This window comes from Sturnus vulgaris, chromosome 14 (genome assembly GCF_052056855.1).
Source record: "Sturnus vulgaris isolate bStuVul1 chromosome 14, bStuVul1.hap1, whole genome shotgun sequence".
In the NCBI taxonomy this organism is placed as follows: Eukaryota; Metazoa; Chordata; class Aves; order Passeriformes; family Sturnidae; genus Sturnus; species Sturnus vulgaris.
Window position 1 is genome coordinate 11,339,347 of NC_142256.1, and position 69,382 is coordinate 11,408,728.

Here is a 69,382-nt window from a genome sequence, read left to right on the forward strand (position 1 = left end):
CTTTGTCATTCAGAGCTGAAAGCAGCTGGAAGCAAAGAAGTTTCAGTGCCTAAGCCTCGTCCAAAGGATGAAAATTCAACAACTGAATTTGTCACGTCCAAATGAGGAAAATTCAATTCAATGTGTTTGATGCACCATGCAGCTTCTTGCAAGATTTCTCTGCTCTAGAGAGTTTCATAATTTACCTTTTCTACATTAAACACAAGTTTGATAAGTAACAGAAACAACAAGAGCTATAGAAAACCCCCTGAAGTTTTATTTCACTCAAAAGGTGTGTAAGAAATAAGAGTCTGAACAATCCTCATAAACCATGAATCAGCAACTTTTTCCTTTTTCATATTTGCTTTAATGCACTTGAGACACTGTGTTCCTCTTCATTTGAAATGACTAGCCCTGCTTTTGTGACTCAGAAAACGTGGGATGAACAGGCACAGGCATTTTCCAGGACATTTCACTGACTTGATCATAAGACTTAATAAACCCCATTCAGTGATAAGAGAGTGAATACCCCAGTAATACATTAAATACAGCAGTTCTGTAATTCAGACAGGTGTAACCATTCAAAACCACACTGTACACAATGCCTTTCTGTGCAGGTGAGCCAAGGTTTGGCTCCTGGGGCAGGAAAGAGCTCAGCCCACAGCAACATGAGAGTCACCTATGTGTTCCTCCATCCCACTCACATCATTCACTGCATGCTCCCTCTTGATATATGAGAGCCATTGCAGCTATAATCCAGCTTTTACAAAGTATTTTCATTTACTGAGGGCAGACTTTTAGGCAAAATAATAACATTTATCACTCTCAATGTGGTAAATTTACGAGTCTCAATGGCTTTTGTTTTTTTCCCTGAGAAAAATCCCTTTGTGGGAAAAAAGGTGGAAGGAGGGTGCTGGGCACAGATTTTCTCTGCCAGATACTCAACTACATTCCCTTGAAAGAACATTTTAGCTTTTATTCTCAGAGCTTTCTTGGAGGCAGTGTAATTGGATTCTCATGCTGCAGACAGACAGAAGGAACAAACAGTGGGGGACATGTGTGGGCTACCAGGGTGCTGATGCTTGACTTGGGACCTGAAAATTACTTCTTCAAATATGCTAGACCAGCCTTTCTGTAGTGAAGCCTGACATCTAAATTATTCACAGTGAACTGGAACATTGGGGAGCAGCTGCATGGCCTCGGATCCAACTGCTGTGCTGTAATGGACCATGTTCTTTTCCAGAAAGCAGCCTGGGTGTGTGTGTCCCTCACCTGGCGAGGAAGAATTCCCCAGAGCCAGAGGAAGAGTCAGCTCCAGGCCATCGCCTTTATGAAGCTCAAAGTACCTGACAGGTTCACCGTGACTTCTCTACTGTACCTGCAATTATTTCTAATTCCATGTGCCAGAGACACAGCTGTAGCACACACAGCAACGTGCTCGAGGAGGGTAAAGGCATGTTGTTCTCAGCTGAAAGGACAAAGTTACATTCTGAAACTTCAAGTTGTTCCCTGTGACCATCAAATGGCTGTAAAGTAAAACCAAGGGAGTCTCTATTGCCTCAGGACATGGAATTTGATAGGCAGTAATGCAGAAGATTGGCTCTTGGCAAAGAAGGCTCAGCAGACACAGAGGAGACAGAATGTACAGGGGAGTTGAAATGGCAACTGTCACTCATGGCCCCTCAGGAGATGGACGTGGGCACTGCCAGGTTCAGGCAATGTTGGGGTTTTTCACTTTCTAGAGGATTCAATACCAGGAGAAAAAGCCAGATGGGTTGTTCCAGAGCCAGCTGATGCTGGCAAAGGGAGGGGATTTACTCTGGAAGCCTCTGTCAAGCCTTTTTTCCTTAGTTTGAAGGGAACTCCTCTGGAAGGATGGAGTAGACTAAAAACTACTTTGAAGTTTCAGAAAAAAACAAAGAAACCAAACCCAGTCTGACTTTACTAGCAACTACAATTGTTAAGACAGGAATCAAGAGCCAGGGTCCTTGAATAAGTGATGAAGAAGATAAAATATGATTTGAAAGGAAACACTTCTGAAGACAGGGATGCCATGAGCCCTGAACACACAGTCCCAAAACCCACCCATGAACAGCAGCTTTCTTTTTCAGAGACTGACAGAATAGGTGGTGTTCTGCATTTGTATTCTGAAAATGCTATTTTTCAATGAAAATATGAATGAAAGACAGGACATAAATGTCATCACCAACAATTTGAAGTTTTAGCTATGGACAATCCATTTCATCCCATTAAATTAAAAAAAAAATTAAAATACCTCGCTATACTTCAGAAGCAAATATTTCTCTAAAATAACAAAATTTCCAACTTCAGTCTCTCAACCCAGAGTTCGGTTGCTGAGTTTGGGGTCTTGGTACAGAGCTGGAGGAGGCAAATGCCTCCAGGGGACGTGGCCCTGAGGAGGGGTCCCTCAGGGAGGAGAGTGGTGGTAGATTGACATGAGAAGCAGAAAATGGCTTTGTCTCAGGTGTGAGGAGGTCAGCTCTGGAAGCAGCTCAGCCCAGAGATCACTCCTCACCCCCACCTGCCAGCATTCATCTATTCCACAGTGCCCTTCACATCCTTGCCAGTCTGGGCATCTCCCACTGGGATTCTTTTGCCCTTAAAGCATTCACAGCCTTTTTCAGTGCCTCTTACTCATTCTTGGATTTTGTTTTTACTTTTTCATTTCTTCAGATATTTCAAGGACTAAGTTTTGGAAACACTGATGATGATTCCAGCTTGGGTTAGTTCACATTCCTAGTATGAAAAATATTTCTTGCATTCATTCCCTTCTCTCTTTTCAACTGCCTTTTATCTGAAAGAAAAGATGAATTAGCCACTGCTTTATTATCTCTCCTTATTACCCCAGCTGCACTCACTGCAATTCCTGGCTTGCTAGAGAAAAAAAAAAATTGCATGTACTTTTTCCTTTAAATGCCAGATGCCTCGTTCCCAGATGATCTGTGAAAGCCCACTTCTCTTTTCAACATCCAAAATTTCAGGGACAGAGGCACCACACACCCCGAAGGCAAACCTCTCTCTGGCACATCAACACATCAGTGCCCCTCCTGAGAGCCCTCCTGACTCCATGGGCTCCAAAAGGCTCCTTGGCAAGCTGCAAGAGTGACGGCAGTGCTCAGAAGTGAGTTCCAAACAAGGGCTGTAGCTGGAGGAAAGCTTGGCAGGATGTCTGCAGCAGGGGCACAGCTGTGTTAAAGGGGATTTGACCATTTCTCAGCTAAATCCTACCACTCCGTGCCTCAGCACGTCTTCACAGAGATGGAAACCAAGTGCAGGACTCAAAGTAAAATGCACAGCTTCACTGCTGCCCTGATGGATGGCCCTAACAGCTCATTCCTCTCACTGACCCATTTCTGAGCACAGACCAACTGCAGCTCCATCAAGTGCACAGAACCAGCTGCTATTATGGTACAATCAGCTGAAACCTCCCCAAATTGTGCTGTTATGTAAAATTACACAGCTGCTACCCTCTCTCCATAACATCCCAGCCTTTCTTCTCTTTCCCTGTCTCCTGGTGCTGGGGGAAGCCAGGTGGATGGTATCAGCAGTCAGTTCAGGGAAACAGAGAGCCTTGGGAAGAGCAAACATCAGAGCCCATACTGCTGCTCCTTGGGTTTGGCTTTGGGTATTGCAGCAGGAGATGATCTCAGAGCAGTTCTTCCCAGCTGAGAGCAGAAGCTGGGGACAGGTGCCAGAAACCACCCCCCACACTCTCCCTGTGGCACTAGGTGGTCCCATAGATCCCACCAGGCAGCTCCATCCCATAGTGAGTGAGCTGCCCTGGTACTGCAGGTAGCAGCAGCTTGGTCTTGGGGGACTCCATGTGCCACTTGGATTTGAAAGAAAGCCGGCAAGAAAAGAAGCTGAATGTGTGTCCAGGAAGAGATATTTGTTTGAGCTGGTCCTGAAGATAAAGAGATATTAGAAAAACTACAAAATCCTTTGGAAGTATCCTCCTTCTTTTTCAGTTTCAGGCTTCTGGTGTCAGTGTGTCTCCTGCTGTAGGGGTCTGATGCTGGCACCAGGATACAGGGCTGTGGCACTGTCCCCTGCCCTGATGCAGCCCCCTGCATGGGGGGACTGCACTTTTTTCAAAGTACCACCAGTAATTTGATGAGGTGACTTGGAAAAGGTATGGGGGATTACTGGGTTGTTTATAAAAATTGCTGTGTAGAAGTACTTTCAAGACAGAAGAGTGAACATCCAGGTGAAACCCTGCTCTCTGCTCACCACCTGCCCAAGGAAGCTTGGGGCACCACAGCCTGAACTCCTCATTCACCACCTGGGCACCTGGGAGCCGTGGCCACCAGGATGCTTCCAAGGAATGGGGTGCACTGACCCCTCCTGCAGCTCAGCCTGAGCACATGGCCAGCACCTGTCCTGCCTGCTGCTGTCCCCAGCATTGACCCCAGTACTGCTCTGCTGACCCTCAGGTCAGTGACAGCACCAGGCACCTCTGCAGTCCCAACACCACCACCCCATCAGTCACAAACTCTTCTCCAGTAAATCATTTTCTTCTTTAAAACCTTTCCTGAAACTTTTTAAACTCCAAGTTACTGGTATTTTAAAGTCCATACGGTAAATTGCCAGTGATCAGCAAAGTAGAAATTATTTGGTCTTGTTTTTTCCCCAGCACACAATATTCCACATTCCAGAAACTCAAACACATTCCAGAAGAGTTACTTGGCAGTGAAAGTGTAATGAGACAGCCTTTGTTCTTCTTTATTTCTTTGCAACATGAACGACAAAAGGGAGTTAAAAAAAAAAGAAAAGAATAAAAGAAGAAAAAGTCAATCTCACCCAGCTAAAATAAGCAAGAGACAAGAACGTCTTCATGTGTTCCCTGTTAAGCAGAAGGAACACAGCTCAGTCAGGCCCACTGGCAAGAGAGGAACCATTCACTGTCCTGGAAGTAACAATAAAGGAAAAAAAAAATGTTCTGAACGATAGATAAAGCCATTCCAAAGGACTGAATCACTGAGAATGGAGTTCCTTGGTGCAGGGAAGTATGTGCTAGGAAAAGAAAAAAGTGCCTGAGTCAAATTGCCCTAAAGGCTTTGCTTGATGAAGCAGCCTGACTGAGACCTCACCTGCTTCCAGAACACATTTTTTAAGGTAATGTAATTCATTTCTCTAATACTGGTGAATTTCAAGGAGGAACAATGCCACCAGGGCTGCAGTCATCATCATAAGTATTTTTCTTCAAAGACTATCATTGTATCTAGGCTCTCACCTTGGAAGAAATGCCTGAAAGGAGGTAACTGAAAAAGAGGAAGAAATAAAGTTTGAGACTATTATCTCTTTTCTAACAGTCAGAATTTGAAAAGAAATATAGAAGTCGATGAGAGGTTCCCTGTGTAAGAGGTTTTCAATGCAGACTACAAATGCCTACTTTTTTTTTTTTTCCTGATGCTGTTTACTTAATTTAAGGACCTTCTCCTTAGGCTGGACAGACTCAGACATTAATCAAACACAGGCAGCTTCTCTGAGGGCTCACATCTCCTCTGGTCATCAATAGATCATGGATGCAATTGCATCTGTGCTGAAATCAGTTGTGGGGAAGAGGGGGAAGATGCAATTTGGGAGCCAAACAATCTAATTGAGAAATGTTTCTCTCCAATGACTTCTTAGTGATTTGGTTTGGGTGATTACACATCACTCTGGAATGGGTACACTGTGTAACAAGGGAGAAATACAGGAGAAAAGAAAAAGAAACAAGGGAGAAGAAAGCCCCTGACATCCCAGAAGCTCCAAAGGTGCTAACTGAGGACTGACCTAAAACACAGAGAAATGCACCTAATTTTATAAAAGTAGCTTAGAAGTTTACACAACTCTATTCCTGTCTTTAGCTCTAATCCTGATCCTTTTGAATGAATGGTATTCTTATTGTTTGTGTTTTCCTAAAATTTCGCAGAACTTAGCCCCATGAAAGACCAAAAAAAAAATCTGTTTGGGAACAGTCTGTCTCCTTTCAGCACCTCTAACACTGGCCAAAAAGGTTTTATGTGCCTGTGTACCTGATTTGCACATAAATCTCACCTCCAGAAGGTATTATAAAATTTTAATTATAGTCCAGCTGAAGCAAAGTGGCCCTGAATTACATCCAAACTTCTCCCATGCTGAGCAGAGGATTTCGTGTCTGGCAGTTTTACAAACCTCTTCTGCTGCCAACTTAACAGGATAATACTCAAAAACCTTGAGAGCCCTGAATGGAAGTGGCTATTAGTTACAAAAGTTCAATTATCAACAACAGCACCTGAATTGCTGAACCTCAGACCCAGCACAGCACGTCTCCATAACCAAATATCATCTCTTTCTGAATCACTGGAACATTTGCATGAGTCAACCTGAAGCAAAACAACCAGCCCTGCACACAAAGGATGCCTTTCTGTCCCCTGATCCATAGTGCTGCTTTGACCCACGCTGGGCAGGAACTTCTGGACCAGTGCTGAGCAGCTGGAGCTGCTGGAGGGCGAAGCAGTTCCAAGCAAAAGCAGCCAGTCAAATTTGGGAGAACACTGAAAACATCCCCATGTGTGTGAAACAAAAATAAAAGAAACTTCTGCATAAGCATTTGGTTTAGGATTTTTTGTTTGTTGTAGTGTCTTTTAGCAACAGAAAAAGAGGCCAAGTAAAAGCAAAAGCAGCCCTAAATCTCTGGCCACCACCTTGCTCCATCTGTTACTAATCAGTATCTTGGACAATATGTCTTTTTTCCTGTTTTCTGCACAGCCAAAATCCCAGAGATTACACATAGGACATAGAAGTGTCTATGCTAAATGCTCTGACAGCAATGAAAACATCTCAGGTGTGGGTGAGGAGCATCAGCACAAACACAGATGTTTTGAGAGGGCATTGGCAAGGGCTGGGAGTGATGATCCAGGCCTGGAATCCACAGCCCTGGGCTGGGGCAACCAGCCACCAACCCCAGATAACCAGAGGAGGTTGATGCTGCCAGGGCAGCAGCCACACACACAAACTGCAATTCACATTTCTGAGGCTGAGGACTGAGGCTCCTTCAGGACCCTCCTTCCTTGTAAAGCCCTGCAGACTTCCCCTCAATCAATTCTCACATTCCCTCTCTGCACTCTGCTCCACAGACTCGGCTGATCACGTTTGCCACAGCCAATATCACTGTGACACAAACCAGGAGGCAGCAAGGGGATCACTCAGCAGGAACAGAACAAATTACTTCTGTCTTCACAGAGGTTCAGCACCGAAATGTCAAATGGAACAGGTAGACAACCTGCTGAAAAGATTATTTTTTATCACACAAAACACACCAGAACCTCAGAGAAGCCCAGCCGAGCTCTGTCATGTGTGGGATTGTGCCCGGCAGTCAGGAATTTGTTGTGCTAGGTGTGAATCCAGTTAAGGTTTGTTGCCCTTCCAGTCCACACTGTGACATTTATTTGCCATTACCTAGAGACAAGATATCCAGAGATTCACTGACTCTCCTCCATCTGGTTTAGTAATTTATGTATCTTTACCCTACAGAAAGCTGGGTCATGATGTCAGCTGGCAGGCCAGAGACAGACCCAGAAAGGTGCAGGACATCTTCAGAATGTGCTTTATGACTTATTGCCCTGTTCAATCAAAATCATTGTCTACTCTCTGATTCCAGACTCTCAGTTACAGAATGTACCTGTACAGGTTCAGGTACAGACAGGCACAAGATCCAGATGTGGCATTGCCATGGCAACACACTTGTAAAACGAATTTGCTGTTTTTGTGAGATTCACCACTTGAGAGAGAAGCAGCAGTAAAGCTGGATGTTACAGGTGACTCAAAGAACTGTTCAATGGAGTGTGAGAACAGCACCAGTCAGGACAGTCAGTGGGACAAATCCTGGTGGGTAGGCAGGGATGGAATCCATAAAGCAGCTGCTGTCATGAAGCACTACAGAGGCAGTGAGGTTTTAGAAGAGCAGACAAATAAAGCAGCACAAAGCAGCCTAAGGAAAAGGATTCACAGAAAAGCCCTTACTGAGTGTGACTGTGTAGCTAAAGAGCTGTCAGAGGTTACAGATCAAGAGCAGGAGCTATGTGGCTCAGGACACAAAAATTTGATGACATTGATTGAATATGGGCAAAGTCTGAGGAGTTGTTTGGTTTGATTGGGCAATATTTAGGCAAACTGGAATGAGAAGAATTTTAAATCTTGGTTCCATTTCACTTGACTATTCAAAATCCCCCAAATTAGGATGTAGTTTGTGCTTCAGCAATATTGATATTGCCTTGGGTAAGAATGAAGTTGCTATGAAATACCAACATCACATATTGCTATTTAAATTCTTAGAAAATTAAGGAGCAGCAGCAATTTATTCCCAAAGCCTTGTATAACCTTTTGAGTTGCCAGCTGCTTCCTTACAGACCCCGAGGTCACAGCATGTAGGCATCACCCATTATGCTAAGTGATGTCCCTGGGCACTTCAAGCTTATTGTGGCTCAGCTTGATGATTCCAGACCCTTCTCCACAGCCTCTCCACTTCTAACCAGTCTTCAGGCTCTCAATATGTCTGAAGATGATGACTTACCCTGACAGTGATTTATCTGAGTTTCTCAAAGCATTAAAAGCTGTGGCCTAGTCTCCCATCCTGTATCACTGCAGACAGTAATTTGATGCTCTGCTGGATGATCAGCCTTTTGGGAATTTGCTGGCTAATGAAACTGCTATCAGTTCTATCAAATCTTTGTAGAGCTTCACCCAAGGGAAATCATATAATTCAGACACAGCACTAGCAATCAATTTCCCAGAAGGGTCCTTATAAAACAACTGTGAAACCTGGTATTTTTACATCTAAAATTTGCAGTTCTGCCGTAAGTCTGCAGGTTCCACTTACTGAGGATCAGAACAGGACCCATGAGGATCCATTTCTGAACTGTGTATCTGGAATATTAACAAAGGCACAAAAGCCATGACAACACCCAGGGGTGGTTCCTCACCCACTGGCAATTAACAATCCAAGGGACCCTGGCCAGTTCTTCCAGGCCAACTCATGAAACTCCCTCAAGCTAAAAATCTCTAAAGGCTGTAGAGAGAAAACCATGAGCCACAATCCATTCTGACACAAGACTTGCAGCCAGACCTTCAGTGGGAGCAAGGATGGGCAGGGAGGGAGGAGCTCACAAGGAAAGGGCAGCTTGGACTTGGGTGGCAGCTTCACTGAAGGACAATCTTTGGCCCTTCCCAGGCAGCTGCCTCGGGTCTGTGCCAAAGACTGGAGAAAGAGACAAACTCAAATTTCAATTACTGTAGGCTCTAGTCCCAGCCTAAAAGGTCGATATATTTTTTTCTTAATAGTTTCAGTCATACCTTGTGAAAATCAAATTAATAATTCTGGTCACATCAAAACAGCTTTGTGAACTGAAAGGATAATTTTCATTTTCCATTGTGAAGACTTTTCAAAAGAAAAGGGGTAGTTTTGACATGAATCTTGCTCAGATATTCAGACAATAGAGATGGAATGCCTGTTTCAGCTGTATTGAAGCAAAATCTTTCAGCCAGGAAATGTGCATTGACTTTTTCTGTGGAACAAGGATTACAACTTAAAGGCATGACATACCTTCAGCAGTGGGAAATGGTTTTAACTGCTCAGCTTTGCACAGAGCTACATGTTTAAGAGTGTGGCCAGACCTTGGTGCAGGACAGGAGCCAGGCACTGGCTCCAGGGCCGGCAGTGGGCAACAGGGCCCCTCCTACACAGCTGTACAACCTATGAGAACCCTCCCTTGTGGTTGTACAGCCCTTGGAATAAGGTATTGGACACTGGGCTGGTGCAAAAATGTGCATGTCTCCAGGAACATCTGTGCACAGGTTCATAGCAGCACAGTCTCGAACATCTGGGCCAGTGAGCAGAAAAATCAAACAGCAGCTCTTCCCAAGAAAAAGTATTTCTTTTGCACTGAGGAAATGAAGCAGAAAGTTAGTTTTCTGGGGTCACATGCCAGCTGTAACCTACTGAGTTGTATATTCACAGAGTATTGATGAAAGGAGGCTGAAGATTGTTTCAGCTCAATGCAGCACTAACAAGCTCTTCCGGCCCTGCTGGAGCTCTGCAGGGCTCACCAGCTGACCAGCACACCCATGCTGCTCTCACTCCTTGGGTTTTTTGATGTTTAACAGAGAGTCTGCAAATTGGACTAGTCACAATCCTCATGCTCAGCCTTGTACAAGAGGCTCAGTTTTGACAAGCCCATCCAAATCTGGCTGTACATCCCTCGCCCCACTGACTCCAAAGCACCAACAACCTGGAAGTTTTCAAAAGGACTGGCAGGAAACACCAAACACCTGGAGGGACTGATGCTACAAAAGCACCCACACCACTGGCCTCTCCCACATATCATGTTTTGCTTAAGACCCTCCTGCATTTGGCAGTGACATGGGGAACAGAACAGTCTCAGTGCCAACCCCATACCCTCACAGAGGCACAGGTGTGCCAGCACAGCCTCCAGCAACAGCAGTCCACAGGCAGACAGGGACACACTGTGCTCACTGCCATCCTCAGCTTTGCTTTGTGCTTGTTTGCTTCTCACAAAGCTGGTCAGCCTGAGCCAAAGAAGATGGCTGCTCTTCACTTGCCACTAAAAAGAAAAGCTTTCCTAGGAAGAAAAACACTCTAAATATGAAGAATAAGGATCCAGTAGGAAGGTCCTACAGGCAGGATTTTCTGTCAGCTCCTTACAGTGACAGACTGCAAAGCTTCCCATATTAACATACACAAAGTAAGACGTAATTTCTTTGTTATACTTGATGACACTGAATAAGAGAGTACTTCTCCCTCCTGTGCCTACCAGACATGCACAGCAGGCATTGAACTGTCTCTTACACAGCAAGTTCTTTGCCCACACCTTCTCCCAACAGCCTGAACTCCTCCTTTACTGTTCTGTCGTATCTCTTCAGGGACAGGTGACTGTTTCATCTCGCCCATCCTTCCCACAGTTAAAGAATTCAGAATGAAGCCTGTTTCCCAAGAACACCAAAGGACATTAAGTTTATAAAGCACCTGGTGAGCAACAGATTTACTTTCCCCAAAATAAGAGCAAATTAACAAACAAATTGATTTCCAAGACAGGCTGTCTTTGATTTTTAACACCATAAATGTTAATTTCAGCAACAGCTGTTTGATCAATCACATGCCCAGTCCTGCTCTTCTCACATCCCAGAACAGTCTGTGACTGCATTCATTGATTGTTTCCCAGATGAGTGCTGCAGCAGGTCTGGTACCTCGTGTATGCACAGTGCCTTATTTGTACATCCCAGATCCCAGACTCCACATACGAGTAAGCCAGATGTGGCTTTCTCTTCTGCTCAGATCCATCCTCTGATTTTACCTTGCACATCCCCTTGTTTTGGCAGCTGTTGTGCCCAAATTCCTCTCCCCATGCAGTCTATGAGCACATCACTCCAGACTTGCCATCACTCCCATAATTTGCTATACCAACAAAACTGCAAACAGGCTGCATGGCCAGTCTGGATCACCAAGCAATTTAGTTCAGAATTAGAGGCTGCACAACAGCTGAGAGCCCAGCAAATCCTTTCGCTGACAACTACAAGTGTCAGTTGCTTCATGGAGTGTCACAGGTTAATTCCATATTAACTTCTGTGTTTCCAGAAAAAAGTACAAAGACAGCACGTTATATTTCCATGTGCACAACCAAAAGGCTTTAGACTCACACATCTCCCATGTGCAGTCGAAGTGGGAGTCAGCAGGAGGATGAACCACACTGCCATGGCTGAGGGCATGGCTGTCTGCCCATCACTGAGTGGGGTGACAGTACAGGGATCCCTTCCCAGCCCTGCTGCTGCAATGTAACAAGCAACTCTGCTTTGCAGCCACCTGAGATAGCCTGGAAGGCTTCAAAGAGGTAAGTGATCATCTGGGTCAGCTTTTGAAAATGTCATCACAACTAACGGGGGTCTAGGAAGGACAATGTTAAAACTGCAGACAGAAAGCACTGCCTAAAGTGACAACAACAGGCAGTATTAACTGCTTATATTTATCCCATACAAAAGCTGCAACACCTGTTCTTCCATGGCAATAAACCTGTTCTGAACTCTACTGGCAGTGTGGGTTAAAGTGGGGTGGGTTTATGGTGGAGGTTCACTGGACTAGCTCAGTTGGTTAGAGCATGGTGCCAATAATGCCAGGGTTGAGGGGTCAATCCCTGTATGGGCCATTCACTTCAGAACCAGACTCTATGATCCTCGTAGGTCCCTTCCAACTCTGAATATTCTGTGATTCTGTGATCTCCTCCTCATATGCACACTGGCTGGCAGAGCTGACTTCCCCTTAGAAGTAGTTGTAAACTTGCTGATAAACTGTGCTTTGTCAGTTTGATGCAATAGAAGATTCTAGAAGAATCATCTATTTCTGTTTTGTCTAAGGCTTTCCTGTGAGTTTTCTCATTTCGAGGAGGAGTTGGTGCTCACAGGACACACCCCTCACACCACAGGCTTCTCCAGAGCCTGCCCCCACTGTTCCTCACAACCCCTGCTGGAGAGGAGACCTCTGCCACTGATGCTCCACTTGGAGCATCAAAAAACATTACATTGGAGGAATTTTGGCAGCCTGCTGTTTATGGAATGTGTGAAATCCAGCTCCTAGCCATCTGCTGCCCTGCTTGGGGCCAGCACCCAAAGCTCAGTCTGGGCTGCACAGCTGCAGGAAGGGCAATTTCCCTGTTCTGCTGCCCTGAAGCAAGGGAATACATTTAAACTCACTCCTTTGTCTCAGTGCAGGCCCAAAACATTTTTTATATATTTTATATATATTTTTAACAAGTCAAGGGGGAAAAAAATAAAAGACTTCTTTCTTCATTCTTATAACTTCTAAAATTCTCTACAACTGATGGGTTTGGAAACTTCTGGTTTGCATTAGCAACTGAGCCAAGCTTGAATCTTAGCTAAGATTATCCAAATTCAGAGTATTCAACAGTCCTGTAGCCCCTCACTAGGCTTAATGAAGTGTAATGAAAGAAAAATAATGAGCTTTGTCCTCATTGCCAAAGGAAAAGGCAGCTGGAAATATGCAGGGGCTTGATATGAATTGAACATGATTAAGTATGTGATAACCACTGTTCTGAAGAAAATGGTGCTGTTATACCTAAGGAGCCCACAGCAGTCCCTTGTAATTAGAGCTACTTAGCTGCTTTAATTGCCTCTGAAAGCCACCCACAACAGATTGCTTTTATGTTCTTTCCATTTTAAAACCAAGCACAGAAATATGGAAGCACTAACCTGCATCCACTTGGGCAATGGGGATTCAGGGGAGGGAGCTGGACAGGTATTTCATAGGGAAGGGCTCGGCACTTGACCACAGGGTGATGGGACTGTGGGATGTGTGGGCACACACAGGATGGTGTTATGGTGCTATGTGTGGGCACAGATGATGCTGGAAGGTGGCTACCACAGCCCACAGGTGAGCTACAGAACTCTGGTCCCACCACCCACTCTGAGTTTGGCCCCCAGCAAAGAGCAAAAGGATGTGTCACAGCAAGGCTGACAGTGAAGGCACAGCTCGTCATGGTCCTTCATGGCGTTCTCACAGTGGTGTGCAGTGCCCTGATTTTGTCTGCCCACTTACTCATCAAAACCAGCAATCCAACTCTAAATTAACAATTTTTTTCTGTATTCTTCATTGATTCACTAAACTGAAAAGATTATCTTCCTCTCCTTCAGATTAATTACATTAGTGGTTCACAGTGTCTTGGGAAACAATTCCCAACTCGGTTCTGGCAATGGAGCAAGACTGGAATCTGGTCTAAGCTATTCTGCTGGGAAAGACCAATTGGAGCTGTTCTGGAGAGAAGAAAATGTCCTCTCTCCTCCTTGGGGAAGGAGAGTATTCCAGAAGGACCTTCTTTAATCATTACTTGTCTTCAGTCAGTTTAAGGGGTCCTTGGATCTCTCCTGGATTTTCTTTACAGAGGGCTGAGAAGAATATATGAAGAGGTCAGAGCTCCAGCTTTCCCTCCTCAGCTTCTAGAAGTACAGTGCACAATTGAAATGATGCCCCAAAATCTTTGCTGTGGACAAGGATCCAGCCCCTGCTCCGAGCACACAGCCCAATGTTTGCACATGGCTTTCAGAGACCTGAATTCTTTTGAGACACGAGTTTGAATCCGTCATCCAGGATGGATCTCCGATTGCGTCGTAACCTCCTCTGCCTCTCAAGATGGATGACTGCTCCCAGGAGGACACCAGCAGCCAGGAGCAGCAGGACTCCTACAACAGCCAGAGAGATGACTGTGGCCTCTATCTGCTCTTGGGTCACCTTAGATCCAAAAAGCATCAGCTTCTGGGACTCATCCTCATCCTCAAGCTGCAACCCTGAGAGACAAACAGAAAGATATTTTCAACAACACCCAGCAATACCAGAATTGAAAGGTTTCAAGAAGTACAACGAAGGAGCTTTAAGAAAAACATGATGCAAAGTAGTGGAATCACCATCCCAGGCAATGTTCAAAAGATGTTCAGATATGGACCTTAGAGAAATGTTTCAGTAGTAGACATGACAGTGCTGAGTTAATGGTTGGACTCGATCTTAGAGGTCTTTTCCAATCTGAATGATTCAATGATTCAAAGGAGGTCCCAGTGCCATCCATGTGTCAGCCCCTCATCCCTGAGCACACACAGAAATTTGAGTTGGGTGGCTCCTTCCCTAACCTGCTCCACCCCAGAACCTGCCAGTGTCTCACACGTGTCCAGCCCAGTCAGCCACTGCTGTTCGCAGCTCAGAGAATATGTCCAGGCTGGGGCTGCTGCCAGTTCCCCCAGTCCATGCTCCCTGTGCCCATGGCTGCTGTCCTACACACCGAGTGCACTCACTCAGCCATGCCCATGGGATCATCAAGATCCTGAGCTTGCTTGTGCCTCCACACAGAGGCAGCAGCCACCTCCTGAGAAAAGGGGCTGTCTGCTAAAGTAAGGTTTCTGCCTGGTGAAAATACACAAGCTGGTATCTGCACATGGTATAAAACCAAATGATTTAATATCGTCACTACTACTCTCACTTATTTCCTACTCCTCCTCTGGTTTGTCCATTTTGAGTGAGGAAAATGTCGAGGAGAAAATGACTGAAATAACAGTGAAGAAAGCCTGCTGAGTTGTAGGTAGGTGGCTGCATTTGTAGGTGACCTGAACTGGCTTTCAAAACAGCTCAGCTGAATTTCCTCACAGCAGCTGAAAAATGGAGTTGAAAAAAGATGAAAAACCAGGAAAATAAACCACCGGTGTACATTACTCAGACCTCTACCACAGAAAATTTCAAAGGGATCATAACTACTACTCCCCTTCTCCCTGTGCTGCTCAACCAAGTGTCTTCTCACATCTGTTCTTTACAACACCCAAAAAATTCCAGACATGTGCTTGGGCTCTTTTCTCGGAGGAACATCAGAGCAGGAGGCAGATGTGCTTGTTTTCATGCTGACTCCATCCCTTCAGCTTGTAGAGATGATTGTGAAATTTCCCTAAACCACAGGGTCACTGACAGTCCAAAGAGGGAAGACAACCCATCCCAGGCACCCTCCTCCAAATCTCTGGCAGTACCTAAGCTCATACTCTGCATCTGAATCCATACATAGCAGGCACAACACGGTGTGAGGTTCCTAAGCTTTTCCACCTAACACAAGCAAACAAGCCTACCCAGCCCAACTTCCTTATTTCTATCACCAGAGGACAGACTGGTGCCCTCCCTGTCATCTACTGAAGCAAGGCCTCACACCAAGGCACTGCCAGGCTGGCAGAGTCGAGGCTGTTTGTGCTGTGTGTTCCTCCCTTCCCTTACAAAGATCCAAACCTCTGTGTTGCTCAGGGATGTGCCCGTTCCCCTTCCCACAGACAGGGTCTGGCAGTACTGTACACACCATACCTTGGATGGCAGTCAAGTCTTCCAGCTCTGACTCTGAAAGGAAACAAAGGGAGAGTGAGAAGGTGTTGGGCTGAGCAGGCAAAGCCCCAGTTCCAGTGCACAACCCTTTCCAGCCTTCAAAAGGAAAGTGCGAGGGAGAAATAGAGATGGCTCTGACACTGGGCAGGCACTGGTCACCCACAGCTGAAACACTGGGGCATTCACTGTTTTGGTAATACATCTAAAACCACATCACCATGAGGGCTCCATTGCAGCCAAACCCAGTCCTGAGAGTCACTCACCTCTGAGCACCTTCTAGTTCTCAGTAAGAGCAATTACTGACTGAGAGCTGAACATGGCAATTCAGACACAAGCTAGAAATCAAACTCAGAATAACAACACTGGTCATGTAAACTCCAGAAAACAATTCATTTTTAGCTCCAGCTTCAGGTATTACCATATTTAAATGGAACATCATAATTTAATACCACTTAAGTAATTATCTGCTCCCTTAACTGGCTTTTTGTAGTACATAAGAGAGTTGAGATACAAACACTCAGAATTTCACAGCAGTAGCAGGAAGTGCTGCTAGATGTTGACAGTGACAGCTCCCTACCTCCTCTGGGCAGAACAGTGAAGAGGATCTCCATGCCAGCATGGATATGGTCAGACACGTGACAGTGAAGCAGCCATGTCCCAGGGTTCCCAACCAGCATCTCCACCATTTCAAAGGTCCCAGGGAACAGATCCACAACATCTGCTCTGTAGCTTTTGCCATTCTGTCAGAGAAAGGAGGCCATTAGCTGAAGTGCTCAATGCATCTTCTCAGGAAGAAAATTCTGCCAGTGTTGCTGGGGACCACTTCAACTTTTTAATGCTCACAAGCTTTCAAAAAGCAGCTCCAGGGCTGCAGCTTGGAAAGCAAACAAGCAATTTGGTAATAATGCATAACCCTAACAAGGATTCAGCTGGACATCTCAGCACAACACAGGCTCAGGGAGTCAGACTGGGATGTGTAAAACCACATCCTTTTCCTAGCTGGGTGAAGCTTCTATGGAGTCATTAAAAAACATTGGAATACAGAGTCAAGTAAAAGTGCTGATATCAGTGGTCAGTATCTGCTTTACCATCAGCAGATGTTCTCACCTTGTATATGAAGGTCTCAGCATGAAAATGAACTGTGTGGACATCAACTTCATGACCCATTCCCAGCAGGTACCAGTTCACCCTCTCTCCCTGGTACATGGTCAGCCCAGGTAAGGTGGCATAGAGCCTGCCATTGATTGCTGTGCAGGGAATAACACAGAGGGGGAAAAGGCTGTCAGTGAAATCGAATGGGTGCTGCACCTCCTCAGAGGAAGGCAGCAAATTAGAGGCTAGAAAGTTCATACAGCACCCAATGTATCAGCAGTTAGTGTCCCCCACAGGACAGTCCCCTCAGCTCAGCTACTTATCCATTTGCTCACAGCCAGGACAAGTGATTTACACTCAAGACCATGCTGTTGCTCAGCTCAAATAAATCTCAAAAATTACCTATGCTGAAAACCTGCAGTCAGGCAGCAGAAGTGGTTACTTCTAGAAGTCAAAATGAATAAAAATGGCATTTTCAGCCCAATGATGTAGAAACATGTGTATACCTACATACACATAAATGTCTGAGAAATGTCCTTGATGAACACTGAAAAGGGTAAATCCTGCCAGTGGGCAGCCCTGTGCTGCTGAGCCTCAGACTGGCCACATACATCACATTCTAACCACTTGTAAAATCCCTGCATGACAGGACTTCACCTCTCAAGTAGCACAGCTGGAAGGAATCCTCCTGTGACTGCACATGCAGGAAAGGGATCAAAACAGGAGTGAGCTGACTGCTATGGCACACACATGGAGACTTTCGTGCTCAGATGGCAACAGAGGGAATAGGATGGATAGAGGCAGGATCTGAGGGCAGAGCACCAGGTTTTTACTCCAGGTCTGCCCTGGGCACTTTGTAAAGCCTAAAACAAGTATCCAACTTCAGCATGCTGGTTTCTGCTAGCTGTAATACTGGGTTGACAATTACAGGTTAACCTTCATGGACTTGTATTTGGAGAGTCTTTATCTCACCCATACAAAACCAGCAGTAATGACAGTACACAAATTGCAACTCATTATTCTTATCTCCACAACTGTCAAGGGACCTGTTTTGCTGAGGGTATCTTAGATATAATATGGAGAGAAACTAATATAAATAATACGTTAATTTAAACAAATGTGTTCATCCTTCTATGGCAAAAATAGCCTAAAACAACTGAGCCACATCTTGCAGCCATATAGCTCAGAAACTTAATTTGAAGTCTAACATACTCTGATGGTCCCCGAGACAAACAATTAAATTTGTCTGACAAGTTAATTTTATGTTTGATTTCATTTCCGCTTCTGAGTCACTCAGACACATCAGAGATTAGCCTCTCTGGCCTGGATGTTGCTATTCCTCCTTACAGGAAAAGCCACAATGATCAGCCTTCACTGCAGATCAAGGATTTGGGCTGTAGGTGTGCTGCAATATTGAGAACAGACAGTTTAATTTTGTTTGTGCCACTGATAATGGAAAAGGATGAGGACATTCACCACAAGCCAGGCTCCCTACTTAGAGAGGCTGCAGAATCAACACCAACATTACCGTGCATTTTGTTGCTTTCCACAAATTGCTCATCCAGCAGGTTGATCTCCGTGTGATTTCCCTTACTGAAACGTTCCACATTCTCCTCCAAGTACCAGGACTGATTTTCATCAAAAACCAGGAAAAGCAGAGCAAACTCCCTCTTCACATCCTTCCTGGTCCCACTGGACCGCAGGGCCCCTCTCCGGCACACCTTCAGGGGCCCGACCAGCCCACTGTACATATCCTAAGCAGAAGGAAGGAGAGCTCTCAGGCAAGGACCCTCTCACCCTCTTTTATGACAGTTCTCTGCCTTTCAGCAATCATTTCCTATTCCCACATCACCCCACTTAAAACAACCAGTGCCGCTGTACAAGTATTCTTGTTGGAGAACATCAGCCACTGAAGCACAGGAACAGAAACTGTACGTGCTCTTATAAATGCAAATCCGAGTCATAAATATGGATGGGATCAAAGTATTTTCCATTCAGTGACTGCAAAAACATCTGCAACTTGAGATAAAAAGGCTATTATTTCTGGGTTGAATGTGATGGTTTATTACAGGTTCCTCCAGGTTGTTGCCCTGTGAAATCAATGCTATGACACTTCTAGAAATGATCAAATCTGCTTGCTTTATTCATAAGGTTTATTTTGGACAATTTCTGCCTTTTGTAGACTAGCCCTATGGCTCCCACCAGTAGAAACCATGACCAGCTGGGAGACTGCCTACAAATAACTGGAGAAAGGTTAGTAGCAAGGAGAGATGGTGGAATTGTTTTATGAAGGTTTGTTAGGAAAAAAATAAGGACAGACATCAGGACAAATTCAGATTATTTCCTCTCCAAGGAGTAGACATGTTACCAGGTGATTCTTCCACCTCATGGCTGGGCCAATCTCTAAACTGTACCCAACTCACATTGTTTTCTAAATGGGGTAAAAAATTGGTCTAATTAGGCTTTTCTTGCTATAACTTTTATTTTACCTTTACTGGGTCCACTGCAGAGTAGTAGATCCAAGGAACACAGGCTGAATCATTTGGACCTGGACCAGATCTCTCAGGAACTTCCCACCGGTATGTCACAATGTCACCTGAGGGACAAACAGCACCATACACCAGGTGACACCCACTCACTAAGCAGCAAAACCAAAAGGAAAAAGAAAATCCTGTCTCCAAAGCCCAATTTCAATTCTGTATTGGCCAGATATTGCACTTGCCTTTCCCAAACACAAAGCAGGGTGGAAGCTCCTGTCTCAGAGCGAGTCAGAGGGTTCACAGGATGTACACACTGTCTGGTACAAGCACAATGCAGGTTTATCTGCTGCTTTCAAGACTGGACCTGACCATGGAAATGACCATGGAACAGCCATGGAAGCTCATTCAGATGGAGCTTAAGACTTTATTTTCTTTAAAGTGAATTTATGATGCTGATTCAAATTGGGGTTTAAAATCACTCCTTTTTTCATATTAGCAGCCCATTTCACAAAGACAGGATCTGGCTGACAGCCTGACTGTGGCTTCGACAGTCTGGGCAAGTTGGAGGAGACCAAAAATTAAATACATAGGCATCTGGATCACAAGACAAAGTGGCCATTTCAACCAGATCCCAGCAAGTAATTGTGCATTTCTCCTATTTCATACTATTTTCATACTATTGTGCTCATGCAGCCCAAAGAGGAGGCTCCTCCATCCCAGGACCAGCTGAGCTGTCACCTGCCATCACCTTCCACTTCCCACAGAGAGACCACACTCAGTGTGGGGAGGGATAAGGCTGCACACAGAAGAATGTCCTACACATGTCCCAGACAGCTGCCATCCCCACACAAATGGTATCACTAAAACTGTGCTGGACCTGAAAGACCAGTTACTGTCCAGTTCCAGCACTCTACTGTAACAAAACCAGGGCATCTGATGCTGCTTAAGGAAACCAGTCTGGCTCTGGGATAAAGTCAGCTGTGTGAGCCCACACAGGAGTGCAACCAGAGACAGGGACCTACCAGGGTTTGCCACTTGGGGATGTCCAGCCTGCTGCTCCAGCACCCCGTGTGCATGGACAGAGTAGGGTCGCGAGGCGTTGTTCTTGAACACGATGTTGAGAATATCGCCCACTTCCGCCCACAGAAAAGGGCCTTGAGACAGGAAGAGTGTACTCTGAGACCAGCAAAATCCATCAGCACATCTCCTGGGATATTCTCACCCCTCTCTCAACATCTTCTCCCCAAAAAATATTACCTTATAATATTTATGATGCTCCCCTTCCTCTTCTCTACCTCCCAAAAAGAGAACTGGATGCCAGTCCAGTTCAAGTATTAGGAAACTGGACTGATTTTCACAACGAGGAGAATGAAGGTGATTTCACATCTTAACTGGGCCCAGCACAGCTAAGGCTTGATTTCTGAATACTATTATGCTAAATGTCACATGTTGATCACCCTTTGCTATTGGTTTCAAAAAATGTGGTAATACTCAGCTGAGCCCGACTGTCACAAATCAGAGCTGCAGCCTATTTTGAGTGGCAGATGCTGCCTCAGCCTGGCTGCCCTGACACCACTCACAGCCTTGGGTTCATAACACAGATTTCTGTCTCCACAGACCTCCACTAGTCAGTACAAAATACTCCTCCACTTCCCAAGACTGCCTGCTTTTGCCCCAGAAGCATTTCTCACAGCTACAGATTTTCCCCTCTATTTCTCAGACCCCTCTCCAGAAGTCAGTGGTTGTTTCAGTGCCACAATCAGAGAAACGCAGCTGTGAAACATGCTGTGCCCAGCCTATGACAGAACACTGGTGCAAAGGCAAGTGGAAAAGCTCAGGCTTTCCTACAAGCTGTGCACAGGAGTCTTCTAACTGCTGTCTCCAAGGTGGCAAATGTGAGTAGGACACATTGCACTTACACAGCAGATGCCTAAATATCCAGTGAGCCTTCAGATTACAGCTGTGAGCCACTGCAGCTTTAGAGCCCCAGTCCCATTGCTGTGTGAGAGGAAGGTGAACCCTCTGCACACATCCTTACCCAGTATCCCTAGGTGTTCATCACGACTTATCCTGGCCTTGGGGGTTTGGAAAGTGCCATCTGTGTACTCCCTGTAAACTGCTTTCTTGTACCTGGAGCCGAGCAGTCCATTCTCGTTGTTCAGAAACACATCAGCATAGCTGAGAAATGCAGAACGAGTGCTGAGATAACCAAAACCTCAAGGAGAACAAACAACTAACGTCTGTCAGGGGGTTCACAAGCTGAAGGGGCTCCTAGAGCCAACCTGGGCTGCAAAGGAGAGCACGATGATGTGGAGGGCTGTGCTCCCATCAGCAGCACCAGGTCATAGGGTGGCCAAGACACCCACCACGCTCTACCAGGGTGTGCTGGGACACTGCCAGGCTTCCCCAGAAGGGGGGCTCTACCTCTGTGCAGAGTGGTTGTGCCGTTCTCTCTCCCAGCTGCGGTCCGGGGCGTAGTCCCACACCACCTCCTCGGCCGCGATGTAGAACGTCCGCACTCCCCTGTAGTGACGGGCAGAGGCACTGCCCGCCTTTCCACACCTGGAAACGTTGTACTGCTGCCTCATCCCAGACTGGTAGTGATTGCTCGTCTGGCAGTAGATCTCAAAAGTCCCTGAGGGAGGCAGGATGAACAAGGAAATCAGTGGCTTTTGAAGACTCCAGGAAACAGCTGCTTCCCCGACTGGTGTCACTACGTGCTTGGTGTACCTCTGTGGTGCTTAGGGGGCTTGGTTGCCACAGGCCAAAGTTAAAAGCAGTCATTGGAGAAATCAAGCAGGAATGGCACAACAAAGTCCTACATCTAAATCACCTCAGGAAGCTTTCTTACACAATAAGCACCTGTGACACAGCTCACCCTGTAAGAGTTCATATCATGCTAGAGAATCTGCCACATGGGAGACTCTTCCCTCTGCCCAGTCAGCTGTGCAGGCACTCACCACTGTGATCAGGCTGCATGAAAGCAGTGGCAAATGTGTGAGGGAACAGATTGGCTGAATCTCTCCTCATCCCGTTCATCTCTATGGTGTTTCCCTGAAACACAGCTCCGTGCACATCCGCTTCGCTGCCCAAGCCCAGGAGGTGCCAGGACACGTTGTCTCCTTCACACACGTCCAACCCAGGCAAGTTACCAAACATAAATCCATTGATGGCTGGAAAGGAGAAAGCAATTAACTCTCTGCAGGCAGGTGTCAGCCAGGAGATTTTGAGCATAGACCTCGTAGGACAGGCCTGCCAGTCAGAAGGGTAACTTGTTTGTAATTCACCCCTGAATACACTGAGAGCACACTTCTCCAGACAGCTGTGCTGCTTGTCCATGTCTCACCTGGTGCCTCCAGCCTGGCTTGATTCCAGGCCAACACCACACAGCCCTTCCAGCCCCCAGCTCAGCCTTTAGGAGAACACCAGCCCGTGCTCTGCAGGTTCATCCCCACTGTCATAGAGCAGCATCCAATCATACCATGCATCCTGTTGGACTCCTCGAAGCCATCATCCTTTTCCACAGATGTCTCTTCCATCCTCAAGTAGTACTTTATGTTGGCATTTAAATACCAGCTGAGGTTCTCATCAAACACGTTGAAGAGAAGATAAAATTCTTTGTTGATCCCTTTCTATAATTACAATGATGGCTGTTAGCTTTTAAAACACAACAATTAACTATCCTTAGAGTTAAAGCTGTTTTGCTTGGCTCTTGTATTCCCCTTTATTTTAAAACATGGCTCATTGAGAGACAGGACTCCATCCCTTTACTCATGTTGAACATTCCTCTTTTATTTCACAAAACGCACCACTAAGCCTGGACTGGAGATTTTATAATTAACCTAAATCCTTGACAGTGTTAATTCTCCTAAGAAATGCACTCCAAAGCATGGTGTTTCCCCACTAAAAGAACATTGTGATGGTGTCCAGACTCTCCCACTGGTGTCACTGTCCCCAGCAGCACACAGGCAGCCAGCATGCTGAGGTGGTGAGCAATTCCCAGGCTGCAGCACAGGTACAGCAGTGGCTATGCACCTTCCACAATTAAGCATTCATTAAAGGTTTACCTAAGACTGTGGCACTGGAATTTCCACCCCAGGTGATTTTTCCCTGTCTTACATTTACAAAGGTCTGTCTCTTTTGCTTACACCCTTCCAATACCTGCCCATGTTTATCATTATCACAGCTCCTTCACCTCGAGGACTGTATGTATTCCCAATTTGCTCAGCAGAGCCAAATTTTCACCCTGGGTAGCATGTTGATATCTTCTGCACTCGTAATTTAGTCACAGGGTGCCCCCACTGAATGTGAGCTCCCCCAGGAAGGCTCTGAGAACAGCAATCCCCAGATCTGTCACTGCTCCCCAAGCCATGCTGCAGGATGGCAGTGGGGGTTTGATTTGCCCTCTGCTGTCTTTCACAACAAGGCTCTGCTCCTCTGCCTGGTACCACCCCATGGATTTCAATTTACAGTTTTCCCTACATTTACTGCCAGGAATAGACTACTCCTGAATGAAATTCCAAGAGGAAGTTCTGGCTGCCCTTCTGGTTTCACCTCTCCATCAAAAGCACAAGACTGACATGGATTTTCACATGCTTTTTTTTTTTGTAGCCAGCTCTGCTTGAAAATTAACTCCTCTGGCAGAATAAATGAGGCTCACCAAAACCTCAAAGCATTGTTATCACCCAAGCAGAACATCTGTAAGCAAAAATGTCTTTTCAGTGTTTCTGGGACTGCAAGGACTATTCCACATGCCTCTCTGAAAGCAGCCTGCTACACAAGCCTCAGAACAAGAGTTACCAATAACTCTTCCAAGGTACAGTTGTTCAGCAAAGTTTGTTTGTGAATTAAAAGCAGAGCTCAGGAATATTTTGAGGGCAGCTCTAGAGAGCCCAGAACACTACTGGCCTTTCCTAGGGGAGACCTGGGCACCAGCTGTACCAGCATTAACTTGGCCAACAAGGCTTTGATTTGACTCTCCCAGACTTAAACTACCGCATGTTTGTTTTTAATATGCTCCCTAATGTTTTGTTGATGCTTCTTTTCTCTACATGAAAGCAAAAACCTGGTAGGAACAGGGCAGGAAAACCCCTTTACCTGCTTGTTGTTTTCATCCAAAGTGCCTGACTTGCAGATGAGCAGAGGCCCCACTAAGCCTGAGCTGGAGTCTTTGACAGGATTCACAGCTGAGCTGTACATCCAGGTGAGGCAGGGAGGGTCACTGGACGTGGGCCCCACGTGGCTTGGCACAGTCCAGCGGTACGTGAAGTTGTGCAGTGGTGCCACAGAAACCCCACTCTGGGACAAGCCTTTAAAACAGGGATTACAGGGTTATTCCCAAGTCCCTGCACAAACTCAGTTACACCCTCTCACCAGCTACTTTCAGAGCAGGCTTTACTTCATTCGTGTCAACCAAACACTCAGCACCTCTGAAGGGTGATGGGGGTGTACTCAAAAAAAGGGATCCACCAACCATCATGGTACCACATCCCTTCTGATTCCTTCCCATAGGACACTCCATGTGGCTGGATGCTGAAGGGCCAGGAGGCTTTGTTAAAAAATGTCACCAGGATGGTGTCTCCAACTTCAGCTTTGATCACTGGACCTAGAATATAGCAGAGAGCGCATATCAGCAACAGAGCATTTACCCAGGCAAACCAAAGCAGACAGGGCACCTTCCTCCAAGCTGCAGGGCCAAAGATGAGAGGCAGCAGATGGCCTGGCCTTGTTGCTGCTGAAGGGAGCTCAGTGGGACCAGGGGCTGGCAAGGATTGCCTGAAAGCAGTTTGAGTCTACAGGAGAACTCAGAGAGGCATCACACCTTCACACAGGGAAATAACAGAACAGCCAGCTGTGCTGGGATGCCCTCAGGATAGGCCCATGTCTCTCTCCCACTTACGCTAGGCCTCCTCAGCCACCCAAACACATGGCCTCAGAGGTGTGAGATGCTCTCCAAGCCCACCAGAGTCTGTAAGCCCATGACCCACCAGCCAGAGAGGAGTTATGAGCCCTTACCATGCCTGTCCCCAAGCACTCATTCAGGAGAGAAAGCTCTCTGTGAGAACATGGCGCTTGCAGCATGCCTTGAAGAGGCTCAGTCAAAAACACATAACCAGGAGCTATTGCTGTGACCTGTTTAGCTCTATTCACACATGCTATGTGTGCCCCTCAGCTCTTACCTCTAGAACACCTTTAGAATAACCCCTGAAGTGATTCTGTCCATTCTATCACCCTGCACCTTGGCCTGTTCCCTTTGCTCTCAGATGTGACTTGTGAAGCATCTCTTGTGCCCCTCCCTGACCCTCAAAATGAGCAGGCAGGTACAGCCACCTGGGACTCCCAGCATCAGCATCCTTCTCACAGACACTGACAGAGGATTTGTGCTCCTGGATAAAATTCTCACCAAGTATTCCAAGGTGTTTCTCTTCTGCTGATTGCTGCTTTTCCTCACGGAAACTCCCATCAGTATATTCCACATACTTTGCCTTCCAATAGACACCTCCAATTCGGTAGAGGCTACGCTTGAAATACTGCTCAGCAGGACTAAATGCAAAAAGCAAATATCAGGTCATGTCATAGAAGAATCAGCCCTGTTCCCCTTCTCCCGCTGGCAAGGCCATCAGTATCTCCAAATCAAACAGTATTTCAGACAAGGACAGCACCTCTAGTTTGGAACAAGCACAGCTTTGACTCTGCTAAGCTTTTTTGCCCTTACAGACTCATCCACCTGTGTGTTCAGGGAGCATCTGCAGCACACAGCCCTGTCCCAGGTGAACCTGCCAGGTGTGATGAGCATCACTGCACAAGATGTGTGAAGGAATGAACAAAACTGCAGTGCAGTCAGTGGAAAGGCAATGCTAAAACTCCAACCTCTTCAGAAACTGGAGGCAGCCCCAGTCACAACTAAAATAAACAGCTGTAAAGGTATTTATTTCCTCCACTACCACCCTCACCAAATATAAGTAACAAGCCTTGCAGGAGAGGCAGTGCAGTTACAAGGCCAGCTCACAGGTCTAAGGTCTGCGAGGCTTGCTGCATGGCACTGAGTTAATCATTAACCACTCTACATTTCCTCTTCTCCATCTGAATAAGGTATATCCTCTCTAACACATTACTAGGGAAGGGAAGTAATCTCTGTGGAAGGAGAATAATCTCTTTCAGTTAGCCAAAGACTGAATGGGAAGTCTCTCAATTATGCCAGTCACCTGACCATGGGATGGAGGGAGGGCTGCCATCCAAGTCTTTGCATCTGATTTCCTAGAAATTGCTTCCTGCAGCAACACCAGCCTGAGGCCCATCTGCAGGCCCACTCTGCCACCCTGTGTCTGCTGCACCAGGGGATTTTTGAATCATTTCTCAAATAGATCAATCTGTTCCTAGGTTAGTCACAGCAAGCAGAAATGAAGCCCAGAGACAAATGTGGCAGCTCATAATGTACATCTGCTGGGACTTCTGCTGCTTGTGGGCACAGCTGTGCCACATATCACTCTTATGAGAAAGTCCCAGGTACCTGTACTGCTCTCAGTGCAGTCCAGCTACAGCAGCCTCCCTTTGTAGACGGGGTGATCAGCCTTCCCAGGAAATGTACCCCATGTGAGCAGCAGGGAGGTATTTTGAAAAAAAGGAAATTCCATGTTTTCGTGAGCAGCCTTCTTGATACAGGCCAGATTCCCCAAAAACTGCCAAGCCCAGCAGCCTCTCACTCACCTGCCTGTGTCACTGAGCTGCTTCCCAGTGAGCTGGTCACGTGCTGAGGGTGCATAGTCCCACTGCACATCCTTGGCAGCTATGAAGTATTTCCGAACTCTCCCTTCCAGGCTGGGTGCTGCAGCTTGCCGAGAGCAGGGCCGGACTTCATAGAGTGCCCCCATCCCAGCTGGCCAAGACATGAAGGTGGACACTCACTTAGCCCCTCCAGCCAGCCCAATGGGCAGTCCCACCTTCCCTCTGCTGTCCCAAAAGCTACAGGGATGGGAGAAGGCAAGTGACTCCACAGCAAGGAGTTTTGTGTCACTGAGCAGAACTTCCAACCTTAGGTACTGGATGCTGTGGAAGTATGGACAGAGTGACCAGAGTCTTGTGCTCTGCTCCTCAAATCTATCATGAAAGAGTCTCTTATAGGGGCCTGAGCTCTTAAGGCACTGACTCATCTCAGTTTTCAGCTGTACCAAACATCAAACATCACACCATGGTATAAGTCAGCCCCACTTGACAAAGCTGCCCTGCACATTACTAACCAGCCCACTCCTATTTTTACAAGACAAGGCATCACCCACTCATCTGGGGACATTCCCCATGCCCAAGGCACTGTTCCCTACCACACTGTACATCATGTACATCAGAAACAGAGGACACAGAATCCAGGACCTATTCCACCCTCTGCCTTACCTTGTATGTGATCATTGACCTGGCAACTCAGCAGCCATCGCCCAGGGTTTCTGGGGGTCATATCTGCTGTAACAAAAGTGGCTGGGAAGAGGCTGGCCACATCTGTCCTGTGGCCACGGATTTTGAGTGTCTCCCCATGGAAGTAGGCTGTGTGAACATCAATTTCATTGCCCATCCCGAAGAGGTACCATGCAACAGAATCCCCAGCACACATCTTCAGCTCAGGGAGGTTGCCAAACACATAACCATTAATAGCTGCAAAACCAAGCAAGCCAAAATTAGAGAGCAGAAAAGGGGCCATCAGGTGACAGCACAGACACATAGAAGTATGGACCTAACCAGAACTCCTCCTCTTCTGCTTTGGAGAGCCCAGCTCCACAGCTCATTACTATAATAAAGGGTATAAAAGCTCACTCGAGCCAAAGATAAAACCAAAACAATACTTCCATTTTCTGGAGTCATTGCCCTGTCCCTGAGATAGTGTTTGCTAAGCACATGATCTCGGAGCAGATCCTGGAGCACTGACACTCCCGAGTATCTCAGCAGACACAGTGGCCTCACAGAGGTGACACTGACCATGCATTTTGTTGCTCTCCTGAAATTCCTCATCTTCTTTGTCTACAGAGCCAGGATCTGTGCAGAATGATGCAATGTTGTCATCCAGATACCAGCTTAGGTTTTCATCCACCACACTGAACATCAGAAAGAAATCAACATCCACATCCCAGCGTCTTTGAGAGCTGCCAGTCAGTGTTCCTGAGAGGAGAGAGGAACGAATGCAGAAAATCACTCACGCAGAAAATCATACATCAGGCAAGAGATCAGAACAGCAGTAGCAGAGTAAGTCTTGTCACATGAGTTGGAGACAGATGCTTTCCCACCATCCTCACAGCTCACCACAGACAGAGCAGTGAGCTCACCCTTTTCCAAAATACCCCTGCCCATACAGTTCTCTCTCCCAAGCAGCTCTGCCACTGCAGGCCTCAACTACAACACCTTCAGTCTTCTCACTCCCTGAAACCAAGTGCCATGCTTTTCATACACAAACTAGATCCTGGACAAGAGTATTGCTGTTAACATGGATTCAAGCAGCTCTCTTGGATCAAGAGGCCTGCAAGCTCACCTGCCCAACCACTAAGAGATAATGGCAATGCAATGACAAGAATCCAGATAGAACCCAGGTACTGTCCTCTCTAACCAAGCTGCACTTCTCCCTGAATCTGGGAGCTGCACACCAGAGGATCTTCTTATCCTTATTCATGTCAACACAAGACCTTCGCATTATGGAATGGCAGGCCTCAGCTGCTTTCTCTTGGTGTTTTTACCCGTTTTACATGTGAGTAAAGGCCCAATTAATCCAGATGCAATGTCCCTTGGTGCATCAATATGAGAGTGGTAGATCCAGGTCAAGCAGTTTGGGTCATCATCAGTTGGACTGTGATCTTCAGGGACAGTCCAAGTATAGGTGTAATTCTTTCCTGGGAAAACAGCATCATCCTTCTTCTGATCCTGGGGGGACATATCAGGATACAGGGATCCTAGAACAATTGAGCAATCACAACATCCATTCAAGTAGAGCCAAGATGCCCACACATGTAACCTTATCCTGAGCTGAGACTCGCCATCCCAAGGCTGAAATATTGTTTAATCATCACTTCCTCAAAGAGGCACCGAGGCACAGAGCCACTGTAAGGCAACTTGCCCAGTAAACAGGTCAGCACAGAGTCAGCAGGATTATTTCCATTCTGCTTAGTGCTGCTTTGCCTTCAATTCTGCACTGTGCCTCATAGTCAATCTCTCTACGATCTCTAGAGTTGATCAGTATTTTGGAGGTTCTAAAGTCAAGAAATCCAGGCCCAGGTCAGGACTCCAGCCCCATGACCCTGCTAACCCAACACCTGGTGCCTTCACCAAACATCCAAATGCAGTTGTTTTCCAGCTGGGGCTTTATGGACAGTTTTCCCCCATGCATACTCCTAAGTTCCCAGTGAGAAAAATCTGTCTCCATGATGGCAGTAGCTCATTTACCTTCAGAGTCCTTTTCGTAGAAAACACCATGAGGATGGATTGTATATGGTCGAGTAGCAAAATTTTTTAGGTGTACTTGAATGGTATCCCCCACTTCTGCTCGGATGATAGGCCCAAGGAACCCCAGCCAGACAGGTTTGGGGATCTCAGTGGTGTACGTGGAGTCCGTGTATTGTTTATAGACAGATTTCTTGTATGTGCTTCCCACTCTGTCTTTCCCAGACTGCAGGAATGCTGAGGCCTGGCTGTTGAATTCAAAGGGAAAGGCACTGTGAGTCATCATTATACACAACAGCTGGTCAATACTGCAGCAGAGTGATGGTGACACCCCACTTTCCGGGGTACAAACAAAAGCTTTAGCATTAGAGGACCCCTGGGATGCTCTAAGCCACCCATGCACGGCCACAACCTCAACCCCAGCTCTTCACCAACAGACAAAGTGCACCCTGAACTGTGCCCTACAAACAAGAACTGGGAAGGTCAGTGCTTCCCAGACAATCCCATGTAGGTGTCACAGGGAGAACCCTTCTCATGCCTCCTTCAGCCTTCACTGGATTCTTCAAAACTCTTTGATTCCTTTGTAGCATTTCCAGCTAAATCACAAGGCAAGTAGAGTGGAATCCTGAGCTCTCTGGCCAAAATTTGAAGTCTGAAAGATGATTCTCTACTCAACAGTTTCCAAACTCCTTCCAGAGTGGCAGATAAGACAGGCAAGTACATACCCAGCACGTAACCAGCTTCCAGAGTTAAAACCTCATAGTGGTACTAAAGTTTAACTCACAAGCATATTTGCTCTTTATGGGTAATTCTTAATAGATAAGAGATGAATCACAGTCCAGGTATTAATGGAACCAGGCTAAACGAGAGCCAAGGTCGCTCCCCTCACTTCCCCCTTTGGATTGATCACCCACAGCAAAGCAGCCCTGGCAGGGAGGTAACTCTAATGCACATCTCAGAGAATGAACAGTGGAGACTCAAATATGGAGCATTGGCCTCATCATTCAAAAACAGGCAGGGCTTGGCTCTACAAGCTCTACAATGCAGAGTTCAGCCCTTTGCCAAGTCATCCCTGCAGCCATTATCAGCAAAGAGTTTTAGATAATTCACACTTCATTTTACAGATGTGCTTCTTATTCCCCACACAGTCCATTTCTTCCCAACAAAAAGTGTCCTTGAAATAACATGCTACGTCTATCAATCATATCAACATCTCATCCCTTTCTAATTGCCAGCAGTTTCATTTTTACAATCATTGTACAAATAGACCCCATTAAGTAATTGCTTGCAGTGACAACAGTTTTTAAATTGCTTTTAAGTTCAGTGGCCCTGAATTTTATTTCCTTCTCTTCATATATTATGAAAGAAACCAAGCAAAATCCACTGCATTCATTATTGCTTCAGGAGTCAGCAGTAACATCTTTATTAACCCTGAATTTTGGGGTGTTTCCTGTGAACTTATTTATATCTACACAGCATCTCCAGAGAACAGAGACTTTTCCATGCTAAACTGACAGATCTTGATGTCTCTGCACACCCTTCCTGCTCCTGCTGTGCTGTTTCTGAAGGTGTCTGAATCTGAGTGCTAGTTATTATGGAGGGGTAAAGAACTGAGAGCAGGTCAAAAAATACCAGCCATCTTCCACAGAAAATGAGGGCAAGGAAATAAAGCACAAATGCCTTTAAAATTTTATGGAAATCTTTAAAAAAAAACCCAAACCACACACAAAAAAATCGACCAAAGAAAAAGGCATGATGTTTTAAAAGCTAAACCCAAAACACTGTTTGTGTAGTAACTCAAACCAATTATTGCAGTTTCCAGAATTAGTTTTGCAAGAAAAACAAAAATGTTTTTCAAACAGCCACCAAAATCCCATGCAGGAAGTCCCATTAAGTCTAAGGCTTGAAATTCCACTGAAACAAAAACAAGCTGGCTCTGTGAAGTCATTTATACAAAGATGAAAAATCATCATGCTTCAGGATAAACAAGCCGATCACCAGCTGGAACTAAGCAAAATGAAACTCCAGGGTAGAGCATTGCAAAATCTAGGCTATTTTAGAACAATGTGTCCTGTATCTGCTCTATTTTCTGTTCCCTGTTTGTTTTCCATACACTTCTCTAGTGTATGGGCTCTGGACTCTCCAGACCATCCCTTTTCCCACTGACACAGGTTTTACCACAGGAGCATAAAACAAGTTAAACATTAAGCTCATAAAGATCAGAATCTACAAGAGTGTGTCTTTTGCTTGCTCAGATGCCCCAGAATACTTGCATTAAATCACACATCAAATGACAGCTTAAAGCCAGCCCCAGACTAAATTCTGCTAGAAGTGAACGTACTGGTTACTTGCAATAGCCTGGTTGGCAAACACATTCTTCCCTGTTGGAGCATAGTTCCAGTCCACCTCATGGATCCCCAGGTAATAGACTCGGGTGACACCACCAGCAAACGTGGGTGACAGCATGGAAATGCAGAGTAGCAACCACCAGACTGATCCCATCCCAGCCTGAAAGGTGCTTTTGGAAGCTACACCTATTGGGGAAACACAAAAAGAATGAAACAGAATTATGACCATTTGGTTTGAAGGTGCTGGACATTTTGAGAAAGTATGAAGAAATCAGGTGTAAGTACTATTGGGATCATTACTCAAATACTGAAGAAGAAAATCCCTCCTGTAACAAAGTTGACACACAAGGTTGATGGAGATCATGCCTCGGTAATGAGTCCCCAATACCAAATGTGCTGCTCTCATAATAATTTAATTAGCCTTTTTTTCACTACTGCTCACATTTCAAATCATCTTACAGTTCCACATACAAAGCTCAAGGAAATAGTCCTGAGTAAGTATATATATATTTAAAACTCTCACCCAGATCTCTCTTTTCTAAGTCATCTGAGGAAGTACAATTTAGTCACTATGAAATTCTTTTAAATTTTCATTTCTTTAAGCATGACTCTTAAGGAGAGGCTATCTGTAGTCCAAGAGTACATCTCAAATGGGCTGCACAAGGTTTTTCCTTTCTGTACCATCATTTTCCCCATGATTTTGATCAATAAGTAGCTTACTCATAAAGCTTCCAATTGACACCAAGCTTGTTGGCAATAACCACCAGAAATACTCTATTTAGAGTTGGGAAAAAGTTGGGGAAACTGTCTGAAATCATCAAAACACACTTGTGTGAATACGGGCTCAAAGAACTGTCTGTATGAAGGAGAAGCTGGTGCAATATGGGGCAGTAGAATTACACCAAAAGATAAGGAAGGATTAAACCGCATTTAAAAACCACGTGAAAATGTCTACAAAGGTCTCACACAATGATACTCTTAAGAAAGCTGGATGTAGCCAACAAACAAACAGCACCCAAATGAGATGTTGAGACACAGCTCTTGAGACATGTAACAGCAACTCAAAATAGCAGAGAAACAGAAAGCAAGAGAATAAGAAACATGACCTAGCAAGAAAACTCAGAAGAATCAGTTTTCGTGTTCATACAGAAAGGGACGGTGACACAGCACTATGGCAAAGGTTTGTCATAAAGAGACTGTCATTATTTATTCTGTCTTTGTAACAGTAACATGAATGTATAAGGCTTTTCTGCAGCAAGTCTGGATAATCTGTAAGCTTTCAGTCAGCACAGCGACACAGAGCTGCTTTGAAACCTCTTCTAACATCTGATACCCAACAGACATGATTCAACCCCAGCACACGGCAATGGACTGAACACCTTCCAAAGCTTCACTTCTTGATTTCCAAACATGCTGTGCTATTCTCAGAAGATAATGAAAATCAAGTATTGCTGTTTCCAAATAATCATTAAATTGGACAAAGTTTGGAGACACCTTCTTTCCCTCCTTTCTCAGAAGGGAGCTGTAGGTATCTCTAAATCTGAGATGTTTTGGATCCATCAACACAGTATAGCTCTGTTCCAGTGTCTCCATCAGCCAGTCCCTTCCAGAAGCTCCTGGTTATACACCTGATAAAACTCAGATACAGTCCCTTCAAAGTGGCTTCAGCAGTGTGGGAACAACAGCAGCACATTGGGTCATGCCCACCCCTACACACTATTCAGTCACTGACTTATTCTCTGCTGCTGTGCACAAGGAGGTAAAACACCTTTTTTGACTCACTCTGTACCAACATGGATTCAAAGGAAGGAGTTTGGAAAGCCATACCTGTGCTGTTTCACACAGCAGACCAGCAAAAGGCAATGGTGACAGCAATGTGGAAAGAAACAGTAATTTAGAAAGAAACAGCAGCGCCAGTCCTCAGCCTGAAACCTGCCACCCTGCCAGCACCCACCCCGAGGGAAGGGCAGCGGGATGCGCCTGACTCAGCCCAAGCTATGGCCTTTCTGTCTGCTCAGGGCAAAGTTCGCGGGAGCTTCCTGCACCCAGGGTGGCTCCTCAAGGCCCGGAGCCGCCGAGCCCAGGAAGCCGGGCCAGGCTTCCGTGTGTGCTCTCATCCCGACGCTTTGTGCGGGCAGTACCGCACCACGGCAGAAGAGCGGCTCTCAAAGCTGGGTGTGAAAAGTGCCCAGGGAGACAAACCCGCCGTGCCACAGCCCCTGCTCACCGCACCCAGCAGGGCAGGCACACACAGCCACCAGTGGGGCATCCTAAGGGCTCTGTGCTGTGCTCTGCCATTGAGGAGTCAAGGACAAGTCTTCGGGACAGCCTTCACAAGAGTCCCACCTGGACTCTGCTTGGAGTTGGACCACAACATCGCACACACCTCTTGGGTAATTCTAAGTAACATCAAAAAATATCCCTGAATGGCGATGCCGCAGATGACACAAAGTCTGTGCTCACATGCCCTTTACAGTAACTAATCGACTAGCGAAAGGTGAAAGTAGCTAAATTCGTTTCAAAAGTTTTTGTTTTCAATTTTTCATTGATATTAATATTTGCCTTAATTAAGGAAAAAAAATAAAAGAAAACTAAAACCAATCCAAGTTTTATATTACATCCATCCCTGAACCTTGTACTTTACAGCAAAATCCTCCCCCAGGACTGCCCTTTACCGGGTCCCCGACAGCACAGGAGTCGCGAATGAACGGAAATCAGATTTCAGGCGGGTTGGTGGGATCCAACTCCTATCTGATCCAGGCGGACGATGCAGGGATATCCCCCGACCCCTGACTGCAGGGAAATCACAGCCCGAGAGGAGGGGAAAGCACAGAAGGAAGGCAGGAGGACGGACGGCTCATCCCTTACGTGCGGAGCGCGGCGGGGCTGCAGAGCGGGACGCGGAGCGCCGGCGGGGACCAGCCCGGGAGGGACAAAGGGGCGCTGCCTCCGCGGGCTGACCGAGCCCAACCGAGCCCAGCCCGGCCCCTCAGCGCCGACCGCGCCCGCTCCCGCCCACAGGGCGGGCCTGGCTGCTCCGCCCCGCACCTGCGGGAGTGCCCCGGCCCGGCCGCGCCTCAGCCGCGCACGCGGAGCCCGACCCGCGGCGTGCACCTGCCCGCCCCGCCCAGGGCTCGGCCCCCGGAGGTGGGAGCCCCGGGAAGGCGGTCGGGGGCGGAGGCAGAGCTGCGGCCAGCGGCACCCACCTGCTGGGCGGGACCAGCGGCGGCACCGGGCGGGCGCTCTTTAGGGACCGCGCAACCGAGGGGCGGGGGGGGGGGCGCGGCGGCTGCGGTCCCTTTAAATGCGTGCGGTGACGTCACGCGGCCGCGCGCTCCCCCGGGAGCACAACAAGAGTCACGCTCGCGGCCGCCGGGGCGAGGGGCGGGGCTTGGTGGCTTCCGCCAATCAGGGGCCGCTCCGCGCGGAGGCCCCGCCCCTGGCTGCGTCGCGCGGCCCCGCGCGGCCCGTCCCCGCTCGCGCGGCCCGTCGCGGTCCGAGGATGCGGGAGGCGCCCGCGCTGCCCCGCGGCCCCGCCGCCCCCGCCCCGCCCGCTCCCGGACCCGTGCCCGTGCCCGGTTTCCTCGCCAAGCTCTGGGCCTTGCTGGAGGATCCGGACAGCGACGACGTCATCTGCTGGAGCAGGGTGAGGTGGCCGCTCGGGCCCGGCCCGGGGAGGCCCGCGCGAAGGACTCGAGGGTGGTGGGGACGCCGGGCCGGGCGGTGCCGGAGGGTCCCTGGCTGCCCGGAGCGTGCCGGGCCCGCTTCCCCGCCCCGCTTGCGGTGGTGCTGGCGGACAGGCGTGCCCGGGGCCTCCCCCGGTGCCCGGGCCCCTCCCGCGTGCGGCCCGCGGCGGCGGCGCTGGAGCAGCGGGACATCCCCTGGGGACAGTCCCGAATTCCCGTCAGCGGCTCCGGGTGGTGAAAGGACGCTGTCAGGAGCCATTAACTGTCAATTTTCCTTCCGGAGCGGAGACAGATGTGCCCCGCGGGCTTAGGGCACGGACACACCGACCAGACAGCCCAGACACGCACTGTGTTTATTTTTGTTCCCTGTCATTTTTTAATTCCGTAGGATTTTTATCCACTTTTTTTCCCAGCCGTTTGCCCTTTACAAAGGCAAAGATGAAAAGAAACGCAGTCTTTTTGTTCCCTTCATTAACAATATAAGTGATGCAAAAAGCTCTTCCTGTTTCCAGGAAGTTTGATTTTGAGCATATAATGAATCTGGCACTGCTGGTGTCACGCTTACCCCTGGTCACCGCTGGGTTGTGTTGTCTGAACTTTCGGTAACTCAGCAACGTTCCGTGGTTATTTTTAGTGATGACATAGCACGTACAATGGAAGAATCTTGTCAGGAGCTGGGCAGTCTGATGAAGGGAGATGAAATCTCATTAGGAGCGTGAATTCCGTTGGGCTTGTGCAATGTTTATGTTTCCTGGGGACAAAGGGAACAGGTTTTTAGAACAGTTTTGCTATGGATTAAGATCAGTGTGTCAGGGGTTTAAAAAAGATTCTTTTTTCAATAGAAGTGTTCCATGTAATTGTCTTTGAATTCAAAATTTTTAGTCCAGTCACAAGTACTCAGAAGTGTTCCCACAGATCGTTCACTGCTGAAGCCTTTTGCCCTTCTCTGCTGTCAGAACAGTCTCTTCTGATTTATGATCTTCATTTAAGAACAACACCTTAGAAAAGCTGTGCTTATTCACTAACTGTTACTTCTGTTTATTTCCTAGAATGGCGAGAATTTCTGCATTCTGGATGAGCAGAGGTTTGCCAAGGAGCTGCTCCCCAAGTACTTCAAACACAACAATATCTCCAGCTTCATACGGCAGCTCAACATGTGTAAGCATCAGCGGTTCCTACACACCCTGCCAAGTTCATAGCTGCTTTAAACAAGCAAATGGACTTGGCAAGCCTTTCATCACTAAAAAGCTGACCCTGGCCTTAAGTTTGCTTTGCAAAAGAAAAGACTGATGGTAGAGCTTGGTTTAGTGTTTGGGTCTTGTGTTTTAGCTCTAAGCCCTTTTGAGTAAGAGCTGTAAGAATATGTGCTGGCGCCTAAAGGTAGCGTGAGGTTCCCTGAGCTCCAACATTGCTCTTACAGCAAACGTGTACCCAGGGGAATAGAGGCTGTGTGTGCATCCATACACCTAGAAGGTGAAAAATAATTGCCTGGATTTTGGGATTACCACTGCTCTTGCCTGCTTTGCTGTGTTGGAACCAGATCATCAGCTTTGCTGATGGGCCAAGCTGAACTACAGTTCTCATTCTGTTTTCTTTGCTCAACCTGTGAGCATCATATGGCAGCATTGCATAGCACATGTACTATAGCATGGCCAGGCAGTGGGGTGCAGTGACAGTGGCTCAGGGGCACAGTACAGCATGCAGTGCTGCATCAACCAACAGGAATAACTGCAGGAGCTTCTGGGACCAGTGGAGGGACAAATAGCAAAGGAGGCGCTGCCTTAGTTGGAATTTCAGACTGACAGGGAGGAGCTCTCTGTCCTTGCCCATAAGTTTGTCTCATCCCTCTAGCTGATGCCTGTATAGGTTTTGTAACATGTAGCACATCTGTTTAGTCTCTGGGCAGAGGGTAGATGCTTCTGTTTGTGTTGTGTGCTTGTGTTTGTAAGATCCATCACTTGAGTGATAGAGGATAATCCAAAGAAACAATTGTCTCTTCCCTTGTAGCCAGGATAAATGAAAAAAAAAAGCAAATGTTCCTATGTAGATACACAATGTAGTGGCAATCTCCTTTTCCTGCTGGATCTATCCTGGCTTTCTAAGAGTTGGAGTGCATTAATTGTACTAAAACCTTCACTGAGAAGAGACATGGATTGGCCTGTCAGCTGAATCATGCATCTACCCTGTGGTGTTTGAGCAGTGATGGAAATAGAACTGGCAGTATCTTACTTTGTGCAGACAGTCTAATATGAAGAAGGTGCTCTGCTGCAGATGTTTGCATAGGCAGGCAAGGAACTAACTTCTCTGCCTTGCTTTATTCTGTAGACCATGGTGGTACATGACACCATTTGTTTTGATAGGTAGTTGTCAGGGGTTAAAGGGAACGTGTACCATTCCTCTGCATCCACTGGGACATAATTCTATTCAAGATGTTGTAATAAATCTCATTTCTAACTAACTGTTGTGAAGGTTTGTACATGGCTGTGATGGTTTGGCCATGACTGTCTTGCCCACGGACACACACTGGCCTCTGCTGTGCAGCTTGCCAAGGGCAGGCACTGGTACTGTGGACATATTCTCTAGCTGTGAAGATCAGAGCAATGAAATAATTGAGCACAAGAAAAGCTACCTTGGCTGTTTTTCATTGTTTCTGCTCTCAATAAGGGTAGTGCAGTGGGTGTTTTAGCACTGGACTTTCTTAAGCTGTATGTGTTCCAAGTCAACTTTCAACTGGAAGAAATGTCTTTGTTGATTTCGTCTCCACAGATGGTTTCAGGAAGGTGATTGCTCTGGAGAATGGTATCATTACAGCAGAGAAAAGCTCAGTTATTGAGTTCCAGCATCCTTTCTTCAAGCAAGGGAAGGCACATTTACTGGAAAACATCAAGCGCAAGGTACAGTCGAAGCACATGTTTATTTCACCTAGTTACAGAAAGTGGCTTATCAGGAGCACGTATGGGAGTTTAAAACAGAGCCAGGAAATACCATGGGAGCCAAGGTACCTCCCTCACAAAGCCAGGCCAGTGCTTGGCTGGGCCTCCTTGTGCCAGTGCTCAGCAAAACCTGCTCTGCTCTTGGTTGTGAACTGGGGTAGGACCATCATCATCAAACCACAGCCCTTCTCCACAGAGTTCATATCCCAGATTGCAACTTAGCATGGTCTGCAGTTCTGTCAGCATCTCCAGCTTCAAGAATTGTACAAACTCAAAAAGCAAAAGAAAATACGTTCACATTTGGCACTCATTAAAAATTAGCAAGGTCATCGGTAACCAGTTCATTTGGATGAGTTTGTGTAAATTATATTGCTCCTCCAAAACTGTGCTGCCACTAAGCTACATCCTTATGAGCACTTTCTGCTTTTCTTTTGTACGTTCAGGCCTTGTCTGACCTGTTTCTGCACACATATTTATCCTCTATTGGCACATTACAGCCCATAATATCCAGAGAAAGAGAGTATCATGATACATCACATTGACATTTGAACAGCAGAATCTTTTCTTTAGGCTGTTGTCAGGTGTGGCTGCATTGCCCAGGGTAATAAAAGCCCAGGGTAGGCTGGAGAGCCACAATTATGTTTGGATTGATTCTTGACTGAGCTGCCCCTGCTCGGAGCCAGAATCGATGGAGTGGCGCTGGCTCGGGGCTGTGCTCCCCCCGCTGCTGTCACCAGCGTGTCCCAGCCTGCACGCCTGGCAGGGCAGGTGCATGGTGACGTCAGGTGTGGCACCATGTGTCCCAGGGGTGGTGCATTGGGTGGAGTGTTCTAGATGGAAAGACAAGAGCTCTGCTCAGTGCCAAGAACATTCGTATGAAGTGTTGAATACGTTGGTGAAAGATATCCTTTATTTCACAGGAGATGTTCGTGATTCTTTTTGCAAAACATTCATTTTCATGCTCTTTTACTGTCTGGAGTGGGGCCATATTCCAGTATTGGCTGTAAACTATATTTCAAGCCTCTGTCAGGACTGCAGATTTGAATGAAGGACTTTATGCTTTACTTGCTGCTTTTCACTTTTAGCTCTGCTGGTGTACAGATACCCTGTGTGTCTTCACAGAGCACCAAAACGGTCTGAATTGGAAGGCACCTTAGAGCTCATCCCATTCCATCCACTGCCATGAGCAGAGACACCTCCCACTAGACCAGGTTGCTCCAAGCCCCATCCAGCCAGGGATGAGACAGCCCAGTTTCCCTGGGCAGCCTGTGCCAGTGCCTCAGCATCCAAGGACTGGACACCCTGATTAGCCAGATGGGGACTCTGAAGAGCAGTTCCTTGTACTTGGGCAGAATTTTTATTGGCTCTTGTTTTTGTGGAGGCTAGCTGGCTGCATTTGGAATTTCCACCCATGTCCTGCAACTTTTGGTTGTCTTCCTACAGAGAGGTGGTATGGTGAAGAGAAACCAGGCAGCCTTGAATTTCATTTGCAGTTACTAACTGCAGCAAACAGCAAAGCATCTAGACTGCAGACAGGGAGGAGAACTGTCAAACCCTTCAGTCCATCCTTTGCACCATGGGATTGTGTCAAGAAAGTAGTTAGTCATGTCTGAGAAGTGATTGCACAACAGCTGTGTTCTGTTCCAGCACAAGAGGATGGGATGTTGGTTTATAACACCATCGGTTCATTTCTGACCATCCCACTCCTCTTTGGAAGACAAGATGTGTGAGCCAACCTGCACAGAAGTTATCTCACACCTCAGCAGGCCAGTACCACATTGGTGCTTTCACTTCCCCCTTGGAATCCACATGAGATGCTTTCATATCCTCCTTGGAATTCAGCAGAGTGACAAGAAAACTCCCAGCAGGCTATAGGTTGGGAAGGACACCTGGTACAACTCCATGTGGCTCAGTTCTAGTCAGTATTTGACAAAATTATGTTTGAAATTATGCCCACAAAGCCTGGATGTATCATTCAGACGTGTGCATGTGATGTGCTGTAGACCTGTCTTTTTCAAAATCCTGAATTGTGTCGTAGCCAACAATGCTTCTGCTGCAGAGAGAGTTGCTGGAGGAACTGGAAAATGTTCAATACAGAAGTTCAGGAAGGAGATGGTGAACTTTTTGCCCTCTGATGGCTTTTCCACCATCATTTGAAGTACCAGCATTCACGGATTGTGCTGTGAGCAGAAGAGCAGTTTGGACTCTTTCTGCAGACAAGTCTCCATAACTTTGGAATGAGCAGGGAGGTAGTAGAGGAAACACCAGTAGGGGAATCTGCAATTCAACTGGTGTGGGATAAATTTCCTGACTGAGTAGGATGCATCTAACTATATGCTTTCATCACCCAGTAACTTAATGGAAATTTTTTATTCCTTTGCTGGCAAATTTACCCACACCTAGAAGAAATATGATCATCTTGTTCTTCCACTATCAGCTGTGGGGCTTTTTTGGCTGGTGTTTGCTTTTTGACACTAGAGGGCAAACTGTCACCAGGCCTGGCAGAGAACCCCCAGGGAAAGTCCTTTGCAGTCGGTGGTTTTTATTGTGAAGTTCAGTCATTAATCTGCTGTCTCCAGATACAAAGTGCTAATCTCATGTTTTCCTTAGCATCTTCCTTTTTTCATGTCCTAAGGATTGTCACCTGTAGGAGTTTTGGTGTTTTATGCCATGTAAGAATTGCAGTCTGATCTTTTAATGAGGCTTGGTCCTGCCCTGCAGGCTGACTGCACTCTCCCTGCAGCAAGGAGTATGCACTGTTTGTAGTAAAGCATGTGTACCTGTTCTAGGTGTCTGCAGTGAGAACTGAGGATCTCAAGGTCTGCACAGAGGATTTGCACAAAGTCCTGTCTGAGGTGCAGGAGATGAGAGAGCAGCAGAACAACATGGATGTCAGGCTGGCTAACATGAAGAGGTAGACTCGGCTGTTTCGGGGCACTTGTGCATTGAATGTTGCTTATATCTGATGGAGATTGGCTAAATATGGGTTTCATTTGAACTGGAAACAGGTGAAGCTGTATTTTTTCCTAAGAATGTCCATTCCACCCCACACAACATTCTGAATCTTGTTTGGTTTTGTAATTCAGTTACAGACTGCAGAATTACACTGGGAGTTTGTTGGCTGCCTTGAGATTTCACTCAGGTTGCCAGCACCTGTAGTAGTTTCTTAGGTCAATGAAAGCATTTAATTTTTTGAATACAAGCAGGGTAAAATGCAGTGAGGGACAATTGGTGTTTTGTTTTCTTTCTAACTTGAAGTGGACTTTGCACATCCTCATCTCTGTTCTCTCAGATCCCCTTCATATAGGCACTGGTAATTCATTCGGGTCATTGATATGCCAGCAGGTATCAACCAGAGTTCAGGACATACCTTTCTCTCTCTGTTTCTTAAAAAAAAACAACAAACAACCAAGCCTCTTGAACACCACCTTTAGATCTGTCCCAAGGCTGTCAGTGTTTGGAGACAGGCTGAGTGTAACATAAAGTCCTTATTCAACAGCTTTGAGGCTTTGAAGGAATACCTCAGATCAAGATTATTGGTGGAGCAGCAGAGGATGAGGGTGTACTTATTAAGTGAGTGTTTGCTGCTGCTGATGGAAAATGGAGTTATCAGAGTTTATGCTAGTGGATCGAATTAACTGAGGGTTAGTTATCCACAGAGGGAATGTTGCCATTGGTTCTGCAAGGTACTCTAAAAGTTTGAAAGCTTTGAAACTAGAGCATATAAAGTAAACTCTGTTCATCCTCTGTCTTCTGATTTATTCTGCATTGCAGAGAAAATAAGGCCCTGTGGAAAGAAGTGGCAGTTCTAAGGCAGAAGCACAGTCAACAACAGAAGCTGCTGTCTAAGGTACCATTGCAGCATCTTCAGTGCTACCATCCTTATTCCTGCCTCTGTGATACTTCATGGCATTCTTTGCTTATGTAGAATGACAAATGACACAGAGCTGAACAGGCTGTATTAATACAGCATAAAGAAAATGTTCACAGTTCCTGAGTGTCCCAGAAGTAGCACAGTAAAGAACCACGAGCAAAGCACTAAGGAAAAGTCATAGTAAGACGTCAGTGTGTGGAGACAGTGCATGGTAACAGGAGCCCAGAACTTGAGAGATTGCAGGCACATGGAATTGAGTCTGTGAAAGATCTTGGACCAGGATACACTTAGACCACTTGAGAAGTGAACTTGGAATGCAGAAACTGTAGGAGCTTGCACGCTGGAAAAAATTTTCTCTGGTTTGTTCCTCAGCTGTTTCTGGTCTGGAATCCTCTAGTGACTTGTGCTGTTACATTGCATTTCAAAAAAAAAGCCAACTGTGCAAGTGGGCTAATTTTTCTATGCAGTTTGTAATTCTTGCTTTGTTCTTTAAGATACAATTGCAAATGAATTTTTAAAATACAAGTTTTTGTCATGTAACTATATCATTTTAAAGTAAAATCTGAATTAAGAATTTAATGTTAGGATTGCTATGCTGACCACTTTGTTTTGGTTTTCTTTTGTTTTTCCTTTTTAGATTCTTCAATTTATACTAAGTTTGATGCGAGGAAATTATATTGTTGGGGTCAAAAGAAAAAGGTAATTACTTGATAGGTCCCAGATCAGTGTCAGATATGAATTGTACAGATGAATCAGTTTCTCTTGTGTGACAGGTATTTTTATCACACCTGAGAAAGCTGATGGAAGTTCAGTCAAGCACAAAATAAATATTTCCTCCTTATCGCTAAAAGGGGTGGGAAGAGAATATTCTACACATTTTCCATTCCAAAGGGCACAGTTATCAGAAGTGGTAAATCTCAAAATGTGCACGTGTGACTGATTTTCTTCCAAACCACAGCGAGTGTATGGTACAGGCTGCCTGCAGTGCCTTTCCTGACACACATTCCCAAAAGTCAGGTTTCTTGGGAGGGCAAGAATGATCACCATTCCTGCCTGTCTCTGGCACTGCTGCAGCCCTTCCCTCTGGCAGGCAGGGTGTACTAAAGCTGTGCTTTGTCTCAGGTCTCTCACGGATGCTGCGGGTGCTTCACCCTCCAAGTACAGCCGGCAGTATGTCCGCATCCCTGTGGAGAGTGGCCAAGCTGTAAGTCTCCCCAGGGACACAGGCACTGGGTTGGACAGGATGATACACACTGATATCGATCTTCCTTATAGCTACAAATACCCAAACCTTGTAGTCAAATGCTCTCCCTTTTGTAATAGGTAGTTTTAGACAACACTCTGGCTGTAAAATGATGCAAATCAGTGCAACTGGTCATAGATTAAATGTGAACAGGAAAGAGAAGCTGCAAGGAGAATGGGGCTTCAGTATGAAAAAAGAAAAGGTCAGAGGCTGTGGTTTACTCGTTCTGTGCTGTATCTGCAGATGGCTTTTTCTGAACATAGTGCAGATGAAGAGGATGGAAATGGTACAGGTCTGATAATCCGAGATATCACTGACACCCTGGAAAATGCCACCAATGGCCTCCTTGCTGTGGCACACACAAGTGGCAGAGCCAGGTATGTCCAAAGTACATGAAGCATTTATGCCTGGGTTGTTAAATGGGTAGTAGTTATGTTAAAGTTGGTGATCCATCTGGATTTTCTTTCCAGAGTCTCTGTTAGGAGTTTCCCTCTGCCTATTTCCTATATATTATGTTGCTGCTTTTTGCCTGGGAAAAAGAGGTGTTTTGCTGTCATACATGGTCTCTGTATAAGCTGTATTAAGATTCTTCATCTTCCATTTTTCTGCTTTTTCTAAAGACTAGTTTGTTACTTGAATCCTTGACTGGCTTAATCTTATTAAGATTTGGGCTACTAAACCTGAAATGAATAGTAATGCAGTTGATAAATTCTCCTGTGTGTTGTTTCTGTTTGGATCACATTTTAGAGAGCCACAGGCAGCTCTGGATCCTGGCTTACCTCTTTGTCAAGTATCACAGCCAAGTGAGTTAAATTGTGCAGAACCTGTCCCATCAGTTCCTATAAACGATGTCAGCAAATCCAGCGAAATAGGCACGGCTGCTGTGGAGCTCCACACTGCACAGCCAAATGCTCCAGAGGACCCCGTGTCAGTAATTGACTCCATCTTGAATGAGAACAACTCTGGAAACCAAAGTGATCCTTTGCTGGACAGGTATTAACTTGTTCCTGAAGAGAATTACACTGTTGTCACCTCGTGGGATCCTGTCAGAGCTTTGAAGGGTGTGTTCATGAGGCAGAGCATAGGGAATTAGCTTTTGAATTGTCATTGGCAAAGTGAGTTCTCCTCACCTTTGTTACCAGGGCTTGAAAAAGCCAAATGTTGGCATCACACAATGAAAAAGGGCAGGTGTCCCTGTCACCTTTATGTGTGTGTCACCTTTAACGTGTGTGCCTGACTGCTGGTGCATGTCAGTGTGTCCCATCAGCCCACTGCTGTCACTGCCAGGTGCTGCCAAGCAGCAGGTGCAGGGCACTGATCTCAGGCTGGCATTGTGGGCACTTTGTCCCTGGGACCTGGATTGTCCTGGTGGTCATCTCACTGTTCCTTTCCTTCTCTGCCCCTCATTTGTACAAAGCTGTTGCCATGTGTCCTGTCACATCACACAGCTCACAGTGCTGCAGGAGAGCTGTATTGAGGACAAAGCTTGAACCCTTGCTCCTACAGCTCTTCTGCTGTGGTCAGCAGCAGGTAGGAGGGTCTGGGGTGGTGTCCCAGCACCCATGCAGTCTGAAGGCCCTGCTGTGTCTTCCCCCCTGGGCACTGCAGGATGTGGGGCAGCACCTTGGAACTGCCTATTCCTCAGTGCTGGGAATTCAGTACAGGAGCTCCTCATGGCATAGCAAGACATGCAGTGTGGGCATTGTGCCTGCAGCTGCCTTCTCAGGTTCTTCATTGTCCCTCATGTCCTGCCTACTGTCCTTGGTAACATGTCCCGTTTGGCAACAAGCTGGTGTTTCAAAGTAGGTAGAGTTCCTTCTGGCCCACATTATTTTCAGCCCTTTGCTTATCATTTATTGTCCCGGGGCAAAGCCATTGAACCTTTGTTTAAACAAATACTGGTGCACAGGCTGGGATCTGAGAGTATTCACCAGATACTAAAATGAGGGAGGAGGTAGGTATGGAGGGAGGAACTGCTTTTTGACCTGATAGCTGTAGTTGTAGGTTGTAGTTGTAGTCTTAGTTGTACCTGTACCTCAAAGAGCTGAATGAAAGGTGATACAATAATGCAGTTTGATCCATTTGGCTATTCTGGATTGTAAGCAGCCTGCCCTGTGGGGCAAGAGGAGGCCCTGCCTGCTACCTGTGCCTTACAGTGCTCTGTAATTTTGTCTTTTTAGAGAGGAAATTCAGGATTTTCTGAACTGCATCGATGCCAGCCTTGAAGAGCTCCAAGCAATGCTGTCAGGGAAGCAGTACAACTTCGGTGCCGAAGCATTCAGCGACGTGAGTGTCTTCTCACTATTCCTGATTTCTGAGAAATACTGCTCAAGTTGTGTCATGGAATGCTGCTGGTTAATTCCATGTTGTAGTGGGTAAGAGTCAGGAGCATCTTGAAAAGCAAATAGTTACAAACAGAATAATGATCTGTAGGTATTCACAGTGTACAAGGTAATAGTGGGAGCCTTTCCTAGGTCATACAGGATTCCTGTTCTACAAAACTGAAGGAGGGGAGAAAAAAGGAGAAATTTGCCTCACTTTTCCTTCCCAAGACTAATCACATACCATCACATCCTGACTGTGTATTTGATTAAGCTGGATGATATGGAGTGAAACTTAGCTGTATTCCTGGAATCACTGGGAAATGGGGTAGCCTTTTCTCCTCCTGTGACCTCAGTTCACTGCCACAGCTGAAACTCCTAGCTGAAGGCCCATGGAGGTGCCACTGTCTCCATACTTCAGTGGAAGGAGCAACACACTGGGTCCTGCAGTTCTTTCAGGAGCTCTGTGCAGTTTTACTTCAAGAACTTTATTAGTTGACATACAGCCTTTTTTATTTTCAGACATTTAATCCGGAGCTGCCAGCCCTGGATATGAGCTTGATGGAAACTCCCTCTGGTATTGAAAATGTAAGAGTAAGATTTACTTCTGTGGTGGGAAGGATGAATGTGATGCTGGGAGTTGGATCTTGCTTGATGCAACTCAAGGGTGGGAGCAGGGTTGATGGCACAGGATGACACTGCTGGTTCATCTCATCCAGTTGACTCCAGGGTTTCAATTATCAGTGTTGGCATATTGGAATTTAGGAGGGATCTTAGGATAATTTCCAGTCCTACATTCCTAGTGCAGTCATACACTTGGAATGCCTGTCTGAAGACTGAAGGAAAAGTACTAAATGAAAACTGTAATGCAATACACTGTAGTTGTTCTGAACATGGCTCTATGGGATTTCCTCAGAAGATACACAGAAGTTTAGCACAAACTTACTTCTCTTGGTCCAGTTCCTAAAATTGATTCATACTATTAAAAAAATACCCTTGCAAGTGTTATTTTTGTAGTCCTGAAATAATATTTAAACTAGGATTTCCCAGTAAGAAGAGCTTTGACTACAAGTGATGTAAAATGCAGCTGTGTTTAAGCAGTGCCTGCAAAATTCAATTACATGATGAAATCATGTTTAGCTGTTACCCCAACAAGACCGATTATAATAAAGCTTCTGGTTTGGAAAGTAAAACAAATATTTGCTACTCAGATGCTCTTTTTGTTTAGTAAGTTAAGTTTGTCTTTATTTCACTGTGCCTCCTTCTGAGACCTCCTGTGTGCAGGCCTTCGTGTGCAATGACAGGATCATTGCTCAGTTGCTCCATCTCTCTTCCTTCCTTCCACATCTAATTCTGTTAACCAGTCATTAAAGACATCCATTTTGTTATTGTTAAACATTGTCTTAACTCTCTGTCTGCTTTGTTTCAGATGGCAAACTTGGCAGAGGGCACTGAAGGTCTGGGAGCAAGTGAGAGGGAAACAGCAGGAAGCAAAGGTGGGCAGGAAGGAACACTGAGCACTGTGGCAGCTCCATGCTCTTGGAAAACTGTATTTTGAAATGGAATTGTTGTAACCTGTAATATCTCCTTCTTTGGTCTGGGCTTAAGCTTTTTGTGAAGACTGATGTTCCACTGATCTTGAAGCTGTGTCTCAGTCTTAAAAGGCCCATCCTGTGCCCTGTGGTTTTTCACATGGGTCCCATCCTGTGTCCCTTTTCACACGGAAACATGACACGAGTGCCATAGTGGGGAGCAGAGCTGTAAATGCCCTTGTGGCAGCGTCTCCTACACAGGCTCCCCAAAGGCAGAGCTGCTCAGGTTACCCCTGCAGTGCTGCCATTGCATGCTGAGAGTCTTGGAGTGGGCTTCAGGCACTGATGTTTCCAGGCACAGGGGCATTGGCTTCACCCTTGACAGCCATGGGTGTAGGGTTTGTCTCAGCCCAGCTTGTGCTTTCCTGTAGTGCTCCAAGTTTGAAGCAGCCTCTCCAGCTTTCCTTGCCTTGAATAAGAGCCTTCAGTTGGTGAAAGAGTTTGAACTGTTTGTTTTTCCCTCAGATATGCAGCTGATCCAGTACAGGGCCAACCCTCTGCTTTCCTTATTTGAAGAGCTGCCTTCAGGTGAAGCTGCTGGGAAGGTGGACGATCCAAAAGACTTTCTGCTGCCTCCCCTGGAGGAGAAACCTGCTCTCCAGCCTCCGTCAGCCAGTGGAACCGTTGTGCCACTTACAGCTCCAGCAAGCCAGGCTGAGCCTCTGGACACTCTGGGAATGGGTGATCCCCCTCTCCTCCCAGAAGATGGGAATGGAGAGTATAAACTGTTCCCACTCCTGCTTCTCAGTCCTGTTGCTAACTTCATAGACGAAGCCTCTGAGATAGAAATTTCTTGAACTCATAGAACATCTGTAACCAGCTTAGTGCTATGGAATAACCACCAAAGGAGTGGAGCAGCAAAAAGTGTGAGCTTGGTCCTCACCTGCTTCCTGGGGACCCTGCTCTGCGCAGACAAATGGAAATTCTCTTGCTGCAAGCAGGGAGCACATCTGGGAGAACTGAACACAAGCTCAACAACAGCAAGAGCTGGTGGGGTGAAGGCACCAGACAGAGGGGAAGAACAACAGCCCTGTAAACATACCACAGTGTATTCCATAACTTTTTATCCAATATTCTTATTGCAAGAGGAAATATGTTTGTATCCTGTTTGTAAAGTTTGGCTGGGCTTTTTTGTTGGGGGGTGGTGTTTGTTTTTATTAGATGGATAGTAATGTGGTGTGTAATATTTTAAACCTGGGTTTTACTCTTTGGAGAGCCTGCTTCAATAGGTGGCTTGCCTACTGTTTGGAATTAAGTTGGTTTTAAATTTTCTTTTTATTTTGAGATTTCTTTTTTGACAGTTATTGGCTACAATTGTTTGCATCTGCTTAGATTACTTTCGTACTCCTAGATTTGCTCCTAGGTATAGGGAACATTTTTCCTATGGAAAATGACATTTAACTGTGGAGTATTATTTTTTAACATGCTAGCACACATCCATTGCCCTGGATTGTAGGAGTTGTGGTAGGAAGTGCTTGCCCCCCTGTGTAGCGCTGATTTCTCATGCACATTGCATGGCAGCTCGGGGTAACCTGCCCCAGTTCACAGGTCCTGTGTCCTTGGAGATGGTCAGTAGGACTGATTCATGTCCCTAAAATGAGAAGGGGAGCCCTGGGGTCCCTTGCACTGACACAGGGTGTCACATTAAGGTTTCTCTGTGCTGGTAGCAGGTATTGTTCCCTGCCCCTGTATGCACACCAGGTTTCACGCTGCAATTTCGGCCCGTGGAATCCTAAAGCCAAATTAACTAGATGCATCTGAGTTTTTTGACAATAAATTACATAAACTAGTATCTACTTCACCAAAAAGTCGTTCCCCAAAGTTTCTTTTGGCACTGTTTCCCAAGTTCTCTGAGCAGCTGCACTGTGGAGCCCAGCCCTGGTGTCAGTGGAGCAGCAAGTTGTGTGCTAGTAGCAAGCATATCACAGTTTCACCAGCCCACACAAACCTGCTGTGTGCTGAAGTGACAGCGAGCTGCTGGGGCTGCAATAGGCCTGGATGCAGGTAGAAACCCCCTTGGATAATATCACCTGATATTTCCTACCAGCACAGTTACTTAAATTTTTTTTCAAGTTTTAGGAATTCAGGCTACCTGCAGGCTTTGTTCTCTCTAATGTTCCTGAACTAATAAGTGCTGAGCTCTTTTATGTTCAAGAATCCAAGGTAGATATTCTGAAGCCTGCTAGATAATGCATGTCACCTGTGCTGGCCCAACTTAGTTGGATTTGTGCTTCCCTGTCAAATCTCTGATTTGCAGAGGAAGGTCCTGCTCCTGAGTGTGTAACACTTTCAGTGTCATTTTATTTCTGTGCTTCTGTACCTGTTCTTACCTCGTGGCCCTTCTCATTTCCTTCTTTTGAATTGCCTTTTGTCAAGTTTGTCTTATTTAAGCCTTCACAGTCTTTCTTTTGCTGACTTGTTGAGGCCAATGGCTGAATAGTCTCAAGTTTTCATGAGCTGAAGGGAGAGGGGGAGGTGAGCATGTTGCATCTGTCCCAGGTCAGGTTTGATTTGTTAATTCCTTCCCAAAGGCCACAGTTTTGAGAAGAGTTATTCAGTGAAAACTTGGCTTTTCTGGTGTGCTGTTTGACAGCACCATGCAGACAACAGAGTTATTTGGGAGGTTGATCTGCACCTCTGACTCCCTGCACTGGTTGGACTGTAATTTCTGTCATGGATTAGTGTCATGTTCCTCTGTCTCAGAGTCCTCTCCCCTCAGCACAGCTCACTGTCAGATATTGGGTCTGAGTGCATCATGGGTTTTTAATACACTTTCTCTCTTAAGAAGTTAAGAAACCAAGGCTTAAGAAAATTGCAAAAAAAAAAGTTTGTGCATCTGTGTGTCTGGTTTATGTACAGGTCCAGGAAAAGTATTTGTGCAACTTTCTTAAGAAAGATTGCAATGGAAAGGGGAAGACTGAATAGCAAGAAAAACCCACATGCTGAAGTAATTAAACTCAAGAATTGCAAAAAGATCACTGTGTTTCTTGTACATTCTTTGCGTGTGTTCCTGTCTGTGCCAATGTTTCCCAAACCTGTTTACTGATTTTTCCAGAATTAAGAGCTTTCATGCTTCTGGGGTGTGGTCTCATGATGCAGGTTCAGGTCATTGCTGGTTCAGGAATAACTAGGGTGATGAGGAAAGCCTAGTGTCTGTTTCTAGAGCCTGGGAGATCAGCACCTGGAACTGGTTTTTCAAAAGAGTTGATGTGACAGCTCAAAACATGCTGAAAAATACACCAGATGTAGTGCACATGTGCACATGTGCTCCATAGGCTCCAGTAGGAAAGGCTCTCACCTCCATAAGGTATGGATTATGCAGACTCTGCCCAGGGTAACTGGCACCGTGGGCATTACCGTTTTTGTGAGCTTTTCCTTGAAGTAAGGAACTGTTCGTCATTTCCACTGCCAAGAAAAAGGATGCTGCTCTTCAGGATAAGGACATGGACACAGCAGTGGGGTTGGCATGTGGAGCTATGGACAGGCTCCTCTGCTATGACAAGCTGCCTGAATCTGCAGCCAGGTGCACTTCCAGTGCAGTGCAGCTGCTGCCCAGCCTGTGCCCGAGGGCCAGTGGCCAGGCAGTGGGGGCCATGTGCCAGCCTGGGTGGGGGCACTGCCCTACTGCAGCCTGATGTGTCACCAGTTTGCTACCCATGACCACAGCAGCTTCCTTCCTTCTGCAGCATCAGTGCACGTGGCTGCTGCCTGGCTCCTTGGCTTTATCACTCTGTGTCTGGGGAGGAAAGATTGCTCTCCCTTATCGTTCATGTGCTGGGAATCCACACAACACTCCCGGGCGTGGTGAGTGCAGACTGAGGAAGTGCCAAGTGCCCCTTGCACGCTCCTTTCACATCTACTCTGGCTCTGTTCTGACCCAGCCCTCCCCACACCGACCGTGGGAGCCTTGCCATCAGTTCCTATCTCCTGTGTGCTTGCTAACAGAGCTTTTCAGAATACAAGAAAAACTGATTTTGCTCTGTCTCTCCTGGGCTGTGTGATGCCACCTCATCCATCCACACTTAGAATGTTTTGCTGTCTCCTAAAACAAGATTCTTGTTTTGAAAAGCAGCATCATGGTATCACAGATGCCCCAAGCAGAAGCAAGGGGTTGCTGCCACACTCACCTTAGGTACACGTGCTGCATTGTATAAAGGCCAAGACTTCTCCTGCCATTGTTCCCCCAACCAACAGGGTAAATGCATAAATAAATACCTACACATATTTTTTAATCATTCAGTTTGAGTTTCAGTTTCCTGGTTGGTCCAGATCCCACTAGTGACACATTCCTGTTGTGTTTTCACCCCAGCCAGCAATCAAACCCCACACAGCTCATTCTGCCACCAGTGGGATTTGTGGAGAGAATTGGAAAGGTAAGAGCTGGAAAACTCTTGGGTTGAGGTAAAGACAGATTAATAGTGAAAGAAAAAGCTGGCACACAAGCAAGGAAAAACAAAGGATTCATTCAGTGCTTCCCAGGGGCAGGCAGGTGTTCAGCCACCTCCAGGAGAGCAGAGCCCCATCACGTGTAATGGTGACTTGGGAAGACAAACCCATCAATGTCTCCCCTCCTTCTTCCCCCTCAGCTTTAAATAGTGATGGTGTCATGTGGTGTGGTCATTTGGGGTCGCCTGGCCTGGCCGTGTCCCCTCCCCACCTCCCATGTAGCCCCAGCCCTCTCACCAGCATGGCTGTACAAAAAGCAGAAAAGGCCTTGACTCTATGTAAACACTGATCAGCAATAACAAAAACATCTATATATTGTCACCCTTGTGTTCAGCAGAAATGCAAAACATAACCCCATATCAGCCACTGTGAAGACAATTAATTCTACCTCAGCCCAGCCATTGTCTTTTAGTTCAAGACAGTGTAGGCTTCTACCGTCCTCCAGCAATCTCTGTTCCCTGCAAAGGAGTTCCAATGATCTGGCCTTAACATGGTCTTTTCCTTCCTTGAACCAAGAAGTACATGAACACTGCACCCCACAGTAGCTTTTTCTGCTTCTCCCTATCCCAGTGGTTGGAGTGGTATCTCATGGCAAATTTTGATGAAGGAATGCAGGGCCACAAGGGAGGATCCCACTGTGCCACTGCAGACCCTACGCATGTCTCACTATCACTGCAGGAGGGCTGTGTCCAGACCAGGGACTGGGATTGGGTTTGCTGCACTGAATTAGTCTGATTACTTGTATTTGAGGACGGGATGTTGACTTTGGGTGTAACAATAGCAAAGGCTCGTTTCAGTTCAGCTGAATGCAATGAAGAAGAAGATATTTTTTTACTGGAGCAGAAGAAAAAATGCTAGCCATAGAAAACAGCAAAAGGCAATAAAATCCCTTGAAAGGGATATTTCTGTAGAAAACAGATACTTCTCTTAGAGAGGGCTAGTGCTCAATTACTTAATTAGAGAGATTACCCATAGCATTTAATGAATAGTAATATATTATTACAGTTAAGAAACCGTGATTCCATGGTCTCAAAGATTTTCTACTTTGATAAGTTCCTCTTTTTCTCTATGGGCATCTCCATATTCACCTGTTTCCCAAGTACTCTGAAGGCACTAGAGGGATGTATAGCCTCAATTAGGGCTTGTAATTGAAAACAATTAATCAATTAAACCAAGCAGTTAAATTGCTCTGTGAGAAGGGAAGACCTACCTGTGAGCTGCAGTGGGATTGGTGGCTTAGATATTTGCAGCTCTTGGGAAACTTTTGGCTTTAGATTTGCATACCTGAATTCCTCTTCTCTAGGATGTGGTAAGAGTGATATAGAATATTTCATTGGGAAGAAACCTACAAGAATCATCTGTCTTGTACTGGTAATGTAAAGATTTAAGGGGTTTCATGAACATTAACTTAAAGCATAGTGGTGAGTGTCTCAGGAGCTGGTGAGAAAGTGAATTGTGAGGACCTAGATGGTTCAGCTTCTTATGAGCTCTCTCTCTCAGGCCTGTGTGTGTAATTGTGCGTTAAAGCTTGTTTGTCAGTAAGCAACACAAGGAGGGAAAGAGGAAGAAAAGGTTGCCTAGGAATCAAAAGAAGTAAAAGAAAAAACATTTAAGAACAGAAGGAGGAAAAAACATACTCAGCAGAGAGTACGAAATAGCGTAGAAGTCATTTTTAAACTTTCCTCTTTGCACCCTTCCCTAGCGTTTCCGCTCTGCCCACGCCTGTGACAGTGGTTACTGAGACATTTGCTTTCTGATAAAGAGGAAGGTAAAACCGCCATCCGCTGTCCTGGACGCTCAGTGACAAAGTGAGCCCGGGCAGGGAAGTGCTCCTGATTTACCACAGCTTGGGGAAAGCGGCTCAGCCTGGCTGGAGAGGGAACAGCCGTGTCCCCAGGAAGGATGGGAATGGTGCTGCGAGCAGCTGTGCTCCTGAGTTCCCTTCTCCACTGCAGCGGTGAGTCTGGGCTGGGCACAGCCCCTGCCCTGCGGGGACTGCCTGTGCTTGGCAGGGGCGGCTCTGTTTTGGGAGGAGCTTAGAGTCATACCTCAGAGTGAGAGAAATGTCCTGGGACAAAGGCAGGAATCCTCATTTTTACAGGAAAAAGAGTTTTAGATTTCTTTACGCAGTGGTTCAAGTTTCTTGTGTTTGGCTTAGGCTGAGAGAGTGGTGTGTTTCAGAAAAGCAAATGGGCAGTGGAGGAGGGAGGTCTTTGCTATTCCTCAGGAGCACCAAGAGTGATGTCTGGAGCAGACACTGGCTGAGACCAGGGAGCTGCAACTTGGACTTTGAACCAACTCCTTCCCTCAGGCCTAAGTTATCCAATAACTCTGACCCTGTGCTCCACTCAGTGCTGGTGGTGGCAGGAAAGGCCCAGGTAGAGCAGGAGAGCCAGGCTGCACACATGGCAGGAGTCAGTGCCCCTGGCCACCAGCCACCTCCCATCTCTCTGCCTCATGCCACACTGATTTTTGGTCAGCCCAGCCCTCACACTCCCACTGACTGCTTGTGTTTCTCATCTGGTGGGTTCACTTTGCCAATGTTCTTGCCATGGCTTCACCACCTGGCAGCTGCCTTCACCCTGGCTGCCCTGTGGCTTAATTTTCATCCTTTTTTTTTCCTGCAGCTTTTCTGGAACTGAGTGGCCCCAGTGAAATCAAAGGTGTCTGGAAGGACTCTATCACTCTGCCTTGTATCTATGTACCTGTGGAGGACCTTGTGCAGCAAACCCTCACCTGGACTGTGGTACATGACAAGGGTTCAGGCACCATCTTTCGGAGGGATAGCTCTGGTGACCATGTCCTCCTGTCTGAGTACAGGGACAGAGTCAGCATCTCAAAGGATGCCCCAGGAAATGTGTCTCTCCTCATCATGAGCCTGGAGATCTCTGACAGAGGAACCTACACTTGCCAGGTCACCTGGAGAGACAGCAACAACAGTCTGATAGCAAAGGAGATTGCCACCAATTTGGAGGTTGTTAAAGGTAAATCCAAGAAGGAGGCTGTTCAGAAGGGAAGGTTTTGGGAATTAGACAGAGCAGGTAGGGGGTGACTACAGGTTTCAAGAAGCATTTTCCTGATTAGTGTCTGCCTCTAGCAAGAAGTAGCAAAAAGACCAGAGAGAAATTCTGCCCAGGACACAAAACCCTGCAGCTCGGGGAGGACCTGTGGCTCCTCAAGTACAGCTCATCCATGGCTCTCTATCTGTAGCCAATGGCTCAGTATTTCCCAGGGGCATGCAGCAGTGGGGAAGTCCCAGGGATGTGGTATGGCTGTCCTTTGACTAAATTCACCAGCATGTGCTTGCCCTCCCTCCGCCCAGTCTGGGGGTTTTTAGAGGCACAGATACTGCACGACTGTGCGGCACAGCTGAGCTCCCCTGTGCAGGGAGGTGAGAGCTGAGCTGCTTCCTCCCGGCAAGGCAGACAGCAAGAGCGAGAGCTGCTGTGGCAGGGGGACCATCCCCAGCACAGCCAGGGCTCCGTGACCCGCGCCCCTCTGCTTTGTCTTCCAGTGGCAGCCACCAAGCCCATCATCAGAGCTGGAGAGCCGGGGCTGACGCTGCCGGCCGGAGCCAGCACCAGCCTGACCTGCGAGGCCAGCGGGTCCCCTCCCATCAGCTACCGCTGGTTCCGGAGCGACCCGGCGGGCACAGCCGAGCTCCTGAGCAGCGGCGCTGAGCTGGCCTGGCCCAGCCTGCGGCCCTCGGACAGCGGCACGTACTTCTGCGAGGCCGAGAACAGGGCTGGGGCCGGCGCCGTGCAGCGCAGCGATGCTGTGCAGCTCACGGTGACAGGTGAGTGCCCGCAGCCACGGCTGCAGGGCAAAGGAACAGCATCCTCTTTCCCTGCCCGCAAAGAGGGAAATGCCAAACGCCTTCAGCACCCTGACACACCCCTCCCGCTGGCTCCAGTCTCTGTCCTGCTCTATTGACTCCATTCGATTTCCTCTTCTGTGAGGAACTGCTCTTTTCAGATGCAAAAGTGGGTTTCTACTTCCAACATTTGTTTATTCCTCTGTGGGTTTTTTGAAGTTCTCCCTGCCTCTCTAATGCTTCCCGCTGCACTTCAGCAAGTTTAGACAAGGAGTCGGGGCTTCATTTTGAGAACAAGGAACAAGTCAGTGGTCATTCAGTGGCAGAACAAACCAAACTGGCCTTTGCTCCCCACCACCAGCTCCGTGTGTCAGGGAGACACACTGCACTTCACACACGCCAGGCTCTGACGCCTCCAGGCTCTTCAGGGCACTCTGTGACAGGCTGGACTCAATGGCCTCAGAGCCTTTTTTCAATCTCAACCATTCTGTCATGGGTGCCTGGTGCAAAACTTGCCACTCTCCTTGGCTGTTAGTCCATCAGCAGAGCTGTGAAGCCCCTGATGGCAGAGCCAAGCACAGGCACCACACAGTGGCCTGTGAAAGAGGCAGAGCCTGCTGAGCTCTGGCTGAAGCCCTGTGGTGCTTTTCACAGCAGTCACCCTCTGGAGGGAGCAGCAGGGGAACAGGGCTCAGTGCTGCAGGTGCTGGCTGACACTGCTGGCACAGCATCCCCCTCCTGCCAGCTGGGAGGGAGCTGCTTCCTCCTGCTCCCATCCCACCTGTGGGGGATTCTGTAGCACAGCGGCATCACCAGCGTGGTCAAACCCCTGTGTTAAGCCTCTTCCTCTCCCTCCTCTTGCAGATCTGCCCACAACAACAGCAGTCTTGCAGAGGAGTGTGGGAACCACGGGGGGACACCACTCAACCACAGGTCAGGGAGAGAGCAGTGACAGCTGATGACAAGGATAGGATGTTGGGGATGTGTGACACCAGTGCTTGGCAGTGGTTTTATTGCTGGTAACTGAGTCTTGACAGTACCAGACTTCAGTCCATATGCCTCATTTTTTAACTCAGATGTCTCTGAAAGTATATCTTCCTCCCCTCAGTTTCCAGTCTACAGAGGGTTGATAGGTTGTCTTTGTAAGAGAGGCTGTACATGTCTTAGGACTGCTGAAAATGCCATTCCCAGATTTGCAGAGCAGATGGGATGTTCTGGGTTCGGCTCTTTCCTAAAGGGTTTTTTTGCTTGTTACCTGATCTGAATGGAAGCTGCTGAGGGGAGGCAGATCTGGTGTCTCCACTGGCAGACACAAGGGATGCAAAAGCTATCCCAGACCTGACTGAAAACATGTACTTGACCAGGGACAGCAGTTTTGAGGGAGGACTTGTGATTTCCCGTTTGTTTTTGTGGGATGTGGGAATTTAAGCCTAGAGCAATTTAAGCCTTTAGGACTAAAGCAGGTCTGCTTGTGGAAACTTTCTATGATTGGATTATGTTTCATTTGGATTTATGGTGCCCACCAAAACCCAGTGGGGATCGTGGAAGCTGGAGTCGGTCACCAAAGCTGAGGGAAGATGTTGAGAGGTGTTGATTGTTCTTGCAGAAAAAACTCAAACAGAGGTGGTGTCCAGAGGTACCTCAGCAATCTCCCGGACTCCATGGGGCCCCACCACTGCTGCAGGTACATGTACAGACATACAAAAGCACACAGGGATCTGGTGTATGTATATGTAGTTTGTGTACACATATATAGTGTATATATACTATATATAATATCTATCCAGTGACTATATGGTACTACATGTACTCTCTCCTGTATAGTGTATACATAATGCTCAATTCTGCAGTTTGCCTCTTTTCACTGCCTTGAAAAGGGGATGGAGGCATTCTCTTCTGATCCTACAGCTCTAATCCCAGATCTCCTGGTGCTAAAATGAGGCCTGGAAATGCACTGTCAGATTTTAACATATGTTTGTTTTGCAGATCTGCCCATAACAGCAACCACTTCACATAGTGGTGTGGGATATCCAGGGAAGAATGAAACTATTCGTGGTAAGTAAGAGCAAAACCAAGCTAAGAAGAAGACTAAGAACCCAAACCAGATGCTCTGTAGTCAGGAATTTCAGCCTCAAAATTTGTATTCTGCCTTTTTAGCTGCAAATTGCATTAACAGCTGTTCTCAAAGGTCCCAGATAATTCATGGTGACTCTTTAATAGGCTCTAGACATTTTTATGGAAGAATGGAAAAGAAATGTTGATATATGGGGCACAGAGAATTGTTGCTGTGTTCCTGAGCTGTTGGTCCATTTTTATCTTGGACTGTCAAAGCTGAAACAGCACAAAAGCCTCAATGTGTGCTTCTAGCAGATCTACACATCCTCCAGCTTTGCAGCGTTGTGACAGGTTTAGACACTTTCCAAACAGAACTGAGCAGCACCCTTGAATGGAAAGCTTTATTTCATGATGTGCAGTTATCCTGCCCAGCTGACATCTCTGGTCTCATCAACATGAGATGGACGCTGTGGTCTCTGGTGAGGTGTAGAGAGTGCTGGGTCACACGACACCCACTGAGAGCCACAGGACCAAGGGGTCTGTGGGGACACAGACCCATGTGCTCAGGCAGGGCTGGCTGTTGCTGTCCTTGGGGACATGGTAAATGTCCTGTACCAGCTGCTGCTGTCACCCAGGACGGCTGCCCTGTCTGAAAGTTCTCTGTTGTATTGCTTTAGATTTCCAGAGGACTGGCTTGTCCCTGTACTTGGTCATCCTGATTGCTGTGGTGTGTGGTGCTGTGGTTTTCCTTGTCATCTCTCTCATCCTTTGCATTAGAAAGCCCAAAGACGGTGAGTAGAATCTTCTGGAAAACCTAAATGTTTTACACATGCCCAGCATGGTTTTAAACTTGATGGGTTTTTGGGTCTGGATCAGTGCTTGCAGCCACCAGCTGCAGCTCTGGTACCTGCAGCACACAGGCAGCAGATGATGTGTGGAGTGTCACAGATGGAGGGAAATCCAAAGAGGCAGAGAAGTCCTTGCAGTCAGGAGGGTTTTCCAGGCACAGCTGTGGGGTTGGGGCAGCAGTGGTCCTGGTGCTCCTGAGCTGCACCCTCCCATCCCTGCACTGAGTCTGGGGCAGCTCAGTCCCTGCCCTGCAGCCCATCCCAAGGTGTGTGGCTTTGCTCTGCCACCGAGCTTTGGGATGGTTGTTTCTCACTGCTCCTCACAGGCATCCCAGGGCTCAGACTCTCCTGCTGGGCTGGGCTCATCATTTCAAATCTTTGAAGTCTCTGGCAGAGGGTTCATCCCATCCTGCTGCTGGGAGGTAGTTTCTGTAGTTGGCACCCAGAGGGAAGAGGTCATTGTCAATTCTCCCTATTCCATGTGAATTTGTTTCCTCTCTGGTCTTTAGTCACAGCATCCATTCACTGAGTGCCTCTGTCTCTCCTGCACTGCCACCAGAAATCCCCTTGACCAAATGTTCCCTGGAGGCCCCTCCTCACGAGCTGTGCAGAGAGCACACAGGTGTGCTTTGGGGTTTGGGATCCTACAGACTTCATTTTCTCCTTTCTTTCTCTAATGATCTTCCTATGCTTCCATGCGACCAATTAATAATAAAATTTTCAGATATTTCTTTTACCATTTTTCTTATTTTTATCTTTTGGTTTTTTAAAGGAATGTAGAATAGCCACTTTCAAAACTGTTCTTTATTGAACTTGTAATGACTAGGAAAACTGGGGAAACTGTGGACTTCTGGTTTCTAACCTCAACTTCATCTTTGACATTGGGCTGGTTATTTTGACCCAGTTCTGTGATAGCGGAGTTGTTTTTGTTTTCTTGGACTGAATCCTGGGAAACTGAGTCCTCACCCATCTGACATTCTATCCAAGGCTGTTAGTTTTGTTCTGTCTTCAGAGGTCTATTTCTTAAATCAAGAATATAAAAAACAATTATTTTTTAAAAAATGTAAATGCAAATTTTTGACACAAATTCTGATTTTTCTTTTCCAGCTCAAGCCTATGATGTAAAATTGTGAGTATAACCCTTTATCTGGCACATTGATGAGTCCTGGGGTGCTGTATCAGAGCAGACATAAAAAACACTGCCATAGCTGTGATAATGAAAATCCCCTTAAGCAGTCTGGGTGAAGAGGTTCACAGTTAGCTCAGCAGCAAGTTGTAGGATGGCTTGTGGGCTTTTAACAGCAACACAGAAGAAGGATCTTTTTCATGGCAATATCAGAATTGTAGAAGTGAGCAAGAACTGCTTATTGACTCCTAAGCCCAGAGAGGGGTACTGAAGATGATTGCCAAGGCTAAATCTTCTGTGTTTTTCGAAGGCTGAATTCCCAGTGTGTTTTCAAATGCAAAGGAAAGGAACTGCCCTTCTAGAGACCACTAGTTATGCTCTGATTTATCCTCAAAACATCCCTGGCTGAATTTACTTCTTCTAACTATAGCTGTGGCAGAAAGTTACAGCTATTTCTCAACTCAGGTTTCACATCCTGATCTACTTGTGACCTGTGGAAGTTTTACTGGAAAGCCTGATAATCTGGTCAAAACATACAAGGAGAACCACTTTTCTAGGGATGAAGTGCTGCTGACTTGAGTACTGCAGTGGGATGTGCCAGCATCCCAGTGCTTCCCCAGCAGTGTGTGAGGCAGCAGTTTAAGTAACAGTTGACCCCTGAACAATGAAACAAATGCTGTGATGACATTTCTCCTTAGAGGATCTATTTTCATTTTAAAAATATTAGCTACCATAAGCCAGACAGTGGATGTGGGCTGCTTTCAGTTCTCAATTTATCCTTCCTCCAATATTTTTTTATAAATATTTACTTCTCTTCAGCAATTATCTGGTTGTGCCAGTGCAAGAAATGGTGGTAATGCTTTCATTGCTTGCACACCCTTTGCTGCCCCTCCCTGGAAACTTTCTCAGGGTTGGAAGTGATGCTGCTGCAATGCCCAAGGTTTTTTCTGCCACCAGAAAGCAAAGGACAAAATTCTGTCCTTCAGAATATTGCTGTAGTCCAGGTTTACACAGGTTTGAGTCAGACAACAATACTGATAAAAATCCTGATGGTTGGAAGATGCTTTGTTTACTCTGGTTGCTACTCTTCTTGCTTTCTAATTTCAGCCATAACTCGAGAGCAGCAGCTCCTTCAAGCACAGTTCTCTATGAGGAACCCATCCCTTCCACTGAGAACAACTATGTGATGGAGCTTGGGGAAAACAAAGTCTCTGAAGAAGTAAATAAGAACGTGTCTGACTGTGTTGCAAACCCCCAGGAATCTGTGTATGAAGTAGGGGATGCTTCCTGAGAACCAACAACGATCTGCAGATACCAGTCTTGAGGAGCACCTTCACCCACACAAAATATGTATTTCTTTCCACTTTGGCCCCTCACAAGTAGGTTGGACAAGCAGTGGTTGCTCTTCCTTCACAATCCCTGCAGTGAAAACTCATATCTTGCCAGGAGCTTCAGTTACAGACTGCTGTATAGAACCTCTGATTCTGTTTTCCTTGATTCCCTCTCACCACCTCTATCCAAGAAAGCTCTTTGAGAGCTGCAGCACGCAGGTGCCAGGCTAGGAGCACTGAACTGAACTTACTGCTTTGTCTGGCCAGGACTCAGCCTTTGTGTGGTGCCAGGAGAGCCAGCACTGAGGGCTGCTCAGCATCCCCATCCCTGTGCTCACCCAGGGCAGGATGTGGTGGCTTGGGAATTGATGATTCTTCTCCTGCCCACCTGATGCTGTACAGATTTAACATGAGAGACCTTCTAGAAACACTGAAAGGCAGATTAAAGCCAAGAGAAGCTCAGGAACCTGCCACAGCAGGAGAAGCAGTGCAGGAAGCAGGAATGTCCTGTGCAGTCTGTGTGCTGCCCTTGGTCCCCCTCCACAGCACTGCAGTGAGGTCTGGACACACTGGCCACAGCTCTGGGTGCTTCTGATACTGCAACCAGGCACATCCTTTCCGAGCTCACACTCTCTGTTCTCTCTTTAAATGCATGATGGGTATTTGAAAGAAATTAGATACTTTTCCATAAGTTTGGGGTAGGATTGCTTACACATGCCTCACGTGTTTTGCCGTGTGCATTTCTGCACGACTGGCTCATTTTGCCACTCGCAGCCCCTCACTAGATACTCAAGAAATACTTTCCTCCCAGCTTAAAAAGCCTGAAGGGTAAGTTATGAATAATTTCTACTGCCTTGAGTAAATCTATCATGCAGAGTTACAGAAGAACATTTTTATGACAAACAGGGCAATTCTGTATCCCATTAAAAGCCATGCAGACAGATGTAAAACTGAGGGAGTGACCTGAGGGATGAGTGAAACTTTGGTAACACAGGCACAGGATTAAGGGGACCCTAGTTGTGCTGCTCACACTCAGGACAGCTCTGCATCTACAGGTCTCTGAGAATCAGTTCAAAACTCACCAGAAATCAAAGGGAGTGTGAGGTGCTAATGGAAAGGTATTCCAGACAAAAAACAGGATTGTGGTAGTGTAAAGCCCGTGGAATGTCACTACTTAATCTATGCACGTTGGCCTCACCCTGGGTTTAGCAGAGCAAAAAAAGTTACTGAGAAAGGTTGTAAAGAATAATTATTGGTACAAAACCACATCTGTGCAAACAGTCTCTAAGAAAAGAGAAGAAACAAATGAGCCAAGTGTGCCCATGGGGGTCAGGGCTGAGAAGGTGAAGGGGCTATTTGTTTACAGCTTCTTTGAAAAGGATGCAGAAATTAATGATAATTGTCTGGTAGCACTTTCAAAGGGCAGGGAAAAGTATTTCTTTGTATGCAACACAGAAATAAATGTGGAACACAGTGCTGCTCACCTAGGGCTGAGAGCTAGGGGTCTAATGGGAAATTAGAGGAATTAATGATTTATTTAAAAGTTCATCAGAATGCACAAACTACCAGGCACACTTTCCATGTACTCATCAGTGACCTTATACTTTCTCCTGTCCTACAAGTTTTATTTCTCTTTGTTAAGAATGTACTTAAAAATCAAGGGCTGGGACATCTTGATTTCTGAATGAAAAGGGAATACATGGCAGCTGCTGGTGCTGTCAGGGAGAAAACTGCCAACATGTACATGCAGCTAATTGTAGATGTGGAGAAAATAGGTGTGAGTGTGTGTTTGTGCATATGTGTGGTCAGAGGAGGTGGGAAGGAAATATGGCAGGTGTTGGAGCACAAATTTCAGCCCGTTTCAGCCTGACTGCTGTGGCCACTGAAGGGGAAATATGGCTCTGGCCACTTGAAATGACCTGCAGTGCTCTTCATCTTCGGGGTCATGATGTGGCCCAGGCAGAGGAGAGGGGAGCACTGGGAGAAGGCAGAGATGTGGGGTGACCCACTGAGGGACAGGGTGGTCAGTCACACTGTGGGCTGAGCTCTCATTGCTGAAACCCCATGGCTAATGGCTGCCAGGAATCCCACAGCTTGCCCCAAAATCACTCAATTCCAGCTGCACTGCAAAGCCACAGGCAGTGCAGCCCTACCAATGTGGTTAAACAGCAGTGTTATCCTGGCTGGACAGCCAGCACCAGGAGCTGATGATATTAAATACAGCTGTTGTAAGGCAAGCTCATGAAACTGAAAATAAATCCATGGATTATGGTCTCCATGTGTTTTGTATCTGCATGCACTGTGGGACAGCTGGACAAGGTCCAGGTCCTGGCTTGGTCTGGGGTGTACCAGGGCAGAAGAGCAGCTGCTGTGCACCCTGTGCAGTGGCAGCCCAGAGGATGAGATGAAGTCACAGCAGATCATCCCAGCCCAGCAGCTTTGTTTAGCAGACCCAAAGCTCAGCCAGCCTCTGCTGAGCACTGGGAGGAGGAACTGGGCAGCCTGGAAAAAGCCAGCATCCGATGGTGCTGAGACTCCAGAGAGCACCAGCAGCTGGTGCATGTGGTACCTGCAGGTAAGGAAACATCTGTACAGTTCTGATGGCTGGGGGTGTGCAGCCCACCTGCAGCACCAGGAAAGAAACAAGAACTCAGAAAACTTCATACATGTGGCTCCCTTTCCTGGAATCAGGATCTGTTTACAAGGATTTGGCCAAGCTAATAGCAACCCAGAACTAATGTCATTGACCTGGGAATTCCTGGGAAGGGAAGTGAATTTTTTCAGAGAGAGCACTTGTACATCTTGTTTCTGTCACACAAGCTTTAAGGGGGAAATGCTAATTTACACTAATTTCTGTTTCTTTAAATGGAAGAAGGTTATGTTTTGATGACTGACTATATGATTATTTGATGTGACAGAATTGTGGTGTGAATGGCTGGGAGAGGTCACACAATCAGCTACTCTGGGACATCCAAAAAGTACTTAGTAAAATATACTTTGTTGAGTCACATCTGTGACTCCAGCTACGGCTAGACCAAATAAGAAAGTCTCAAGTAAAAATTGCTTCTTTTTTGAGTGCATGTGATTGAAAAAGAGCACTTTGAGACCTTTCTTCTTCAGTTATCTACTTTTTGGTGATTTGCTCACAGGTGGGTACTGAATTTCACCTCCTTGAACGCTAAGGATCTTATTTATCACCATAGAAATGGTAACAAACTTCTCTGGCCACTGGCAAACTTCGTCAGAGCATGAATGTAAGAAGCAGGCTCAGCAGAGCTGGTCCCTATGAACAGGATCTGAGTGACCATCTGTGCTCAGGTTTGGGGACATGGGGACTTCACTGAGTCACCTGTAGTTAGCCCAAGGTGAGTACCAGAAATGGCAGAACAAAGAGTGCCTGAGCTGTGGTACTTGAAGAAATGAGACTTGAAAGATTGTCCTGTCCTGTGTGTGGGAGGAAGGTGGCACAAGCTGCAGAGTGCCTCACCTGCAGCACTGTCTGGGAGACAGCAGCAACTTCAACCCAGAGCAGAGACATTGGAATAAAATACTGCATTTTAATAAACGAGGTGGCTAGCCAACGTGTCTGAGACATTGAAAGCTTTCTCTTCTTTTGTTCAGATTCAGAACTATGAGGAGTCCTTTAAGCAAGAAAGAAATGGGCTGACAGTGTGACTCAGGGGGCTGTGTCTGTATCCAGGGCGACAAAGATGTCATGTACATCATATTTGGGGAACTACAGTTATTCATGTCCACTTTAGTTAAATAATCTCTTTTTTTTTTAATCCTGTATAATTAGAGCCTCAGGAAGTCTTGCATGCCCTGTTCAAAAAACTACCCTATCAGCAGTTTTGGCTTGGTTTTTCAACTTCTTTCAGGGCATGTTCCCCAAAACTCAACTTCTCCTAAACTTTTTGTGTAGGAGACTGTTTGTTTGGGACAAGGCTCTACTGCCAGCCATGGATCAAGGCATGGAAAACGTTGGATTTTAACCACCTTTATGAAAGTGGACACATTTCCCTCTTTGAGTGACACAGCTAGCAACTTTAAAAAGTGGTTTTTTGTTTGTTTGCTTGCTTTTAAGCAGAACTCAAATTGCTAAACTCTTCTCTGGGGGCAGCATGGGCAGATGGATACAGGCCATGTGCACTGGTACCCCACTGGCAGCTGCAGCAAAGATGGCAAGAAGAAAAGTTAGCAAAAATCAAGTTTCAATTTCTTACATAGACATGCTTTGCAATAAGGGGTGCAGCTGCCCCCATCACCTTCCTCAGCAGGATGGTAACTGGTGGTGGCTTTCAGCCTGGAGCCCTGGATGAAATTTTTATACCAGGTCTTGCAGCACAATATTTAGTTTTTTGCTCCAGACAAGTCCTACCAGAGCAATCAGCAGGGTGAAACTTGGAATCAGTCAGCAAGGGCATGCCCCCACCTGGGACTGAAATGAGATCCATGCAGTTCTCATTAGCTTACTGACTCTGAGAAAATGAAGATAATCTCCAGCTCTCGTTACCCTAGCAGAGGGGGAATAAGCTGTCACTGTCATGGAGCAGCACTTCCAGAGATGGTTTCAGCTGCAAGGTGAACGTTCCAGCCCAAGCAGACAGAGATTTGTTGTAATGGAATGAGGCTGTGGCAAAACCACCCCATTCACCTTTCTCTCCCACCTCCAGTAGAAAACAGCTCCCTGTCCCTCAGACACTCCTGTTCAATAGATATTGCTTTCCTGGTGCAGCTGTTAGAACCATATGCTAAGGCATGGCTATTGACTAAATCCCAAAAAGCTGCTCTACTGACTATTAAATGCCTACAACTAGGTCAGTAGATTTGCTTTTATACATGTTTCTTATCTTTCCAGAAGTCCTTCTCCTTCTGGTAATAATTAGTAAACACAGCTCAATCCTGTGTATCACACCTAGATTATTCTTGGAAGCACTTTTAAATATACCCTACAGATCACACTCAGAATGTCCCTTGGCCGCCTGTCAGAAGTTACCTCCTTGGCAAACACAGTGTGTGTTTTCAGAGTATGACTTTTGTCCATGAACTGGATTATTGCAGCAGAAACTGAGCTGAGAGAGTCTGTGATGCTCAACATGACCTGGCAATGGACACTTGCAGCTCAGAAAGGCAGCTGGGTCCTGGGCTGCACCAGGAGAAGTGGATGGGGACAGGGAATGGGACTGGAAAGATCCATAGAGCCTTTCTCCCTCCTTCACCCTTCACCTAACTCAGCAGAGAAATGGACTCGTGATGTTTCAGAAAGAGGATCCTAGATGAAAAAGGACAGAATAAAGGGAAGTGCTCTTCACTTGCAATCTGGCCCCAGGAGGGTGGGAGTCTCTTGGGGAAAGGAGGACAGACCTGCACTTCTGGAAGAATGAGAGAAGTTGGGAGGACAGTGGTGTTTGTGATGACTTTCATCAGCTGCAACGGTGAGTAAATGCTTCAACCTAAAAGAAAAAAATCAGAGTACTAACAGGGTCGGGAAAATCCTTTGCATTATAGCATCTTTTATTTTCTTAATTTACAAGTCAATTAGAAAGTCTTTAGCTTATTGCATTAACCAGAGAGCCTCAGAATTCATGAGTCTCCTTTGGCATCAGATACAACGAGATGCTTTCAAGAGTGCAGCAAATAGGGCAGTACTGGGCAAGTCAGCTTCCCTGCCCCAAGGCAAGAGCAGAATACAGTTTTTTGGGACCCTTGGCAAGGACCCACTGTGGTGTCCAGCTCTCCAAACAGTCTTGGTGAAGCTGGAATATACACTGTAAATTTAATAACTCATCCTCATTGTTCTGTTAGCATGGGCATGGGAAGAAGAGCTGGGAGACCAGGTGCCAGCACATTTGATACCCCTTGGTCTCTCCTACCTAGTGACTCTCTGCTTGCACCAGGAAAGCTGGGACTGGAACTTTGGCTTCAATTCCTATGCCCCTGACTGAATATGCCCTTCCTCAGGGATGTATGACACTGGCAGCAGCAGAGGATATTTTCGGGAAATAGGAGAAAAGTGCTCTTACAAGTTGTATACAAAAGCACAAGATTGCTCCTGACATTTAAAAAATTGAAATATATCCCCCATTCTGTCATTAAAAAAACAGGCTTTGCAATTACTGGGATCTTCCTCTCAAGCAACTTCTGGTGAGTTAAGTCTGCTGAATATAACCAGTGTCTTTCCAGGGAGGAGAAAGAAGAGAAGAATAAGGGATATGGGGAGAGATGAACCAGTCAAATGAAATGCAGGTGATTTGCTACTTATAAGAGGCACTTCCCAGAGGAGATGTGGGGTAGGCAGCTGGAGAAATAGGGAGATTAGGTGGACAAAATCTGCCCACTCTTCTCCTGTGCCTACCTGAACGCTTGGCAGGGCGCTGATCTGGATCAGGTCTGAAGTTTCCCAAGGTTAAAGCAAAAGGATAGGTTTTGGCCCACCATTCCTATTCCAGGTTCAGTACTGCAGGGAATATCCCTAAATGTCCCTGCCCACAAAGAGCCTCTCTGTACTGAAAAAGAATTAAGAATTGGCAAGTGCCCAGCGAGAGAGAGACACAATAAAAATAGACAAGAGGTCAGGGCAGCTGTTCACTTCCCCATGCTTGAAGATGTGGGCTGGCTTAGTGCTGTCTACAGCACATCTGAGACCTGGCTGCGTGCTGGCATCTACTGCCTGGTGAGTCCCATCTATCTGGAGGATATTTCCCTCTTCTGCTGCATTCTGATTTCTTCCCTTCCACTGCTGTTCCCTGCAGCCCTCCTGGATCTGTCTGGTGTCCACCAGATCAGAGGTACATGGATGGGATCCACCACTATACCATGTACCTATGTGCCTTCAGAAGGTTTCACACAGCACACGCTGAGCTGGAGTCTGGAGAGAGATTCCAGCGTCTCCACCATCTTCCGGAGGGATGATTCTGGTGACCACATCTTGCCAGCTAAGTTCCGAGGCCGAGTCAGCGTCCCAAAGAACAGCCCAGGGGATGCCTCACTGCTCATTGAGAACCTGGAAATGCCTGACAGTGGACACTACACCTGTCAAGTCGTCTGGAGGTCTACAGATAACAGCTTAATAACAAGAGAGATGACCACTACAGTTAAAGTTGTCAAAGGTAAATCCAGCAGTAAAGCCCTGCTCTTGTGCAGCCAGGTTACACCAAAAGAAGGTAGGGGGACCAGCATTGGTGTGAATAGTCTTTCACACCACACTGTCTGGCCCATCTAGGTTAGGGGTTGAAGCACATGGCTCCCTTGCTATGTTGGTTAACCTTCTCAACACATGGAGGTGTAGGAATGAAGTGGGGAAAGGAGCCAGTTAGTATACAGCCCAGGCTGGATCTATTGTGGGCCATTTGAGCCCATGTTTGAGATAATATCCAGGTCTGGTTCTGTGCAGGCAGCCAATATCTCTGTGGTTCTTGCAGCCAAGTGGGTGTTGTGTGAGCCAAGTCTGCCTTCCCCTTTTCCTGAGCACCCTCAATGTGTGCTAGAAAAAGGCTTTTCTGCAAGGGGGCCACCCACCCTAGAGAGCAGGACTCTGTGAAAGGGCTGCAAAAATGGTGGCACAGCTGGTGTAACCTGGGTTAACACACAGGTAACCCGAACTCATCCTGTGCAGGGAGGTGAGAGCTGAGCTGCTTCCTCCCGGCAAGGCAGACAGCAAGAGCGAGAGCTGCTGTGGCAGGGGGACCATCCCCAGCACAGCCAGGGCTCCGTGACCCGCGCCCCTCTGCTTTGCCTTCCAGTGGCAGCCACCAAGCCCATCATCAGAGCTGGAGAGCCGGGGCTGACGCTGCCGGCCGGAGCCAGCACCAGCCTGACCTGCGAGGCCAGCGGGTCCCCTCCCATCAGCTACCGCTGGTTCCGGAGCGACCCGGCGGGCACAGCCGAGCTC

The 69,382-nt window shown here is 46.7% G+C and overlaps 4 protein-coding genes across 13 annotated transcripts in view; 3 read left to right on the top strand and 1 right to left on the bottom strand.

The window, feature by feature from the left end:
- Positions 1–13,130: 13,130 nt before the first annotated feature.
- HEPH (hephaestin) lies at positions 13,131–35,497 on the bottom strand. Of its 6 annotated transcripts, none has more exons than XM_088173129.1 (21): positions 35,429–35,497; positions 32,216–32,408; positions 29,878–30,122; positions 29,175–29,387; positions 28,426–28,605; positions 27,850–28,104; positions 27,169–27,337; positions 25,865–26,004; positions 24,935–25,066; positions 24,559–24,770; positions 22,943–23,093; positions 22,422–22,634; positions 21,886–22,096; positions 21,500–21,639; positions 20,484–20,615; positions 19,471–19,577; positions 18,510–18,735; positions 16,997–17,136; positions 16,467–16,629; positions 15,872–15,904; positions 13,131–14,331 (listed from the first exon to the last, which is right to left on the bottom strand). In XM_088173129.1, exons 2-21 carry the CDS (start codon positions 32,374–32,376, stop codon positions 14,087–14,089), a joined length of 3,468 nt encoding a protein of 1,155 aa, XP_088029255.1. In that variant the 5' UTR covers positions 32,377–32,408; positions 35,429–35,497; the 3' UTR covers positions 13,131–14,086. The 6 variants fall into 6 exon arrangements, with proteins under 6 accessions (XP_088029255.1, XP_014743277.1, XP_088029256.1 ...); XM_014887791.2 differs by lacking the exon at positions 35,429–35,497 and adding an exon at positions 35,091–35,194; XM_088173130.1 differs by lacking the exon at positions 35,429–35,497 and adding an exon at positions 34,898–35,026.
- A 14-nt stretch (positions 35,498–35,511) lies between these two features.
- Positions 35,512–50,846, top strand: LOC106860081 (heat shock factor protein 3-like). Its single transcript, XM_014887772.2, has 13 exons — positions 35,512–35,868; positions 36,958–37,066; positions 38,675–38,802; positions 41,631–41,755; positions 42,616–42,691; positions 43,353–43,414; positions 43,838–43,919; positions 44,202–44,335; positions 44,706–44,951; positions 46,139–46,244; positions 46,802–46,867; positions 47,709–47,775; positions 48,337–50,846. The coding sequence occupies exons 1-13, from the start codon at positions 35,527–35,529 to the stop codon at positions 48,666–48,668; spliced, it is 1,875 nt and encodes a 624-aa protein (XP_014743258.2). The 5' UTR covers positions 35,512–35,526; the 3' UTR covers positions 48,669–50,846.
- A 3,227-nt stretch (positions 50,847–54,073) lies between these two features.
- LOC106860067 (V-set and immunoglobulin domain-containing protein 4-like) lies at positions 54,074–63,769 on the top strand. 2 transcript variants are annotated; one of them, XM_014887735.2, is made up of 9 exons: positions 54,082–54,274; positions 54,945–55,301; positions 55,832–56,113; positions 56,996–57,064; positions 57,738–57,815; positions 58,118–58,186; positions 58,864–58,977; positions 60,142–60,163; positions 61,268–63,151. In XM_014887735.2, exons 1-9 carry the CDS (start codon positions 54,220–54,222, stop codon positions 61,449–61,451), a joined length of 1,230 nt encoding a protein of 409 aa, XP_014743221.1. In that variant the 5' UTR covers positions 54,082–54,219; the 3' UTR covers positions 61,452–63,151. The 2 variants fall into 2 exon arrangements, with proteins under 2 accessions (XP_014743231.1, XP_014743221.1); XM_014887745.2 differs by lacking the exon at positions 56,996–57,064 and having other exon boundaries at positions 54,074–54,274; positions 61,268–63,769.
- Positions 63,770–66,691: 2,922 nt separating this feature from the next.
- Positions 66,692–69,382, top strand: part of LOC106860058 (V-set and immunoglobulin domain-containing protein 4-like) — an 8,557-nt gene continuing 5,866 nt past the window's right edge. For 3 of the 4 annotated variants that reach the window (XR_015806736.1, XR_015806737.1, XM_088173132.1), the window contains exons 1-3: positions 66,692–66,926; positions 68,244–68,600; positions 69,234–69,382. The exon at positions 69,234–69,382 is cut by the window's right edge and continues 133 nt beyond it. Coding sequence is in view for 2 of the 4 variants with exons in the window: in XM_088173132.1 (XP_088029258.1) it covers positions 66,872–66,926; positions 68,244–68,600; positions 69,234–69,382 (561 nt within the window). In the remaining 2 variants the exon portion in view is untranslated. The remainder of the gene's footprint in view (positions 66,927–68,243; positions 68,601–69,233) is intronic. The other variant, XM_088173131.1, reaches the window with a different exon arrangement.

Coding starts and splice junctions, on each gene's coding strand:
- LOC106860081 (XM_014887772.2), top strand. CDS start 35,527: ATGCGTGCGGTGACGTCACGCGGCCGCGCGCTCCCCCGGGAGCACAAC. Junction 35,869..36,957: donor ACGTCATCTGCTGGAGCAGG/GTGAGGTGGCCG, acceptor TTTATTTCCTAG/AATGGCGAGAATTTCTGCAT. Junction 43,415..43,837: donor GTTGGGGTCAAAAGAAAAAG/GTAATTACTTGA, acceptor GCTTTGTCTCAG/GTCTCTCACGGATGCTGCGG.
- HEPH (XM_014887783.2), bottom strand. CDS start 32,451: ATGGTCATAATTCTGTTTCATTCTTTTTGTGTTTCCCCAATAGGTGTA. Junction 17,137..18,509: donor GGAAAGCAACAAAATGCACG/GTAATGTTGGTG, acceptor TTCCCTGCACAG/CAATCAATGGCAGGCTCTAT. Junction 14,332..15,871: donor AGACTTGACTGCCATCCAAG/GTATGGTGTGTA, acceptor TTTGTCTCTCAG/GGTTGCAGCTTGAGGATGAG.
- LOC106860067 (XM_014887735.2), top strand. CDS start 54,220: ATGGGAATGGTGCTGCGAGCAGCTGTGCTCCTGAGTTCCCTTCTCCAC. Junction 54,275..54,944: donor TTCCCTTCTCCACTGCAGCG/GTGAGTCTGGGC, acceptor TTTTTCCTGCAG/CTTTTCTGGAACTGAGTGGC. Junction 57,065..57,737: donor GGGACACCACTCAACCACAG/GTCAGGGAGAGA, acceptor TTGTTCTTGCAG/AAAAAACTCAAACAGAGGTG.